This window comes from Petromyzon marinus, chromosome 3 (genome assembly GCF_048934315.1).
Source record: "Petromyzon marinus isolate PM22_M1 ecotype Great Lakes invasive population chromosome 3, UKy_Petmar_22M1.pri1.0, whole genome shotgun sequence".
Lineage (NCBI taxonomy): Eukaryota > Metazoa > Chordata > Hyperoartia > Petromyzontiformes > Petromyzontidae > Petromyzon > Petromyzon marinus.
In genome coordinates, this window is record NC_133669.1 from 15,085,434 (window position 1) to 15,137,950 (window position 52,517).

Genomic DNA, 52,517 nt, shown 5'->3' on the forward strand with positions numbered 1-52,517 from the left:
ACCCCTCTATCCCCACCCCTCTATCTCCACCCCTCTATCTTCACCCCTCTCTCCTCTATCTCCACCCCTCTGTCTCCACCCCTCTATCTCCTCTTCTATCTCCACCCCTCTGTCTCCACCCCTCTGTCTCCACCCCTCTATCTCCACCCCTCTATCTTCACCCCTCTCTCCTCTATCTCCACCCCTCTATCTCCACCCCTCTATCTCCACCCCTCTATCTCCACCCCTCTATCTCCTCTTCTATCTCCACCCCTCTGTCTCCACCCCTCTGTCTCCACCCCTCTATCTCCACCCCTCTATCTCTCCCTCTATCTCCACCCCTCTATCTACCCCTCTATCTCTCCCTCTATCTCCACCTCCTCTATCTCTCCCTCTATCTCTCCCTCTATCTCCACCCCTCTATCTACCCCTCTATCTCTCCCTCTATCTCCACCTCCTCTATCTCTCCCTCTATCTCTCCCTCTATCTCCACCCCTCTATCTCCTCTTCTATCTCCACCCCTCTGTCTCCACCCCTCTGTCTCCACCCCTCTATCTCCACCCCTCTATCTCCACCCCTCTATCTTCACCCCTCTCTCCTCTATCTCCACCCCTCTATCTCCACCCCTCTATCTCCACCCCTCTATCTCCACCCCTCTATCTCCACCCCTCTATCTCCACCCCTCTATCTCCTCTTCTATCTCCACCCCTCTGTCTCCACCCCTCTGTCTCCACCCCTCTATCTCCACCCCTCTATCTCTCCCTCTATCTCCACCCCTCTATCTACCCCTCTATCTCTCCCTCTATCTCCTCCTCTATCTCCACCCCTCTATCTCTCCCTCTATCTCCTCCTCTATCTCCACCCCCGTCCGTCTCCACCCCCGGCGCGTTCTCCGTTGAAGTCGTCGCTCAGCCAACAGCGGCGGCGAAGCCCTCGCAGCCCACTCGCAGCCCACCCCCTGCCGCCACCGGCAACACCGCCAACACTACAGCCGGCGGCACCGTCAACACCGCCAACACTACAGCCGTCAACACTACAGCCGGCGGCACCGCCAACACTACAGCCGTCAACACTACAGCCGTCAACACTACAGCAGGCGGCACCGTCAACACTATAGCCGGCGGCACCGCCAACACTACAGCCGTCAACACTACAGCCGTCAACACTACAGCAGGCGGCACCGTCAACACTATAGCCGGCGGCACCGTCAACACTACAGCCGTCAACACTACAGCCGTCAATACCGCCAACACTACAGCCGTCAACACTACAGCCGTCAATACCGCCAACACTACAGCCGTCAACACTACAGCCGTCAACACTACAGCCGCCGTTCCACTGCCGTTGCTGCTGCTGCTGCCCCCCCGGCCAGCAACGCGTGCGCCCATTGGACCTCGAAAGGCGCCCCAGCGAAGCCGAAGCATTGGTCCCGACACGGCCGTCAATGTCGCGCTCCGATTGGATGAAATAAAGAGAATAAGTTGAGACAATGCATTTAACTTTTTGTTGTTGTTGTTACAATTGAAGTTGTTGTGGGGGGGGGAGGGGTTTATTTAGTTTGACGTGTAACGGTAACTTAACGTTGGGCGTTATCGCTGCACGTGCACGACCGAGGATTGACATGCTAGATTTGTAATCGCATGACAAGTGTATGTTGTAGTAATAGGTTTTACCCTTTTAACTGGCACAATGTTACTGCTGTCACATGGCTCACACGTGGCAATGCCGTGTGTATTTCAGAAGGGACGTTTACCACTGACAGATTTAATCTAAAATTATGGAAGAAATACAAAAACGCAAGCACGTGAATGTATCAGAGCTCGTTTGCGTATATACCCGAAGTGTTCCTCATGCCAAACGCGTGCGTGTAACTTCAGTGTGCTTATATCCGAATTGTAGCTTATATTCGAAGCGTGATTATTTCGAAGCGTGATATCTGAGAGTGTGCATCGTCCGGATATTAAAGTACGATGAGTAATGACAGCAGCGAAATATTTTAGTAAAACTGACGATAACGATTATCGAGGACCTCATCATCAGAGGAATAGAAAACTACACAGGATCTGAATCTTTATTTTTCTTGGATAAATCCGATGAGCTCTGAAGCTCTTTTCCCACAGACGTCCAGTAGGGTCGGGTCAGAAAGTTACAACGAACAATTCAAAAACACAATAGGAGTGCAAAGTATAGGAAAGGAAAGCGTAATCGCTAATAAAAAAAATTACGTTAAATAGATAAAGTATATCAGTTAAAATTGGATAAGTACAACAATTCCCAAGCTTGGGCAAATTCAACAAAACAACAGCAAAAACAGTCCCAGACCACACCAAAACAGCACACGGTCCCTCAATAAAATTGCACGTTCAAAACAGAATTGCACACTTGCTACCGTACTCTCTCCTGAAGCCCTCTCGTCTTGGTCAGCAGACCTCCACATTGGTTGGCATCTATCTCGTGAACACATTGCCGCTATTCAACAATAATGGACTAGAACTGCACAGCGTCTCCCTGGATCCATCTCGCAGGCAGAGTTGGAAATGTACACTTGTGACTAAAGGGGATATTCTTTCAAAAGCGGGTTTATGACCTTGCCTGGCCAGTTTGTTTAGTGCAGAGGGAAGAAGATACAATTAGCCTAAGGCACTACACAAAGCAGACTGTGTACACTTTACCACAGAATTTATATGTATATGTCATATACTTTGATTGTTTTTTAAGGTTGCTTGTTGCACAGACTTAACGTAATTATTTTGTGTAGTTACTCCCCCCCCCACAGATACGGGTTGAGCTTCATGCCACTCATTGGCACTTGAGTCGAAACACAATGGGACGCTGCTTCTTCCGTCCTCCTGCATTCAGATTAGACGCGTTGTATCATTATTCACATTGTCACATTTTATTCCATTATCTGCCTAAAATGTGTTGTGCGAGGTCATTAATCAATTTCAAACATCAACGTGGTCACCCACTCAACAATCCATTATTAGACACGGGAAATGACACGATTTTTGTTCCTGGGTAGTAAAGTGTTATTTTCTAATTGCTTATGCCTCTAAAGTATAGAAAATGTCTATTATTCCCCACAAACTTTGCTTTTGTGACCAAGTCTTTACGTGAAGGAAAGACGCAAATACATACCACGTTTTCTCATTGAAAATAGGTAAATTTCAAAATATCACTGTCCTGGTCACAAAAGCAAAAGTTTGTGTGGAATAATAGGCATTTTCTGTACTTTTGAGGTCATACGCAATTAGAAAATAACACTACCCAGGAACAAACAAAAAATTGTATTTAAAACAGCGGACAGGTGACTCCGTACTTGTTCTGCAAGCAGGCATGGGGGGCGATTCTTGGTTTGTAAAGTAAAAAATAAATTGAGTGATTTGCCGATAATTCTTCTAATTTACCAAATTTGGACAAGTTTGAAGATTCAAGGCCCATTGTGAAGCAGAAGGCGCATCGTATTTTGTGGTTAATACAGGACACACTGCAGTATTAACCAGGGAGGCCTGCTGTAAGTGAACTGCGAACATCTGTGACAAGAAGCGAACGCGCTATCGCTGGATGATATTCTGCCTATGATTATATTTGCCATATTTTTTTAACTAAGGAGACTGGGAGTCCTATCTCTGATCATAATTTCCTACACTTATACGTAAAAAACCGTACCTGGCTCTCCGTACCAATTACAGACATACGTATTAGTGTGCACAGATATACGTGAAATTCATCACATGTAAGCTCACACCGGCTACACTCACAAGTGATTTCTGTCAGAAACGTGGAGTCTTAACTGGGATTATCAAACAAAAAAAAGCTGTTCCCTGTGTTGCGAGTTCTGACGAGATTCAATGCTGCTCTTTGGGTGCTGAACATGCAAAGTAATGCACATTTCACACGCGTTTTAATCAGGGTTGTAAACGTCACCAACTCTGAGGAATTCGATTTTTTTATCGCGATTAATTTAATTGGGGGTCGTCATTCTAGAAATATTTTTTTGTTTACATTGTGATGAGTGCAGCTGGCCTCTAAGAGAAGCAGCTTCTAGTGGCTGCCGGGTCTCACGAGAATTGGAACAAACACTACAGGAAAACCTTGCCCAGCGCGGCTTATCGAACGCGTGTTTGTGCTATACATTGTTTACCTAACGAGGTATTGTTTTCCGGAATACGGGGGTGATGTTTTTGGCTATACGGTGGTTTTGACGCTGCTAAAAAATTATCATCTCCTGAGAGTGGCTACATCATACTCTTTGGTTCTTTCGGTAAAGTCACGTAGTTAGAAATACGATTTAAAAAAAACAAATCACTGATTTGTTTTATTTAAGTTTGAAGATTAGAAATCAAATGAAACAAATCACTGATTTCAAATCACTGATTTGTTTTATTGTATTTCTAACTACGTGACTTTACCGAAATAACCAAAGAGTATGGATTCCTGCAGTCACGAAAGCTTCAAATCAAGATTAGTTGCTACATCAGTTGCGGCGCTGCAAGGATGAGTGGTGGCCGCGGGCTTGCTGAGGATATGGAGTCTGCCTCAGTAGCTCGCGATCACAAATTCCATCAAAAAAGTGACTCTCAGCACCACAACTATCACATACCTGTCAGCCCATACGGGTTGCCCCTTATTCTTGTACAGGGAAATTGAGTTTTCAGGTCCATACGGCGTACAGCCGTTTTAATACGGGCAAAAACAATATTTTGTCTATCTGTTTGTGATTCTCCCTTGTGATGGATGGGATTTTGTAGGATGAACGTTGGGGTTTATAAGGGCACGGGGTGGCCAATATGGTCTGAATTGGTCTGTAATAAGGTAAGCATTGATAAGGGGTTGACAGGTATGCTGTCACCATCTTTAAGGGAAAGAAGAGTGATCCGACCCCCAGAAATAGGTCTGCAGGTTTACAGAGCATTTCTATGAGGTCTTGGAGGAGGGGAATTCCCTCAGCCGAGACAACCCTGCTGGAGCAGCCGTGCCTCAAATATTGGCAGAAGTAGCCGCCCCTTGTGAGTGGTTGTCTGAGGTGCCATCTGCTGACGGTGACGACCGTGTGCAGACTGCCCTATATGACATCATCACAACTGGTTGGACCACAGGATGGGTTCTGCAGGATTTGATAGATGCCCTGGTGGTCCCACTCTTTAAGAAGGGGGACCGCACAGATTGTAACAACTACAAGGGCTTCTCACTCATCAACGTGCTGGGAAAGGTCCTGGCAATTATTATATATTCAACTTCGCCTTACCAGGCACACTGAGGAGAGGCTTGTGGAGCACCAAAGTTGTTTAAGACCAGGGTGGTTCTTTACGGATGCCATATTCGCTGTCTGCTCCAGCAGAGGTGAAGAGAATTCCAACAAGACCTACATCTCTGTTTTATTGACCTGGTCAAGGCCTGTGATACCATCAACAGGCTCTGAGCTGTTCTTCCTGCTCACAATTATTTTGGGTTTTCATGATGGTGTGCAGGTCTGGGATGTCCTCTGGGCTCCCACATTATTGAACATCATCTTTGACCACGAAGTTCAAGTAGCATTTCTGTGGCTATACCAGAGGAATTTCCATCTGTTGCAGATACAATGGGAGTCTGATCGATGCCTGGGTGCGGTCGAGGGATGGCTTCCTGTTGGTCAACCATGTTATGTATACTGATGGTCTGGTAGTTGCTGCTCACTCAGAGGAGGAATTGGATACGCTGCTGCTGAATCAGGAGTGTGCCCCACCAAAACTAAGCACCTGCCTGGGTATTTTGTGCCATCAAATGCTCCACTCCCTCAACCTCCCGTTGGTGATGAAGCAGTTGTGGAGAGAGCGGAAAGTGTTCCATACCTGGGCAGTATGCTTATGACAAGCTCCGGTTTGACAACAGAATCAGTTTGGCGGAATTAAATTTTAATCGGCTGCATAATGCTGTGTAAAAGCTACCTAGTCTGTTGCGCCACACAAAGCTTCAGGTCTTCTTGGCCACAGTTATGTCCTCCCTTCTCTATGCTTGTGAAACGTGGACCCCTCGAATGGAACACATGCGTCGGTTAGAAACATTCAGCCTGCCTACAATCCAGCCTGGTTTAACCAGGCTGGATTGTGTGAGCATCTCACAAATCCTTGAAAGATCTGGACACATTTTCGTCAGTGAGCTCCTCCAGCAGGCAACCCTGCATTGACTGGGTCATGTAGCCCGTATGTCCAGCCACCTCATGCCGAATCAGCTTCTGTTTCGCCGGACAGACGGACATGATACAGGCTGGAGAAGAGATGGACTCATGAAGTATATAATTATATGGAGCTGAGTGGACTTACCGGGGGCTGGTACCAGCGGTATCAAGATCGGCCTCTATGGAGGAGGCTCATAAAGGATGCTACTGGACAGTTGGAGGCAGTCGCACTCCAACAACAACAGAGGGCAGAGCGATGCTCACAACAAGCGGAGTGCCGGGCAGCTAAAATACAGCAAGTTGGTACAGTAGGGGGTACAGCTGGTGCACCTACCAGTCATCTCAGTCACCATGGCACCTGCTGGGTCTGTCCCGTGACCTCCTGTCAGCGAACCTTTGATACTTCACGTGGCCTCAAAGTGCACCTGGCCTGGCACAGGCGCCCTGGTGATGTCACCACCACTTAGTGGCGAATGGCAAGTATTGTTTTTGTTTAGCAGGTGTTTAGGTGTGAAAACGGCCTCCTTTCCTCTGGTTTATGTCTTGTTTGCCCTCTCGTATCGTGCCTGGTTTGCTGAGTTAGAGTCCCACTCACGATCAATACAGTGGCGTTCATCCAAACTGGTCTTGGTTCCCAAATACCTAGTGTGGCAAGTAATTATCGCTACTGGTGAGACAAAGGCGGTCGGGCATGGCCCTAGTCATACACCCTTGAGTACATATCATATTTGGTCGTGGAGAATTGTAATAATTCAGATATACATTAAAATAGATATTGTTGTTCTGAATGAACCTTATGTTCAACATGAACTGTCATAATATCATCAAATGTCACATGCTTAACCCAGATGTTATGGCATATATTTTAATAACAGTAATTGTTGTTAAAACCATGCAAAATAGTCATCTTAAAAAAAGTTTGACCCTGGGCTGCATGGTCATGTAGTGTTACGTCCTATCATCAAATGTACAATGTAGTACCATGATCATGGGACCTCCTTTGCCAGTACCAAAATCTGAGAATAGGTTTTCCCCTTTTTTTCTGGCAACAAAACAGGTGTTAAGATGTTAAAACACTTAACTTAACCTTTTACAAGGAATCATGTCTGCATTAACCACGGTGTTAGACAAGTACGCCTTTTTAATTCCTCTGGTCTAACACCGCTTGAGACTGGGCTCGAAAGAAAGCCGTCTCTGGTGTGGATCAATCAGTTTCAAAGACAATGCATATATTATTAGAGTATGTTTTTTGTTTGCATTCTGACCACAAGTATTGTGGTTAATGCAGACATGATTCCTTGTAAAAGGTTTCAGTTTGGATTTTTAACATCTTAACACCTGTTTTGTTACCAGAAAAAAGGGGAAAACCTATTCTCATAGTACCATGATGTTAATGAATATTCATATGCGGCCATCAGTGTTTCAACTATCCAATTAAAACAGCTCTGATGCTGAGTGTGGCAGGTTTCCTGCCATGGGCAGTGCCGGGATTAAGCTAGTGCGGGGCCTGTAGCATATGTTATAAGGGGCCCTAAATTAAAAAAAAAAAACCCAAATATTAAAACACTAATTTTTACTTTCATAGTAAATTAATTGTATTTTTCCATTTGTTCTGCAGCCAGATAATACGACAAATCGCTAACCTTAAACACCCAGTCGTTCATAAAAGTTGAAGGCGGTATAGTACTATAGTAATCGAGCAAGTGCCGAATCACTGAACTGGAATTGATAGCTTGAAAGCATTTAGCACGGGGCCCTTGAAAGTGTAGCTACTTTTGCTACTAGGGTAATCCGGCACTGGCCATGGGTACTTTTATAACAGCAGGGTGTATATTCATGGCCTTTCTGGTCGTCTCTGCGTTCGCTAAAGAAAAGAGTTTCACGTGGTTGTGCCACGTATAATCATCCCAAGCCATCAAGCCTGTTTTGTTTTCCAACTTCTTATTCTGCTGCTGCTTTGCCTTTGCCCAATCTGTTTTTTCAACTCTCGAAACATAATGAACACACAAAATATGTTTACAAGGAACTGCGGCATTCAAAATAGATAATATCCCATGGAAAAAAAATGGAAAAGGCAAATATGCAACAAAGTAATATTGTTAGGGACAAGCGTCGAACTGGTAATTCAGAGTTAGGGGCGAGCGTCGGGCTGGGAATTCAGTGTCAGGGGCGAGCGCTGGGCGTGAGTGCCGCGGGAGAGTAAGACTGAGGTTTTGGTTTGAGGTGACATTTTTAAATAAAGAGTAAACACAAGAAATGGAGAGCGACTTTTATACAATAACAAGGGCATACATCTTGTAGAATTACTTAAAACAGTTTAAGAGGGAAACAAACCCCATTTTCCCCATAAAGTATATTATTTGTTGAACGCGGTTTTCCCCAACATTGCATTTTCCAGGAATGTAACTAATTGGGCATTTGTGGCAGTCTGTATGGTGGCACACAGCAGGGATGGGGCAATTGCATCAGCTCGTGTACAGGAACTCGATGGATTTTTGCATTGCAAGACCATTTGGGGATGACTTCATCGAACAGTGGATAAAGTTGAATGTAAACAATGACATTATCAAGTTTGCCAGAAAGTTCCCATTAACTGCAAAGCATCTTCCCCCTAATTATTCCAACGTTAATAGGTTTACAGTTTTAATTACAGGCAAAAATAAAGAAATAAACAGATCCCTCGACACACTATTTCCCAGTAGAATTAAAAATATAAACATGAACGCTTTCTCGTCATAAAATCGTAACTTTATTTTCAATGCATTTTTATTATCACTGGCTTCTTTAAAAGCTCAAATGCGGAACCCATTACAGTGCATTAAAAAGTGAAAGCACTGAAACCCAAATTATTGGAGTGGGGGGAAAAAAAATTCACACCAATAATATAATTGACACCAAAAATCAAGAAGCCCCATGTATAATGCACAGTACAGTAAATGCATTTATGCCATGTTATGTACATGCTGTTTATGTATACAAGGGCAGACCATATAAACGATATAAACATAAGTATATTTCTATGAATTAACCTAAAGTGTAAATTGGAAAATATTACGTTTTTCTAACATTTTAATATGCGTGAACCGGAAGTCATGATTTCATTGCTTATCGCCAAGTCTCAAGCCTCCCATTTCAGGAAGAACCTGAGATCCAATCAGAGACCACTCTAAAGTGGAACAATCACCTGCTATCAGCCGTCTCTACATCAGGATTCATGTGTTTATCAAGATTCAATTACATCACTTCTTACATTTTACACAAATCATTCAATATTATTAACAAGGCGGCCGCATACGATGTCACCGGATATTCCTTCTATCCGAGCAGGGTTCTGAATATCATCTTTTGTTGTTGTAATCTCTGACACTTCAAAATAAACCTAGGAATTGTAAATGTTTTCGTATGGCTATTTAAATCTTGGGTGTGGTAAATTAAGCCAAATACTACCTATGGCTTATTATGGCTTTTTTAAATCTTGAGCGTATATTAAACCGTAAGAACCTTGACTCACCATTATATTGGCTCCACGTCTCAAGCACCTATAGAGCACAGTGATCTTTGGATATCAGGTGATTTATTAATATTCACGACATGCACCATTGTGAATACAATGAGAGCATTAACCATTGTCACAATGCAACTTCATGAATATTAATGAGCTCTCTTGGCTGAGGCTGCAATTTCTTCTTGGTCCCTGGAACTTGAAATCCAAGAGATGCTGCAGATCGCCAAAGGTGGAAAGCATCTGTCATCGGCAGTCACTCATAGTTGAGGATACTCGATAGAATAAAAAAAACACATTTAAAATACTCAGAAAACTTTGAAAAATGTAGTTCCCAGATGAAATGCATGTGACCAGAATTGCCATGGCACAACTCCAGGAGAAAATATATGTACACCCCATAACTAATAACGTACGTTTATCCTACGAGGAAGTGCTGCCATTAGCATCTCACGAGTTTGTTAAAAAAAAAACACAACTTGGAGGCATGTTTCGCCACTTCAATTACACGCCCCCACATCCAGCATGGCATCTATCCTATGTGAACAAGGGCCGCTTAACAGTGATCATGATCGGTTTACATGTATGTAATCGTTAGTGATGGCGACAGGCAAATAAAACAAACGTCTCTTCAGTTATCATTTTGTCATCACAGCTATATTTCAAGCAATCACGTGTGCGATTGTTCGTCAGACGAGAACAGCACCCTGTTTGTTAATAACAATTGCACTGGGACACATTAGCCAACTAACGCAACAACGATTACTCCTCATTTTATATTTACATTGTACTTTAAAATATTTTCTCTCTTGAGTCGAATACAGCAATGGCTTTATTTAACTAAGTAAAATTATAAAAAGGACATTCCAAAATGCATTTGTGGTCATCGTTAATGACAGTAGCACTGGGACACATTAGGGACTAAAACAGTGACGATTACTACTTTTATATGTACATTGCACTTTAAATATTTTATCTCAGAATCGAATAGAGCAATGGCTTTATTCAACTAATCAAGTCAAATTAGAAAAAGCAAGGGAATTCCAAAAAGGCATTTGTGGTGTTGACAGTTCAGTTCAAGGTGTTAGTTGGCAGTGAATGTGATCATGATTGTTGATGTTGAAGGTGTTGGCATATATGCTGTTGGTGGTGCAGTTGCGTTGTTTACTTGTTTAGTACAACCTCTGGACAGAGTAAAGCCGTAGATGCTCCCTGAAAAAAAATAATCTCCACAAGGAACACTCTTCCTATGGTAAGCTGTGCTCAGCATACAGCGTTCTGCATAAATTAAATCCTAAGTTGTCAACTAATTGAATACATGTATTTAATTTGCTTTGAAGATACCCAAAAGTGACTGAGCCAAGATCACAGGCTGCAGATCACGTGAAAGGCTCGCGAGTGAACACGTGATCTACTAGTGATAACCTTGCACACTCATTTATCCATTTTCTAATTTTCTGTACATGTTTTTTTTACAATTAAGCATTGTTTTACAGTATATTTTGTATATATGTTTTTGGAAAATTAATGTAAGAACATTAATATTTTTGTTCAAATAAATATTACTATCCAGTGCATTTATTAGTAAACAGAATGGAAAGTGCCTTTCGAAAGTTCCACATCAATGGAATGAAGCGTACCAAAGTGTCCGAGGAAGAGAGATTTCAATCAGTGCATACTGCCAGCTGTGACACACGCATCAGAAGCAAGGAAACTGACAAAGAAACTGAAACAAAATTTGAACATTGAACAGAGGCATGGAGAGATGCATGATTGGAATTACACCGAGACAGAAAACAGAACACATGGATCAGGGAACGAACACAAATCATACTTAGAGGACACGGGGCGAGACGGAATGATGGCTGATGGACGAGACTGCTGAAGGGATGGCAGTCACGTCTAAGAGGATGACCACCGCATGGTAATAGCACAGTGGAACGGGAAGAATGGCGATGGCATGGGGAGGCCTTCATCTAGCTGTGGATAGATAATGGCTGATGACGACTGCATAGTACTTACTGGAAGAAGATTGCCGATTTCGTGAAGCCCATAATAAACACTACTGAGCCATCTGTCTCTCTGTATGGTGGCAAGCAACACAGATTCAACTGCAGTTATATTTGCAGTATATCTATATATTAAAATTTAGTAACAGTTGTTTGCGATCATATACTAGTTAAACGTAAGGTACATTTAAGTGTTACACATTAATTACAGGATGCGTGACATCAACCACCATCACCAGAAAGGATCTCCCCCTAATTGAGCTTTCAGAGTTTTTACTGTGTGGCAATGATGTTATGATGAGGCGGTGGTGGCCATGTTGTGTACCGTGAGGGTTCTGAGGCCAGTAAAGGTGGTGGAGATAGTGGTGTTGTGGTTGTGCAATGTTGTTAGTGCTTGTTCTGTCAGTCATTGATGCTGGTATATTGCAGGGTGATGCGTCATGGTCCCTGAAGATTGCACTCTTAGAGCCAATGAAGTGAGGGGTCAGAGGGCACACAGGTAGTCGTGGAGAGGAATGGCGGTGGCGCCCGACAAGGCGATGCCCAGCGTGTCCGCCACGCTCGCCACGCCCAGCGAGAACTCACGGCGACGCTTATCCCTCTGGCATGAGACACGGAAACACGCACAGACACAAGATACATGAGCAGCAAGTGATGAGAATATGAACTCGTGAATTGACAAATAACAACAGTTTAACCGGGGTCCCCACTACGGGTGCCATTGGCCTCTGACAGGCTCAAGCATGGTGGCGTATGGTCAAATACAAACGTCTCATTGAACAAAGTAGCAGACTAGGAAACAAGCATGTGGCCAAAATGAATGTAAGAATGCACCAGTAAACGACTAAATGAATAGATGACTTTACAAACAAGTGAATGCCTCAGTAAATTACACGTTATTGAGTGAATGAATAAACAGGGTAAACACGAGCAAGACTGTTCACGAGTGAACACGTGAAAAGCAGCGGCGTTTCAAAACCTCTGCACTGATGTTGAGGAACGTGTTGACATAGGCCGCCCCTCCGAGCAGCCCCTCCCACAGGATAATGGGCAGTGCCAGCCAAAACGTGGGCAGCACCGTGAAGAAGACGAGGAAGAAAAACACGATGAGGTTGATGACCTGCAGGGGTGGGGGACGGTGCATGCACGACCGTGTGTCGTCGAAGGCGAAGTCACCATCAACGCATTCACGCGTTTGTGTTTGTGCATGGCTTTAGTCGTGGCGCGAGCCCATATCGAGCTGGCACTCGCATATGGGTTTGTCACCATGCAGTAGTTGATGATTTGATTCCATTTACGGCCTAGCCCTAATGATTCCAGCCCTAATGTTAGCAGATGTAGCCGGAGGCTAAGTACTCCTAAGCCCAACCTTCACTGCTATAACCTTAGACAAACATGCGTAGCCCTGAAACAAATAAGCTTTGCCAACCCTCTCACAGGCCCAGCACCAACCCCGCCCCTAACAAGTTTAGCAAATCCCTGACCAGCAGAGCACTCGCAGTAATAATAAAATATTTAACCCTAATGTATTTAACCCAGGAACACACATAACAGGTAACAAGTTTGGAAATTGTACTTCTGCACTAAATTAAAGGTCATTTCTTCCTGAAATTTCAGATTTTATATAAAGTAATATTAATGATGAATGGTGTAAGTTGTTGTAAATAGACTTCAACAATGCAGTCCCTTAGCTCTTTTGTTACAGGTGAATGACACAAATGAGAAAAGTGACGATGAGTTAGGCAAGTTACCTGCAGCAGAGCGAGAATCCAGGTGCGCGAGATTCGGACCCACTGAGCTGACGAGCGAGACATGAATACCCCGAACTGATAGGTGGCCTGGTACCTAACACACACACACACAAATAAAGACCAACATCCCACACTGACGCTTATAGATGTTTAGGGTAAGTGCTGTCAGTGAGCACCTATTAAGGCTGACGAGGTGCATGATGAGGGGGTGTGGCCAGCCCCACGCTCGATTGCCCTCGTCTCCCCAGTGTTCATGCTTACACATTGCATCAGGTATTCATTAAAGGCCGGGTTGTCCTAGGAGCTGTACAGAACAAGTTATGACACTGCTCGCCAATGGTATTTTCCATGGCTGGGAATTGAACTGAAGTCACGGGGTTCGTATCACAGTACACATAACCACCGTGACGCCGCTCCACGTATATATACAATAACAACTACTGTTCACCACTTAGTGGAGTGGCGGTGACGTTACCACGGCACTTGTGCCGTGCTAAGTACACTTTGACGCCACATGAAGTGTCGAAGACTCGCTGGCAGGAGGTCACGGAACAGACCCAGGTGCCATAGGTTGACTTGAGATGACTGGCTGATGCAGCATGTTCCCCTCCGTGCCACCTCTCTAAAATTTAGCCACCCAGCACTTCGGTCATTGCTGCGAGCATCGCTTTTCCACCCACCGTTGTTACTGGAGGGTGGACTGGCTTCACAAACCTCCTACAAAGAAGCTGATCTTGACACCGCTGGTACGAGTCATCGCCAAGTCCAATCACCTCCACATCTTTCTGTATCACATCAGTCCATCTCTTCTCTAATCCGTGCTTCGCCCATTTAGCCCCCTCTATCCGACCAAACAGAAGCTGCTTGAGCATACAGTGGCTAGGTTTTCAGGCTACATGACCCAGCCAATGCATCCTCGCTTGCCTGAGGAGCTCACTGATGGGACTTTGTCCAGATCTTTCAAAGATCTGTGAGCTCCTCACACAATCCAGTGTGGTTAAACCAGAATGGATCATACGCAGGCTAGCCTGCATGTATACACATACTACATTGAGACATGTAAAACAAACTTTTTTTTGCAAAAGTCAAAATGTATCCTTGCTTAAACAAACATAGGTTGGTGCTAATCATCACCAGGCGTGAAAATTCCACAATCCCATGGCAGAGGTGGGTCTGCTTGTTGATTTTCTACAAAGTAATTATCATTATATATGACCTCCCATCCAAGAATTGAAGTCATGGCCTCATGAATATGACTCGGGCATTGTGACCACAGCATGACAGCCATATTCACATGCACATTCAAACATCGACTAAGCGAGGAGCAATTATTCAATGGGCCGTCACGAATTAGTGTTGCTATTCTATTAAAACATCTATTATTGTTGACTTAAAGCTTTCGTGGCTGCAGGAATTCATATTCTTTGAAAGACCCAAAGAATATATATATTATTGTGTTAATGTGGTGTAAGTAGCATCTTTAACTGCTGAAATTTCACATACATATTGAAAAGAATCAGTCTTTACATGCGTAATGTTATGCATGTAGCGTGAGCTTAAGCATACACTGTAACTAATAAATGTGGATTGACAAAGAGCTTTAAATTATTATCATTATTTGACATGCACATACATAAACACATCCACACATGCCCAAAACATGAAAACACATTCATATTTACACAGTTAGGGGTGGAGTGTGAATGAGGTCTCACCAGCGGTACTGATCCCCATGACTTAGGTAATAGTTTGGAAAATAGAGCAACTCAAACTGTAATGAAAGAAAACACAACCACACACACATCAGCCAAGTGAGCCCCAGGCAGCTCATAATAAATCTAGCCATTGATCGTTGGAATTAAGCCTGACGGAATAAAATAATGAGTGAGGTGGCTACATAGCCCAGGCATCCAAGCATTCAGGATCATATTCTTTGGGTCTTTCGGTAAAGTCACGTAGATAGGTTCAAAAAAATTAACAAAAATACGACGTTTCTGCTTTTCCTGATGACGACCGCTTGTGTTGCGATAGAAACCTCATAGTTTATTGTTAATTTATTTTAACATATCTACGTGACTTTACTGAAAGACCTAAAGAATATGAATTCCTGCAGTCACGAAAGCTTTAAGTCAAGATTCATTCAGCACCACTAAGATCCTGGATTCCTATGTGGGTTTCAGCCACTCGTGATAAAAACGCATTCTCAAGTGTGGTACATTGATGGTTTCAGCCCCAACACACAAATTACAGCGCACTAAAACATCATTTAATCTCTGTGAAACCTCCTTATTGGAGTGTTCTCTATGAATGGGTGAGGCAATACACAATTGTAAGTAAAATGTCTCAGTAAGATCGTAGTCAACAGCGAATCATGTCGTAGTCAATAACAGCAGTTTGTACATATTGATGGTGTTTTGCAAAGGAGGCTATTTTAGCATTTAAAGGATTATTATTAAATTAAAATGGGACAAAAAAATAGCTGACATTTCAATGGAGACAAGGGCTCTAGACAATAAAACGTAAGGGTTCTGTATATTATCGATGATCATGTCCTGCTCTGATGGTTAACTACATGTGTAGTTACAGTATTCTTGTTGACAAATGAAGAAGACGTACAGTTCCTCAACTTCAGAGGAACGCGTTTGTGTTATGAGGACAAACGGGTACCTAACCGGCAGACTCACCAAGCCCTGGTTGATGAAGTACTCGGCAAAGTACACAACAGCAAGGGGGATGGTGAACCTCAGCAAACTCTGGAGACATCAACATCACCACCACCAAAAGTAGCATTACATTCATTACAATTACCATAATAGCATGTTTGTCACTAATATCATCATGCAGCTAGATGGCGCTGTGCTTATTGTGTTTAATTAGCCTTTAAACATGCAACAATAGGTCAACATTCATTATAATACAATTTACGATATATACAAATGGTACACTGTATTTAACATGCTTATAAACATCAACACGATATGATTAACAGTATCAATGTCATTACAATTAAAATCATAACTAGTTCAAAATTACTGTCACCATTGTCGATTGTATATTGAACACCAACAATTTCACAATCACATCACCAATATAATTATTATCATGATTTATATCACCGTAAACATCACCTAATTTAAATCGACTTCTTCACCACAAACAATGAAAACTAAATTCACAATAATATCATGATTGACATCTGCTACAACAGCATAATCAACATCATCTCTATAAGCACCACGTTGTCACTTTCATATTCTCTCACCTTCACAATAAGCCACTTATCCTTAAAGGAAAGAATGTCATTTTCCAAACCTGTGAAAAAAAATATGACGAGTGACTCCCCACTTATGGTTTCAAGTTATGGCGATTCGACTCAAGAGGGGGTCTGTTATACTAAATCATAAAAATATCTGGAAGTGCCCCAATGCAATGTTACACCAACAACTGATAAGCAATCATGAACTGGGCAAGAGGGGACAGCCTCGCTGGGGTAGGCACCAACCGGGCCATGTACCCCGCTACTAGAGGGCCGTGTCACCCACTTTTCGAAGGCAGCTGCACACTTAACCTCTGAACCAGTCATGACATCACGGCTTATTGAAAATCAGGTGGACGGTTATTGGTGTCTCTCAATTAGTTTATTTCACCAAAGGCCCATTGAGCTAAGAAGCACTTTTTCAATGGTGACATGGTCAAAAGAGTAAGCAGGTTACATGGGAAGGAAGGGTTTACAGGCAATGCATAATACAAAAGCAGGGACATGTTATAAACATAACAAATGAATAATAACAACCAGAACTATGTGCAATGTTAACGTCAGGTTGGTGTATTTACGAGAAAAAAACATGATCCCGAAGTGAATAAAAATAATAAATAAACTTTACCTTGGAATAGTAAAACCTAACCCTGCATTGAAGCTATTTTTTTATTATTGCTTCCCTCTAGCTGTGGAGAGAAAAGATGGGGTAGGGGGTATGGAGTGGGCCACCCCGGCCTCAGTGTCGCGTGGTTCTCGCAGCATTGTGACAAGGAACAAGCTAAATTATTTATTTAAAGCTTTCGTGACTGCAGTAATTCATATTCTTAGCTCTTTCGGTAAAGTCACGTTGAAGGGAAACAATACAATAATAAAATATATAATATAACATATTTTATTATTTTAGCTCTTTCGGTAATTTCGCGTTGAAGGGAAACAATACAATAATAAAATATATATTTTATATTATATCTTTTATTATTGTATTGTTTCCCTTCAACGCGACTTTACCGAAAGAGCTAAGAATAAGGGACAAGCTGTGCCGGTTCCGTACCAAGAACAGCTCAGCACGGCTCGGATCAGATTTCTAATGGCCATGGAAACATAGCAAGTAGACTTGGTGTTCATTTATTGAAGTGGCTGAGTTATTTAGAGGGCTCATAATGTTGGAGAACTAAATTGCCACCATTGAGATCCTAGATTCATATCCAGGTTTCATCCACATGTAAATTAACTGGGTTCTCCAATGTAATGAGTTTATCACAACGACTGTGCAACAAAGCAATTCAGTTAAGTTAATTCAGTCTGGCACAGCTTTGAGGGCTGACATTTGTAAATATATTGAAGTACCGACACAAGGTGAATCACTATTTACACGGCCTGATTAAGTGTCCTCGAGTGTTGAAGAAAAAGGCCAATGAAAAAGAAACCTGTGATTGAATTGCTCTGCTTTCAACTCGTGTTTACCCGTCGCAGTTTTACCATAGTGCTCGTTGTTGGGGTCAGGGGTCAGATCATCGGAATCTGCACCCAAGAGTGGCCGTTGCGACTCCTCTGCCGCGGGGGGCCGCAATGAGCAAGAGTTGCCACATTCTCTTTGGCTCCATCCGGGTGGGAAAACCAGCAGCAACCAGTAGCTGCACACACACACACACACATGGACAAAGATCCACTGTATAGTCTTAACAGACTGTTGGGGAAAGTGCTGTTGGTGAGCACCTATGAAGGCCGGCACGGCACACGAGGGGGTTGGGTGGCCAGCACAACGCCCTTGTCTCCCGCGTCGCGATGTTTACACACCGCACCGGGTACTCATTTGAGGCCGAGTTGACACACACACAGACACTTACACAAAAACAAAGAATCCCCAGTATAGCCTTCACAGACTGTTGGGACAAGTTCTGCTCGTAAGCACACACATGCAAGCAAACAAATGCAAAATCATGTATGTATGTTGAAGTTCATTTGTACCGCACATAGCCAACCGTGCTAATAGGAGGTGCGGGGGAAGGACAACAAACTAAACACAAAAAGCATGTAGAAGGGAAACAATAAAATAATAAAAATATAAAACAATAAATATTTTTATTATTTTATTGTTTCCCTTCTTACGTGACTTTACCGAAAGAACCAAGAATATGAATCCCTAAATTTTGAAGTGCATAACTCCAGTGGCTTCCGAATATTGGAAGTGTTCCAGATGGCTGTTGAAGCACATCTGAAAGCGTGCGATGCAGCGACTGCCTTGTTAAAAGCCTCTGCGAGGATGACTGAAGCTTGCGAGATAGTTTATATTCCCTGATGAGATCAGCAAGGTATTATGGTTCAATTCTGGCAAGCACTTTGTGTGTAACGAGTACGACCATATAATGTATTCAGCAACTGGAAGCCAATGCAGCTCAGCGAGCACTGGACGGGCATGGTCGGATCTTGCAGTACCCATCACGACACGTGACAAAGAGTTTTGTAAATGCTGCAGGTTGGTAATGTTTTTGGCAGACGTCCCGTAGAGTAGCGAGTTGTAATAATCGAGCCTTGTCGATGCTATGCTGCACGCCACCATGATGGCTCTGTCACGACTCAATAGTGGTGGAATGTGTCGTAGAGCCCTGATATGAAAACTGCAGGACCTGTCTATATTTTGCACGTGGTGATCAAACGACATATTCTGGTTGAGTATGGTGCCGAGGCTCTTTAAACGAGAAGAAATATTAATCCTGGAGTAAGTGACCACCGCACCCGATCCTCCCACAATTTTTTTCGCCCGAACCTGAGTGCCAACCAGCAGAACCTCTGATTTTTATGGATTAAAATCATGCACATCCTGCACATGCGAGCACGCACACAGACACACGCACATGCGCAACTTCACAGAGGCACATGCACACACAGACACATACACGTGCTTGTGCACATATGCAGACATGCTCACACGTGCGATTTAGTGATTTCCATGAAACACAATAATTTAATACAAGAATCGATACTCTTTAGAAGAACATTGTGGTGAATGTAGAAGATCGAAAATATTGTATTTGCACACGCACAATTGTATACATGTATCATGCTTATAATCAATAATCAATGAATTGGTGCATGATTACAGACCCACTGCAAATGATGATAACGTTACAGGTGATGTCATTGGTGACTGCTGATAATGCTATTGACGATGGCAATGAGGCCGATGCTGTAGGTGCCACACTCTCACCTGGCTGCCATGAGAGGGGGCACGAACAGCATGATGAACAGCGTGGCGCTAGGGCTGAGTCCGGCCTGGGTGAAGCCCAAGTACGAAAGGGACCCAGCCAAGCCGGCCGCTCCCGTGCCCGAGGACCAGAACCGCAGGACAGAGCTGGGAACACACAGAGATGCATAAAGAAACACGTGCACAGGCACGGAAACGTGTGGTGGAGACAACGGAATACCCTGGAAGACGCACCACTCGCATCCCAAATTACCAGTCATGGGATAAAGCGTGGGGCAAGCAGGAGAGACAGGGACAAGATGACACGGACAATCACAAGTGAATCAGCGGGAGACACGGCGATAGAGGATACACTGGCATATGTGCAGACAAAGCAGAATAGGGGGACACACATGAAGATGTGGATATGCAAGGCCAAAGTGAGACAGGGAGACATGAGGACAAGCAGGGATACCAGGGGAATAAAGATGGATACAGGGACACTCGGGGAGGAACGGAGATGCAGGAACATGACCGGATGTGGGGACATGTAGACACAGACAAACAGAGACACATGGGTCGACACAGGGAGGACCCAAGTAGGTATAAGCATACATGGGGGTATGAGGGACGCAGAGACACTAAGCCACAAGGAGACAAATAGACTTTTATAGATGTGTAGTGAGTCCAACTGAGTCGCAGACGTTGTCTTGGGAGCAACACTATTTATTACGTCAACTCAACACAACATAACGTAACCTACACTTGGGTGTTGAACGCCCATCTAGCCACGCTACGGCAGAACTATACATGGTCCCGCTATCCCGGTCCGGACAACGAGCTGGGTCCCGGACCGCGTGGCTAGAGGCTTCTTCAATCCGACGTGGATCTTTTTCACCAACAACCCGAAGAACCCCGAGCCCCTCACGGGGCCCCCGTTATTATCGGCCTGGGCTGGGGCTGGCTCCGCCCCTCGCCCCGCCCACCTTCTAGATCTCTCGAGCTCTTTCCCGAAGGCTCCCGAGAGCTCCTTTATACCACGTGACCGCCCAGCGGCCCCCGTCCACCGGTGCCCCCCCCTCCCCAAAATCATCCTGTCACGTGTCGGCAGGTCAACCAGCGTATCATGCCCCAACGTAACCCTGGCTGGCTGACACTCTCTCTCGCTCCGTCACCGGGAGCCCACACCGCACACTGTACGTGGTGCTTCTGCACTAACCAGCGCTCACCCAAGCCCCGCTAGGGCTGGCAACCACGCCCAGTAACCGGGCTGCACATAATGACAACATATTATCCGCCGTGGCCTCGCAAGCCCAGCACCACACAGTGACATTCAGCCAGTACAGATGCACAGAAATACATGGAGAGACAAGCGGACAAATTGAGACACACGGGGACGCAAATACAAGGGGACATGTACAGAAACACATCGGCACACATGGAGTCACAAGAGCCGTGTTTACACTTTTGCCTCGCAGCTGGAAGGGCCAGGGAGGCTCACGAGGATGACCAGATTATACTTGTAGCTGTTCGGACGTCTCTCTCGGAGAGTAGATATTCCTTTATAAACTAGTATAGCCAGTGACGTCATGGTACCATGTGCCGAACACCTTTAGAGGAAGAACAAAATGACAGCTGGAGAGAACGCCAGGGATGCTGTTGGTGTTATTGTTTGTGCAGGAGTCATCACACACATAATAAACACAACAAGCGATTGTACAGCACAAAACAAATGGCAGGTAAAACATCACTTCATAAAATAAGACCAACAGATATGACACAATAAGAAAAATCCCAGAAATTATTAAACAAATAATACAATAATCTAATTAGATTATCTGATTAGATGATTACACCGATACTGTACATCACTTCCTGTGGAGTCTCGTTTGAACGATTGCATACCTGTCAACCCCTTATCAGTGCCTACCTCATTACAGACCAATTCAGACCTTATTGGTCACCCCATGCCCTTATAAATATCAACGTTCATCCAACAAAGTCCCATTACAAGGGAGAAACAGGTCCGTATGCCGTATGGAACTGAAAACCCAATTTCCGTGTACAAGAATACGGGTAAACCGTATGGGTTAACAGGTATGCGATTGTCGGAGTAGATGGGAAGTCTGCTGCCAAGGTCAGTCTACTTTAGCGCCCTGGTTTTGTCGGTCTGCATGCTCGGGGATAGTGTTAACATTGCTCAGGGGGGGATCACAGAGAGGCACATGGAGGCACAGAGTAAGTCGTGGCTATATGGAGACAGAGCAATAGGTGGAGACAAATGGAAACGTGGAGAGGCAGAGGGATAGGTGGAGACAAAACGGGACACATGGGGACACATTGGGACACATGGGGACACATTGGGACACATGGGGACACGCGGAAACACAAGAGAACATGTTGGGATAGAGAGACACATGGGGATACAATGCATTCCCTGCCAACGCTGCACCAGGGATCGATGTTCAAGCAATGGGGAAGGAGTTTGTGAGAGGGTTCACCTCTTGAAGTGAGCAGTGAGACTCAAGAATGTGAGTTCGCCCAACCCCGAAGAGATGCTCGCAAACGTCACACCTGCACATGCCCATCACAAGGGAACAGACACACACGCAGTAATCATACCCGCCAGCACAGTCTGCTTTGCTAAATCAGCAAGTTAATGCACTTTAAACAAAAGTGCCCGCATCCCCCACAGATTAAGGGGCTGGGCTGGATTTCGAAAAAAACGTATCACTAACCCCTAGTATGGCAAACTGCCAAAAGTGAGTTTGGGCGCTCCTAGTAGGGAGTTCTTGAAAGCCGGTGTTTATTTTTTGATTCAAAGCTTTCGTGACTGCAAGGATTCATCTTCTTTGGTTCTTTCGGTAAAGTCACGTAGAATGAGAATAAAATAATAAAATAACACAATAAAATTCTCGACAGAGCTTCATTGAAGCTCTGTCAGGTTTGTTCCTTTCACCTGAAGAAGGCCACTTGTGTTGTGGCCGAAACGTCGTGAGAATTGTATTGTTATTTTACTTTATTATTTTATTCTCATTCTACGTGACTTTACCGAAAGAACCGGTGTTTATTATGAGTCGAATGAGGTGCTACACACGATGGAAGCATCTAAATTGGTGATATATCTAGTCAAGGTCACTTTTTTCACTTCAGTTTGATATATGCAAGGTTACAACTTGAAGGGAATATTTTTTTTTTTACAAAAAAATAAGAGCATCATCTGTGAACTCAGCGGGCACCAAAACCCCCAGGTGAAAATTTTCCAGCAATATCCGAGATGGTCGGGCAACGGCTCTGATTGAATTGGCATGGAATGGAGCCGGTAATTGACAGCATGGCACTTAAGATGTAAATTTTCGTAGTTTTTTTTAGCTGTTTAATTGTTTTTGTGAAACAGACAGCATGTGCGTGATAAGCGTCATAAATTGCAAAGTTGCTGTTATTCCAAGATTGATGAAAGGCTTATATTGAGTAAACTCCAGATCAAGAACTTCTAAGAAATATTGATTCTTACTTTAAATACAATAGCAGTTATGGGACAGTGATATTCTTCTATTGCAATATAAGGGCTGGATCTCTTGAGACCCCAAAACATTTTATTTTATTGATATTTACCAGAGCAAATGCATTGATTTATATTTTTGTTATAAATTTAGGGCCCTGTTTAAAAAGCTTGAGATCCCAAGATCAACCCCCACTCTGGGAAATTTCTCGATCGGTGAAAACCCGACAAGCCAGTTATGGAGATTGTTTCGCCATTCTTCTCACGCTGGTCATGGTAGGTCTGTGAACGCAGTCAGGGACCTGATTATCACTCACCACTGATGTTTGAAACGGCAGTGCTAACCACTGTTCCACCACTCCCTAGATCGTTTACAATGAATACTATCGACCATAAGTATAATTCATGTAAATGCATTAACATAAATTATTACGCTCAAGATGCACAGATAAATTTGTTTGCGCATGATTATCACATATTTGTACACGTTACTGCAATTGCTGCACAATTGCGAACATTTTAATTCCTGAATTTGAATTTGTGATTCTGAAACACAAAAATAATTAACTGCAGGGTTAAATATTATATACCTACCAAATATGTATTAGAAATTGTTTTAAAGTTGTAAGAGTTCTCTGAAGGCTAAAAGACTATCAACATGCCTTTGTTTAGATTTTTGAGACTTATGTAATCATCCCACTCTGGTCCCATGTGTCCACCTTTTGTCACCAGTCACCCAAGTCTCCTGTCCCTCTGTCCACTGACATGACTCTCACCAATGATGCTCATGATGACGCCACTGGATAGCGCGACGATTAGAAAGCTGGCAGCAGCTGTAAGCACGCAAATAACTACGCGGAACCTGTAACACATGCATGCACATATACAACAATACGTGAAACAAAGGCAGCCACAAAGATCCCACCCCCCCCCCCCCAGATTGTTGAGGCAAGTGCTGTTAAGCAAGCACTTTGTAAAGGCTGGCATGATACACGAGGGGGTGGTTTGGCCAGCACCATGCTCAGGGTATTTGATGGGTTTTTATTTATGCAAATTACATGCAATTACCACGTTAACGTTGCATTTTGATGAAACACACAATAAAAATGCATAAAGGAGATACCAACAAGGATTATTTCTTAAATTTAATCGGTGTGCTTGTCCATTTGACACCACAAGAAATAGTCAAGGCCCAACCACACAGGATCACACGGTGTAAAGATCCATCAATTAAACTAAGTTTCCTCACGATACGTACTTCAAGTCGTGCATTTATCATTTCATTCTTTATTAGGCTTCACCAAAAATAGCCTCAGTGGGTGTCAGAGGGGTCCTGACAAGTCTCTGCAGTTTGAGACGATGACTGCTACGTGTAATCTCAAATGAGTAATTTGTAAGGAATTTCTTCAAATTTTGACTATGATGCTGGCACACAATAGCCCACTTGTGAAGGACATCACATGATCTTTAACTCTAGATTTGAAGCTTTCGTGACTGCAAGGATTCATACTCTTTGGTTTTATTCGGTAAAGTCACCTATGTGACTTTAAAGTCACCTATGTGACTTTACCGAATAAAACCAAAGAGTATGATCTTCAACGTCCACTGTGAAGCAGATGTTGTATTTTCATGAATAATAGTAACCAGGGTAGCCGCTGGATTCGAACCGTGAACTCCTGCAACAAGTGGAAAAAGTGCAAAAACTAGGCCATGTCACCACCCAAGAATCAATTGATGATGAATCAATCGATTATTTATGCAAAGGACATTCTGTTACATTTGGTTCATGGACAAAATGAGAGAGAACAAATTAAAAACAATAAAATGAAAATATTGATTCTTGATTCGTAAGTCCAAATTGTGACAATTCATTTAATCGAGGAGAGGGCAATCATTAGATACCTAATCAAGGAACACACGCAGGCGTTATGGATTAAATTAACTGGGTGATTGACAGATGGAGCACCTGCACTCCCCACTGTGCCAATGCAGCACACGCACGTGTACGATGCCTGAACACAATCACCTGTAGGCAATACGGTGAATGAATAAGGGAGCCGTGCTCTTGATGAGCAGTGTTGGTAAAATGTCCGCCAGGAGTATCACCTATAAAATACAGACATAAAACAGTATTAAAGAAAAATTGCATTAACCAGCTCTTTTGCATGCAGATAGGTATGCAGGCTGCGCGTTCCATCACTGGATTGATGTGGTATTAAAACATGTGGGAGTGAGATACCAACCACCACACTATAATGGACCACCTAAATGTAACTTAAAAATGTGTATTCTCATTAACAATTTTTCACACTCATATGGGACAGCCCAGATCACACAGTCTAGGTGTAGGGTCTACAGGAGCTGTTTGCTTTTTTGGGTACATTTACCAATACGTACACTATCATCTATACTCCACATTAACATCATTGGTCACTGCCATCAACATTCCACAATCAGCATTCACACGCTCAACAAAGATGTGACGATGCCAACACCAAGCTAGATTAATACGGAAACCATGAAATTCAGGGGGCAGGACCAAAGTGTTATGGGTTAACAGAGAGAGATGACTGGCAAACGATACCAACTACGCTCACCACTATGCCTAATTGATGTATTGTATGCATCTGATGCTCTGCTCATTGTTGTATCACCCCTCCCACCTTCCATTGTTGCTGAAGGGCAACTGCCTGAAAATTCTCAGCAGTGCCTTTAATGACACCCCGCCTACCCAGGGCACCACTTTAGGAGCCAGTGTAAAGTCCACTTAGCTCCAAGTCTTCTTTGATCATTTCAGCTCATCTTCTAAGCACAACCCATGCCCATTTACCCACCTCTGAAAATGTCTCTAACCTTGGTAGTACCTTTGCTACAGAGCTTTCTTTTCAGGCTATCCGCATATCAGAAATGTCAACCCTTTTTGCTGCTGAAAACCAAATTCATGATTTAGCTTCCCTAAACCCCTTTCTACAAAATATCAGATGGTCCTGAATGCTACCACCAGGCTTCTGACTCAAACCCAGATCAAAGAGCACGTATCACATTTTTTAAAATTCCTTTACCAAATCCCAATTCAAACTCCAAAACGGTTACAAAACCACCTTCACTGCTATTAAGATCCTTAATGGTCTTGCTCCAGTCTATGTCTTTCCTCTCATTCTACTCTGATATTTGTAGACTTTGCTCCAGCAGCTTCGGCCTCTTAGTAAAGACCAAAATCAACCTCACAATTGTGGGGGGTCTCTTTTCCTCCCCTGCCAGCCCTGGTGTTTGGAATTCTCTCCCCGGGCTGTCGGTGCTGCTGGTTGCCTCTGTAAGTCCCGGCTTAAGGATTAAGCGTTTCTCCCCCGGCGTAAGACTTAAGCTTTCCTCCCCTGGCTGCAAGAATTAGATATGTTATTGCCTCAATCATCACACATCACAAAACAATTCACCATCTGCGTGGGGTTACAGTGCACAAAATGGCTTCTGCATGGTTTGCCTAACTCAGGGCTTTGTTTATTTTGTTATTTTTACTTTCAGGACAATCATATGTTGATATGATTGTCCTGAAAAGTGCATTGAGATGTTTAGCTATTTAAATGCGATATACATCATCAATATGACGAACATACAACCCAGCCTAAACAGATAGTGACACTTATACATAGAAACACACGCGCTCTCTCACCGCAGTTGAATTTGGGTTGCAGTCAAAGCGGTTGGATGAAATCAGCTCCCAACTCTCAGTATGTGTCTGCAGGAGAAGAATTGAGACTTATGAGCTCATTAAAATGAAAAAAACTGAATACATCTGTAGTGACTGCCTTGGAGACGTAACTTCTTAGAGGAAATTATTTAATGAAACACCGAGCACACTTTGTACACTTTATACAATACACACCCTACACTATTACACACTCTGTCTCTCGCTTATACGCAATTCTACACTGGTTGCGAGCCTACAACACGACGCTAGCAGTCTGACACTGGCGGCGCTGAACTAAGACAGCCAACTGTGTCTAGCAGCGCGATTATCAAGTGGAGACGACAGCGGCTATGGCGACGATCTTCAGCAGCGACGACGACGACGGGGATCCCACTCCAAACGACAGCCTCGAGGTCCCCTCCCGGGGCCCTTCTTATCCTGTTAGCGTGGCCTCGCTCCGCCCCGGCCACGCCCCCCTTCCGGAACCTACTAGCGGGCTCTCGACGTGTCCCTTCCGTAACCTTTCCCCGAGATCCCTCTCGGGTCTATCACGTGGCCTGCTGTCAGTGAGGGCTGCTTCAAGCTGCAGATCCCCTTCCCTGCCAGCAGCCAGCGCTATGCTGCTTAGTGACCAATTCTACGTCACTACACATCCGTCAATGTTTTTTTAATTTGTGCTTATGTACCCCTGACAGCGCAGTATGACCAAATAATTTATTTCATTAAAATGAGGGGAACTATGGGAATAGTCCCACGAAACGTGTTGCTTGGAACTGGTTGTTGTGCTACAGGGGTCCATCGCACACTGTCTCTGCAGCAATACGGTAGTGTCCGGCGGCGATATTGCGTGTGGCAAAGTGAAGGCTTAAGGTGCAATGTATGGTACTTGTTAATGTAAATGAAATAAGACATATAATAGTGTGCAACTTCATGAATGGGTATAGGTGTAGTTTACGGTACTTGTTGTACACATTATAGCTTGTATGGCATTACGGCACATGGTAAAATGCATATGGTAGTGTGCTGTTACCGCAGGTGATGTGTCGTGCATGAAGCTGCTGCTGCTGCTGTTGGTGTGCGTGTTGTTCCCTGCTTCCTGCTGTTTTAGGATGTCATGGGCAGCGCTCAACATCACCACGTATGCAAAGTTGTTGGTGAGACCCAAGATCCTGTAGAATAGGCATTTTATTTACTTACTTTTCATCAATATAACACCCATTCATTCAACAATTCAGTCATTCACGTACACATTAATTAACAAGGTGAATGAAGCAACTCTTCTAAAGGTTCCATATGGGTACAAATGGGAATGGAATGCGAATGCTCTAGAGTTGTTCAATTTACTCACCAAAATCCAGCAAAATTCCTCCAGTCTCGCTTTCCTACACACAAACACGACATTCACAATTTGCCAGGTGGTTCATAATGGCTCTGTGATGCCATTAAGCAAGTTTGAGGGTCTGTGCTACACCCCATATCTGCACATTTCCTTTAGGATGATGGTCAACACCATACTGATACAGCATCTCTAATGTTACAAAATCCATTTCTTCTGCCTTGCCCATCCTACTGATACTCCCTGCCCCCACCCCCAAGCTAGGGGACCAGGCCTACCCCAAACCCTCCTTAACCACTCCCACCTGTCCTCCTGTTACCATAACCACACCAACACTTTTAGCAACCCCACTCTTTATTTTAACCCCTACAACCTTACATATATATTCTTGGTTCTTTCGGTAAAGTCACGTTGAAGGGAAACAATAAAATAATAAAATATATATATAAAACAATAAAATTCTCACGACGTTTCGACTGCAACACAAGCAGTCATCATCAGGTGTGAAAACCAACGGCAAGAACATTTAAAAGAAGTGGCGGTTCATGAATATTTATTTATTTATTTTCGTGGTGCTAACATTAAAAATAAATAAATACAAACCGCCACTTCTTTCAAATGTTCTTGCCGTTGGTTTTTACACCTGATGATGACTGCTTGTGTTGCAGTCGAAACGTCGTGAGAATTTTATTGTTTTATATATTTTTTATTATTTTATTGTTTCGCTTCAACGTGACTTTACCGAAAGAACCAAGAATATGAATCACTGCAGTCACGAAAGCTTTAAATCAAAATTTAACCTTACGTATAATTATTGTAAAGCGCCTTGCACTAAGGCGACATATACATCTATATAAGATATCTCTAATATGTTCATAATGGCCACTAAGCCAGTTCATCTTGCAGCCAGCGTTTAAGCCCTGGGAATGAATGCATTTCTGTTTCAAGGGAATCAAAGCACTAAGCCAAGACCACGGTGTTCACCAACTTGAATCCACATTTGAGTCACTTGTGGAATAAACGAGGTCCTTAATGGGCTCAGCCAGGAACCTAATTCGCAGAAAATCCTACCTCATGTAAAGCTGGTGTTGCGTTTTATTCAAGTTGAGCCCAGCTCTCGGGGCTCATCAGGCAGATGCAACGATTCAACCATTCACTCACCAATAATACGGCTGTAGGAAATGCAGCCTAGTGGCTGTATCGGATAAAGACTTAATGGCGGGTCTCTGTGTGGCAGATGGAACGGTGTGAAATATTGGCTCATCTTTCCAGCAGATGTCAGGTGTGTGGCCAGAAGATAGCAATACAGCAATGGATTATTCAGCCTATCTGTGCAGATCTTTTAGCATTGTTTTTTTTTCTCTAGGTACTCTTAATTCCTACCAGAAACAAATGAATTGGTCACAGCTCATTGCAGGACCCTCGTTAAAACTTGTCTTGTGGGAGGCTTTTTTTCTGGGTGAAGGGCATTGTAGTTTTACTATAACAGAATGTTAGTTCTCTGTTCAAACTTGTAAAGTAATAATGAGATTGCGAGTTGGTCAAAATAACCCGAGCATGAAAAGACTGTATGAATCTTATAACTCACTTTCGGCCGCAATTTCAGCATCGGACACACCAGGAAGGGTTTCAGTTCCTAAATCATTAAACAACAATTAAACAACGCATGGGTGAGATTGTGAAAAAGTAAAAATAAATCGAAAATGTTCAATACAAATTGTATAAATATGACTCACTGTCAGTACCATTTGCTGCATCAGACGCAGCAGGAAGGGTTTCAGTTCCTAAGACATTCAACAAAAAATAAATACTTAGACAATACCTTAAAAACTAGACAAAGTGCCCCAAAGATAAAATGGATGCTGGGCAGTATTTATCTTGATTTGACGCTTTCGTGACTGCAGAAATCCATACTCTTTGGTTCTTTCGGTAAAGTCACGCAGGTAGAAAAAGTTAATAAAATAAAACAAAAACAAAGAAATCACGACGTTTTGATCGCAGCACAAGCGTTCGTCCTCAGGCGGAAAAAATAATACAGCAGTGGATCTGCTGAACTAGCGAGAGAGCTGTTACAGCAAGAAGTTATTTATGTGGTGATGGGCAGGCAAGCGGGGGTCTGAGCTGGAAAGGAATTCCATCCCCGGACGCAAGCACGTCACTTGTGTTGGAACAGCTCTCTCGCTGGTTCAGCAGTTCCACTTCTGGATTATTTTTTTCCGCCCGAGGACGACCGCTTGTGTTGTGTTGCGATCGAAACGTCGTGATTTCTTTTTTTTCTACCTACGTGACTTTACTGAAAGAACCAAAGAGTATGGGGTTTATCTTCCTTCACAGCCGATCCAGTGGTGGGAATTCCACATTCTTATGGCAAATTAAATCCATAATAAAACTCCTACAGTATATACAAAAGTATATATGGTACGTACCGTCCAACACTCCGTGATAACACTAATTTGAACTTGTAAAGTGCAAAGTATATGGTCACTCTGGAGGAAAGAGAATGACTCAGAAATGCGAGAGGAACCACTCCCAAGTGTGATGGTAGCAGCTAGGCGGTGGGGTTGGCGCCAACAATTACCCAAGATCTGCAGTCCTCTACATATTCAAGTATTGTTGGCCAATTAATGTGGGTCGAAACGCGAGAACCAGGAGCAAAGGACTCGTCCTCGCCGAAGGATCGTGGAATGTCTACCACTGGTTCTGCAGGGAAGTTATCAGATGAGCATCAACATCTCATTTGAGCAGCAGGGAAGCTCTGTGATTTGTTTTTTAATGAGGAAGTATAATAACAAAGAACAAAGATCTCTCGTGAAGGGCTTAACAGACTTGTCAGGGCAAGTGATACTAGCGAGCACCTATAAGGTCACGGCACACGAGGGGGGTTGGCACAGTCGTTGACGAGCGTGCATTTATTAATACAGACACGGGAGTCGAAGACTGCCTCCATCCAGCAGCGGAGTTGTGCACTTTGACTACGCACGTCGGCGGCGGCCGCGGACACAGAACGCGTCGGGTTAGAGGGCGGGCAAGGAGCGAGGGCACCGCACGCGAGCTGATGCACAAACGGGACGCCGAGACGCTCACGGAGACGCGAAGTGACATTTCACGCCACGGCCATGAACAGCAGCAGCAGGAGCAGCAGCAGGAGGAGCAGGAGCAGGAGCAGCAGCAGGAGCAGCAGCAGCAGGAGCAGCAGGAGCAGGAGCAGCAGCAGCAGGAGCAGCAGCAGCAGGAGCAGCAGCAGCAGCAGGAGCAGCAGCAGAAGCAGCAGGAGCAGCAGCAGAAGCAGGAGCAGCAGGAGCAGCAGCAGGAGCAGCAGGAGCAGCAGTAGCAACAGCAGCAGCAGCAACAGCAGCAGCAACAGGAGCAGCAGCACGAGCAGCAGCAGGAGCAGCAGCAACAGGAGCAGCAGCAGCAACAGGAGCAGCAGCAGGAGCAGCAGGAGCAGCAGCAGGAGCAGCAGCAGGAGCAGCAGGAGCAGCAGCAGGAGCAGCAGGAGCAGCAGCAGGAGCAGCAACAGGAGAAGCAGCAGGAGCAGCAGCAGGAGAAGCAGCAGGAGCAGCAGCAGGAGCAGCAGCAGCAGGAGCAGCAGCAGCAGGAGCAGCAACAGGAGCAGCAGCAACAGGAGCAGCAGCAGCAGGAGCAGCAGCAGCAGGAGCAGCAGCAGCAGCAGGAGCAGCAGGAGCAGCAGCAGGAGCAGCAGCAGCAGTAGCCGCCGTTACCTTCGGCGTCGAGGCCGTGGGGTTCCAGCGTCTCCATTGCCGTCGCCTCTCGTTCTGTGGCTGTGCGGGAGACGCAACCAAACAACCAAACAACCAAACAACCAACCAAACAACCAACCAACCGGTCGTGGCTTCCTCCACCGCGGAGCGCCACAACGGGAGACTGCGTTGAGATCTCCTCCCCCCTGCCGCCACCACCACCACCACCAAGCCCACCACCAAGCCCACCACCACCACCAAGCCCACCACCACCACCAAGCCCACCACCACCACCACCAAGCCCACCACCACCACCACCAAGCCCACCACCACCACCAAGCCCACCACCACCAAGCCCACCACCACCACCAAGCCCACCACCACCACCAAGCCCACCACCACCACCACCAAGCCCACCACCACCACCACCAAGCCCACCACCACCACCAAGCCCACCACCACCAAGCCCACCACCACCACCAAGCCCACCACCACCACCAAGCCCACCACCACCACCACCAAGCCCACCACCACCACCAAGCCCACCACCACCACTACCACCACCACCAAGCCGACCGAGAGCAGCCACAGGACCCACAACGACGGCGTGCGGCTCAACTCAACCTAAAACACCGCGCATCGATTCCATGGCCCTGCGATCCAAGGCGAACAAATCGCCGCATCGCGTTCCTGGATCGAGCGATGTTGTCGCATACGCGACACTGAAGCTCTGCTGCTGATCCGCATTAATTAATTAATTAATTGGACGGTGATATCTTGATATATAGAGGACGGCAGAGCTTGCCTGTGGTTCCTCGCATTTCTCGACACATCTCGGATTCTTCCGGATGTCTAAATCAAGATTATGATAAATATGCTGTGCCTGATGCTATACGCTTCAACTCACATTAAATCAACATGGATGTTGAATCCTCTATAGGCCCCGCCCCCTCTTCATTTAGGCCCCGCCCCCTTCCTCTTTAGGCCCCGCACCTTCCTGCTTCACAAAAAACCCCTCCACACATTATTCGTCAATAACATTGTGGGTCTGAGAGGGATGAAAAAAACATGCCACGCTTCCAGCAATGATCCACGTGTGTGCTGGGCCATTGCTCGAAACGTCGCCTATTACAGTACAGTATGTACTTTTCCTTTGAAGGCCAGTGTTGTTGACGAATGTGTTGAGCGTTTTGTATTGTACCGTATATGGATATTTACTATTTCCTCTGTTAATGCGTTTTTTTTTCTTCCACGAATTTCTATTTGCTAAACTGCAGTACAATAACACGGTTATTGCTTTTGGCCTTCTGCTGTACAATAAACATGATATTGCTTTTGTCATTTAAGTGAGCCAGGTCTTCCCTTGCAAATGAGACTTCGTCGTGGCCTCTGCAAGAGGCCCCCACCTGGCTGAACAAACCCAACTTTAAACTTTAAACTTCAACGCACAATCGATTAAATGCGTTAGGGGCCGTCCATAAATGACGTCACGCACCTGGGGGGGGGGGGGTCAGACATATGTGACGATGTGCAACTTTAAATAGACAACACGTTCTACTTCATTCAATAGACTTTGTTAATTAATGTTTTCTCCTACAACATCAGAGTGCAGCGCCACATTAAATACGCACTACAATGACAATAGTTTAAAGCGATTTGAAGCATGTTTTATATTGTTTTTTTTGGGGGGGGCAGAGCTTTGTGACGTCATATTTGAGGGGGGTCTGACTGTCGGCGGATTATCGAGAAATCGAATGGTCCATCGAACCTAAACATAAAAACGGAATCGATTCCCATCGTGGCGTGTCAGCTGATCGCGCGCGCGAGAACGCACGCGGAAGTTCCGCGCTCAGCGCTGTCGGCCTGTCTCTCCACGGTAAAGAATCCACGTCTTTCATTTCCTACACAACTCCACAGCCTCTTGACGAGTGAATGGTTGCAGCAGCATTTATTCAACATAAACTGGAACGGTTACTACTACAACAACAAAGATCCCCGCCCCCGTATAGCCTTAACAGACTGTTGGGGCAAGTGCTGTTAGCGAGTAGCACCTGTGAAGGCGGCCAGAACGGCACGCGAGGGGGTGGGTGGCCAGCACCACGCCCGACCGCCTTTGTCTCCCCCAGTGGCGATGTTTTTACACGCCGCGCCAGGTACTCATTTTAGGCTGAGTCGACCTCGGTGAATCCCAGGACCGGTTCAGATAATTAATCATCACTGGTGTTGGGTCGTGAGTGGGAATCGAACTCGGCTGGCCGGGTTCGTAGCGTTAACCGCTACACTACCGCTCCCTACACACAGGATCTGATCAGCAGTCGGGTCTGCTTGTGTTAATGCTGCCGAATCGCCAGACATAGTCAAGGAATCTCTTGAGATATGGGTCCTAATTCGGCCCGAAATTAACTAGAACAGCACAACAAATTATTCCGGAATAGATCTACCAACCTTGTGATTATATTCTGGAATGGAATGAAATAGTGAGGCGTCTTCTTGATATTCATATGGCGGACAATGGGTTTATTCGTCTTATATAGGTGTGAATGACACCCATAATTGGGTGATCGGTATCACAGCATAATCAGAAGCGTCGTTGTTGAGAATATAAGTAACAAAATAAATAATCAGACAATAAGCCTCGTTCAATGTCCCGCCACATTCAAAATGATTAGTTTGTTATGTATTCGTTTTCCGTCTTAACTAGGGTCCTTCTGGATGTTGATGATTGGACAAAGACAGCCTGACACTGAATTTCAAAACCGGTCCAAACATTGCTTATTAAAATGCACCTACAGATTGTGTGCATGCTCAAAATACGTGCATATATTCTATACGAAGGTGCACATGTGAAGGAGTCTGCGTTGTTTTTATTGGAGGCGACGTCTCCAGATAACCCAGGCGCACGGCAGACATTGCCCGACCCTTAACGTTTCTCATGTTTACATTTACAGTATAAACAGGAGGGGGTAGGGTGGGTCGCGGTGCCGCAGTGTTTAACGCACTATCAATCATAAAATAATAAAGTAATTCTGGTTCATCGGTCCCGCTCCATTTTCAATCGCCGTCAGACTATGAATTTATCGTCTGCCGTGTTACAACTGTGTCATTCCCAACGTATATCCCCAAGTTTCTCAGAGAACGTGACCTTTGTTTTGCACACGTCACTGGGCTTAAACGGTTTAAGTTCAATTATTTATAAACAAGGTTATGGCATCACATGTAACGTCTCATTACACACGGCATATTAAAAAAAAAACATTTTCTAAAGTTTAAGGTCGAGTGCCCCTGGGACCAGGTCTGCCTTGCCTGGTTTCCCTGCGTGCGTTTTTTTTCAAAAACTCAAGCTCTCCCCCAAAAATAAATCATTAAAGCAGTGGGCCACACATTCAAAAACTCTTCAAAAATACTTTACATTCAATAGGGTTTCTTAAATAAAAAATACATAATAAATAAGTACTGCAAAGCTGGAACACATTTCTCATAGTAACATCAACAAAATGTACAGTCAAGTTTCAATTTTAAAAAGCAAGTGAGAATAGGATAACTGTAATTGTCAATTGTGCAGCAGAGGAATGAATGCAGCTTCAAGTCGTCACAAAACGTGTCATTTAGTCACATAATTCACTTGATCTTGGTTTGAAGTTTATTGGCTATAAGGAATATACTAGTCATGGTGTGTGCATTATGAAAGTGTTTCAACAGAAAAATGTGTTGCCTTAAGAGTTTCAAATGTTACAGCCATACATGTCACGTGAAAAAAATCTAGCAACACGATTATAAATCAGGTTCGAAAGCCAGTCTTATCAGGGAGAATAAGAGTTATTTTTCAGGGAAAACAAAACATTTTTATTTTGTTTAGAGGATTCTATGAGATTGGTTGCTGTGGCTGGTGGTTTCTGATATTTTCACTTAAATATGAGTCTCTTTAAGTCAACTATAATTAATCACAAATCCCAACATAAATATAAGAATGATGGCAGAACTCTTGCCCCAGATTATCCAACAGACATGCTCGCCTAAGTTAAAGAGAATCATGAGCCATTGTGACCATTCTCCCACTCCTCACCACGCCAATCTCTCTTCTTCTGGTGCCTTAACCTGTGCAAGAGACGAGAGAGACACACATCGCAGCCTTAATATAATGGTGTATATGTTGATGTCAATGACATAGATGCTGTCAGTAATTATGTTGATGAAATATATGGTATTGATTGCATCAACGATATTGGTGGCCTTAATGGTGGAAGCAATGTTTGTGATGGTGTTGATGCTTTCATCAGTGATGGTGTTACCGTTGTAATTGATGGTGTTGATATTGTCGGAGATGTTGTCAATAATGGTGATGACGTTGCTCATGATTGAACTGCTGTTTTTGTCAGTGATGGTGATGTTGTTGATGATGGTGTTGATGTTTTGATGATGGTGTTGATGTTTTTGATGATGATGATGTTGCTGGTGTTGATGTTTGGGTGATGGTGTTGATTTTGTTTATTGTGTTGATGAAGCTGGCGATGGTCTTGATGTTGATGGTGTAGATGTTGTTGGTGATGGTGTTGATGTTGTTGGTGATGGTGTTGTTTGTGATGGTGTGGATGGTGTTGATGTTGGTATTGTGAGTGATGGTGTTGATGGTTTGGATATTGTTGGTGGTGTGGATGCCATTGTTGGCGATGGTGTTGATGTTGTGGGAGATGGTGTTATTGGTGTTGATGCTGTTGGTGATGTTACCGCTGGGGGCCACGCCTGCCCGTGTTCCAGGCATTGCTGAATTGCGGGAGCCACGCGGGATCACTGGCGGCGGCCAAGCGGTCAAACGTGGCCCCGACACGGCCGGGAGGGAGAGGCGTCTGGCGTGACTGAGCACCTGGGCAGACACACACACCAACATATGCTATCAGATATACACACACACATAACCACACATACCACAACCTATATGTAGATACAATCATTTATATATACAGCCATATATCTTTGCACATAAGCAAAGCTGGAAATATAGTTTTAAATACAATAGAGGTTTCTCTATTCAGCTATACAAATAAGATGGGCAAGATCAAGTTTGTTTTAGTTAACCAGGTGAGAACTGAGGAGACCAGGAAAGTCTCATTGGCAAAAGTGACTTGGGTCACCAATAATAAAAGCAAAAAACTTTAAATAGGGAACATATAACGAGCATGGTGGAATGATACAGACATGAAAATAACGAAGTGCAATAGGCTAGCAAAAGAGGGGTATAACAATCTTGATTTTAAGCTTTCGTGACTGCAGGAATCCATACTCTTTGGTTCTTTCGGTAAAGTCACGTAGGTAGACATAATAATAGATTACGACGTTTTGATCGCCACACAAGCAATCGTCTTCTCTCTCTCCCACCTACCTACGTGACTTTACCGAAAGAACCAAAGCGTATGGGTATAATAATTGAATTACATGGGAAAAACCGAGGGGCCCTCCAAGAAAAAGATGGAGTGCAATGTGCAGTAAGTGGAAGATAGTGGCGAGAACTCGAGAGTGGCAAGTCAATGTGGAAAAGCTATGCACACTGACCAATTCAGTGACATGCTCAAGCGGAGGAAGAAGATTACTTACATTTTGTTTAAAATTTTAAGCTTTTCCATTTGTTTCATTCGTCATGTGAAATTTCTTAAGGTTTCATTCTCAGATTTGGATTATATTGCACTAACTGGCACCTAATATTGTTTATTGGTTAAATCAGCTCAACTACCACTCACGGTGATGGAGGAAGGCCTCATATGAAGGCCCGATCATAGGTGCCTTCACGTCCCTCTGTTCTTTGGTGTCATCATCACCGCCACGATCACCACCATTTGTGCCACCACCATCGTCATCCATCAGCCAAGGAGGCGTTGCACCTATTGAGGAAAAAAACAATGTCGTCATTAAAATATTATTTACTTACCTAAACAGCCTTAACAGATCACCAAGCCTCTTTAGCAGGACATGCCTACTAGGAAAGTTTGCTCAAACACTTGTTGAGTAATGTTTTGCTTTACATTGGAGGACAGGACTCATGTGACCAGCAGATACTAACACACTTAGGAAGTAACACTCAAAAATCCACAAATATTGGTGAGAAATCTTCTTGGTCAACTACCAGCACCCTAGTTGCCTCGATGTTTTCTCTGGAAGCTTATAATGGCAAAAGGGGCAATGAACCAGCACAACTAAGTCTTGAGTTCAATTCCTGGAGCTGGGAGCCACTTTCTTAGACGTGTAACAATGTGTCAATGCATCGAGTAATAATTATGCATATAGTAATAATTCATGCACTAATAAGAGTGTAGCAACAACATTTTTATTCATGTTAAATGCAACGTTGCATTTAGAGCGAATCCAGTAACAAAATGATACAAATGAGACAAAGCGATTGGAAACAATACAAACATGGTAAAAACAAGGGAAAACAATTATTGAACCAAATCAAGACAACGAATTGTGATACTTTATCAAAGTACTAATGGCAACGAGTGAATACATGTGTATTTTGATAGTGGAATCGCAAAATGACCGCATTATGATCCTGGTTTCAAACCCTGGAGCTGAATATAGCTGTCCAGACGCTAACAGTGACAGTGGGACATGGTAGCGTAAACATTGTAAACAAAACTAGGATATAATACAATCACAAAGCAAGAGATATGTCACCTGTATGGATGTTTCCCCTGGGCTTCTCAAGCACCTGTCAATAGCAGCAACAACAACACATGTGAATCTTCCATCTGGTGTGCTGTGCATACATCCTGTAGCCTAGTTTACTGTTAATGTACACTTTAGTACATAGGTAAATATGGATATTGTTGAAAGCCATGGAAGCACCCAGTCATTACTTACAGATACAACAAACACGCAGGGCAGGAAAACATACAGTGGTCCGTACCCAGACAATTGGGGAAAATAATGTCTAACCGCCAAGGATAAGACCCTGCTGCATAGGCAAGATCTCTTCACCTCAAAAACAGAGATAAAGAAAACAAAAATGAAAAAAATGAAAACGTACAACGGCAGGAGAGAAAAAAAGCCAGCGGAGAGAAAATAGGGAGGCAGAACCCCGCCCTCTCTTATAGGTTCGAGTTAAGGCGGGGCGGCCCATAAGATTCTCTCAAGACGGCCTGATTGATACCCAGAGCCAGGCCATACAAAAATACAGACTCTAGTCGGGTCTGCTGTGTGAACAGCCTGTAATCAGGCCTGCTCTGTAGAGCCCGTTGTTTGGTTGGTTGAGGTGCCAGAAAGTCTGTGTCGAACACAATTCCCCATTACCTTGTGGACATGAGTGGACATGGGTCCTGAAGAATCTGATGCATGCAATTCAGACTGTGCACTGCACAGATATACAGGCCATGGGGAAGACAAAAGATACATACAAATATGGGTCATAGTGGCACACAAAGGCAAGGGCCATATCAGTAACAATTATTGAAAGCAGAGGCAACGAAGTCACTTATCAAGGCTGGTCAGTGAGTTAACCAGATGATCAGCCAGCGAGTCACCCAGGCAGGCAATCAAGCGGACAGCCAATATTCATTAACACAAATTACTAAGGTAAGTGCTTTTTATCCATATCTCATACTGCGTTTAAAATTAAAGTCCTAGGCCAACATACATAAGTATAACATTTCAAGCTCATTTGAGACAGTCCAGAAAAGATAACCATGGTAGGTTTTTACGAGAACTGTGTTTTGTGTGCCATCACATTTTCAAAGGCATACTGACAACGTTCAGAACCAACCCATGGCTGTAGCCAGAGTAATGAGCCTTTTGCCTAATTTCTAAGCCTGGGGGAAACCATACTGGCCAGGTGCCAACTACGAGCTGGACCAGGAAGCCAGCCTGTACACAGCAGCTTAACCTGACAACCAATCCCATGGAGTTCTAAAACTGGCTGATGAGATCCCTTATTTTGCCAAATTACACATTTTTACTCAGGCAGACCCAGGAACCGGTCGTGACATCACGTGGATGGGAGATGCCCTTTGCCATGACGTTATGATGTTCCTTGCTTAGTTAAACTTCCTGGTTGGGTTTTGTTAAGAACATATGGCTGAATATTACAAATCATAATATATTTGAAATTAAACTAGTTTATTGTGACCAATGTTGTAGCGTGGTTGTGTAAATGGTTATCACACTTCTCAACAAACCCAACAACCTGAGTTCAACTTCCGGCTACCATTTACTATCACTGTTTAGTGAACTCATCCTGGGAACCCTTTAACTAACCCAAACTGACCACCATGGTGAAGTATGGTCAATCAACCCCAATGACAGATGGCAAGGGGAGGACTTCATATACGAGTGAACTAACGTGGCTGTAAAAAAAAGTGTTTTTTATTTGCTTAATGTTTAGTATAACGATTTATTTTATTGCTAAATGTCAATCGTGAAAATGTAGCTTCATTAGGTTCTCATTTGACTTTAAAAAGTCTGTTTTGACGAAACATACCAATGTTGGACCCTCCTGAAAAAAAAAAATCTTTAGACTCGGTGAGACTTTCCTGGGTAAATAAACGATGTATCAAGAGGGAGACTGAGGATACCTGGGATCCATTGAACTCAGTGGAGTCACTCCTGGCCAGTCCTGTAACAAACACAAATTTGCCACACCACTAACACATATATGTGTAATACATGCAGTCAATACACAAGCAAACTCTTAAACCTCCAGTCAGAAACCCAAACACTTCCCGAATAGCCCAGCAGGTGGACATCTCACACACATTACCAGTATCTTGGTTAGAGCTGATTCAACAATTTTCAGCCACCAAACAGCCCTTGCTCAAGAGTGGTTCAGCTGAAGGTGTGAAGTACAACCACCACCACAAAGGAGACTTGGTAAATGAGCTTGCATCCAGCTCAGTGAAGTCAATTTTGTTAAGGAAGGCACTGGCGTTGCTTTCAGGGCGTTTAATGAAAGTTTACATGTGTAAAGGAGCTCCGTTGAGACGTTCATAAATATTCGATCTTTATTCTCGTACGAGTACTACTCCAGTGGAGCCACCGACTCGTCTTCGGCTCCTCTAGCGCCCCGACCTCAGCGACGCTCCATTTTTATATCTCTCTCTCACCCGACCCCTAATTAGCTACCATCGGTCGTCCGTTGCTACAGTGCCTTTCTCTCCGGATGTTAGATATCCAGCCACCTGTGTTTACAACGTGTATTTTATCAATTCCCTATACGGTCCCTTACAGTATTTCATCAATTCCCTGTGTAGTCCCCTATACATGTAAACCCAACAGTTACCTCGCTCAGCGATGACATTAGCTCCTGTCTCTTCTTTTCTTGCTGCCTGATTAATTCCGCCTCCTGAAAAATAAAATATCCATCCTCTTCAGCCCTATACACTTTGTAGGACAAGGGCTGTTAAGAGAGTCCCTATTACGGCCACAAGGGGGTGGTAATGGAGGCAGGACCATATACACTCAGTGCTGATGTTTATGACCCGACTATTGCACCAGATATTTATTTTAGAATGAGTTTACCTAGGGCAGGTACTGATCAGATTCAGATATAACACACACATTTGCAGCACCAACGTTTTGGAACAACCTTGTTCTGACATTAACATCATAAATCTTCCTTCAAAAATATTTTGAAGCAGAAGATTAGTGCCAGATACAGCCACATTTGCCAAACTGATTTGTAACTTTGAACCTTACCCATGTATTGATAGTTAAATTTTAACGTGCAATTTAATCGCGTGTTGACTTGGTATGGTCTCGGACTATTTTTGTTGTTTTGCTGCCATGCCCAAGCTTGCATTTGGTGTTGACAAATCGGGAGGAATTTATATTCTTGTGGAATTTTTACTTTTAATAATACATATCTATTTTACACTCATTCGCCTTTGTATTGTTTGTTGATGTAACTCGCTGACTCGCCCCAACTGGACGTCTTTGAAAAAAGAGCTGCATAGCTCATCAGATTCTTCCAGGATAAATAAAGTTTCTGATTCTGATCAACAGATATAATCAAATATATATATATACCATTCATACAGCGACAAACACAACAAGTACATTTCCACAAACTTTATTTAACTAATTAAGTTAATGATAGAATTAATATTCTTGGTTCTTTCGGTAAAGTCGCGTAGCAGTGACACAATAAAATAATTAAAATATAAAACAATAAAATTCTCACGACATTTAGACTGCAACACAAGCAATCATCATCAGGTGTGAAAACCACAGCAAGAAAATTTGAAAAAAGTGGTGGTTTTTTTACGGTTTTTATTATTTTATATTTTTCTTATTTTATTGTTTCCCTTCTACGTGACTTTACCGAAAGAACCAAGAATATGAATCCCTGCAGTCACAAAAGCTTTAAATCAAGATAGAATTAATGTTCGGCCCAATTCTACAACACCTGGTATTTCCAGGCCACCCAAGTACTAAACACTCAATGCTGCTTAGCTTCCAAGTTCTGGAAATATTGGGCACATTTTGGGTGATTTGGTCATGGGACAAATCACCCTGTTTGTGTTGATTTTATGTATTTATATTACTTTACCTCTTTGAGAAGTCTCTCCTCTTCCTCTTCGAAGGCAGACAGAGCTAAACCCGCAGCCGTTAGGAACCTGAATTCAGACATCCAGCTTAACATCCCTCCCCACAGATGACACACTCAGAAATGTTTACAACGACGCTTAACAATGCAAAAACTAGCACCACTTATAGGCCACTTGCACTACCGCTAGGCCACCAGCACTACCTCTAGAACCACCGAGCACTACTGCTGGATCACCAGCACTACCGCTAGATTACCCAGCACTACCTGCTGGACCACCAGCACTACCACTAAACCACCCAGCACTACCACTAGACTACCCAGCACTACCGCTAGACTACCCAGCACTACCTGCTGGACCACCAGCACTATCACTAAACCACCCAGCACTACCACTAGACTACCCAGCACTACCTTCTGGATCACCAGCACTACCACTAAACCACCCAGCACTACCACTAAACCACCCAGCACTACCGCTAGACTACCCAGCACTACCTTCTGGATCACCAGCACTACCACTAAACCACCCAGCACTACCACTAAACCACCCAGCACTACCACTAGACTACCCAGCACTACCGCTAGACTACCCAGCACTACCACTAGACTACCCAGCACTACCTTCTGGATCACCAACACTACCGCTAGACTACCCAGCACTACCACTGGACCACCAGCACTACCACTAGACTACCCAGCACTACTGCTAGACTACCCAGCACTACCACTAAACCACCCAGCACTACCGCTAGACTACCCAGCACTACCTTCTGGATCACCAGCACTACCACTAAACCACCCAGCACTACCACTAGACTACCCAGCACTACCGCTAGACTACCCAGCACTACCTTCTGGATCACCAGCACTACCGCTAGACTACCCAGCACTACCACTAGACTACCCAGCACTACCACTAGACTACCCAGCACTATCACTAAACCACCCAGCACTACCACTAAACCACCCAGCACTACCACTAAACCACCCAGCACTACCACTAGACTACCCAGCACTACCTTCTGGATCACCAGCACTACCGCTAGACTATCCTGCACTACCACTGGACCACCAGCACTACCGCTGGACTACCCAGCACTACCGCTGGACTACCTAGCACTACCAGTGGACCACCAGCACTACCACTAGACTACCCAGCACTACCACTAGACTACCCAGCACTACCACTAGACTACCCAGCACTACCGCTGGACTACCCAGCAATACCACTAGACTACCCAGCACTACCACTAGACTACCCAGCACTACCTTCTGGATCACCAGCACTACCGCTAGACTACCCAGCACTACCACTGGACCACCAGCACTACCACTAGACTACCCAGCACTACCGCTAGACTACCCAGCACTACCGCTAGACTACCCAGCACTACCGCTAGACTACCCAGCACTACCACTAGACTACCCAGCACTACCACTAGACTACATAGCACTATCACTAAACCACCCAGTACTACCACTAAACCACCCAGCACTACCACTAAACCACCCAGCACTACCACTAGACTACCCAGCACTACCTTCTGGATCACCAGCACTACCGCTAGACTATCCTGCACTACCACTGGACCACCAGCACTACCGCTGGACTACCCAGCACTACCGCTGGACTACCTAGCACTACCAGTGGACCACCAGCACTACCACTAGACTACCCAGCACTACCACTAGACTACCCAGCACTACCACTAGACTACCCAGCACTACCGCTGGACTACCCAGCACTACCACTAGACTACCCAGCACTACCACTAGACTACCCAGCACTACCTTCTGGATCACCAGCACTACCGCTAGACTACCCAGCACTACCACTGGACCACCAGCACTACCACTAGACTACCCAGCACTACCGCTAGACTACCCAGCACTACCGCTAGACTACCCAGCACTATCACTAAACCACCCAGCACTACCGCTAGACCACCAGGACTACTGGTAGACCACCCAGCACTACCTTTTGACCACCCTGTTTTATATCCAGACCACCAAGCATAATTTTTATATCACTTAATGCTACCTCTAGACTACCCAATATCACTAGATCATCCAGTGATTCGTCTTAACCAGTCAGGTGAAGGAATCGTACTTATTACACTGCATGGGGGTGATGAGGTAGTTTTTCTTTAGTCCTTGATCCAGGTGATTTTCCTTCCAGTAACGGTGGATGCTCCGCTCATGATCTGGGCTGTGACAGGAAAGGCGTGACCAAAGCACAAACATTCACCTGTTAATAAACAGCGTCTCTTCCAGAATAGCAACAGCAAGCCAGACATAGTGACATTATAGCTTGCGTCATGTCACTACATCTGGCAAAAATAATTACACTTCCATTTGCATTATTATAATATACAAAGGGTCACACTAATACGTTTAGGATTCGTAAGGTTCCATGTTTAAGCCAGAAACTCATACACCAGTATCAACGGCATCAAAACTGTGGAAAACAACTTTACATTAGAACATACACACACCTAAAAATATTCATTCATCAAAAGCTATTTACCACAAAATGGTAGTGACAAGACCAATGTGCCAAATCCCACATGACAGGTGCCAGTTTGCCATGCCACCCCCCTCCCATTTCTCCTTGCCTCTTGTGCCTTCGTGTGCCTTGTCAAACTCGATCAGGTGTTGCAGGGTGCTATGTACTATTGTGTATCCCGTGTCCCCTGTGTTCCTACAGTATGCTCCCAATCTTGTCTCTGTGTTTCCCCAAGCATGTAATTATTGTCTCCCTGTCTTCATGTTCCACCTGTTCAAGTGATAAACAGTATGTGCGTGTCCCTTTGTCCTTGTCTCCCCTGTGCATTCACACGTCTGTGTGCTCGTGTATTTTTGACTTGTCCTATGTCCACTTGACCAGGTGCTGCACAGTGCGCTTAAGTGTGCCCCACATGCCCCTGTGTGTTCCTGTGTCCCCATGTCCCCCTTTGTCTCCGAGTCCCCATGTCCCACCTGGCAAGGTGCTGCACGGTGCCCGCCAGTGCCACCACGAGCCTCCCGTCCCGTGCGTGCATGCGGGCACTGATACGGCACGTGGGGCACCAGAACGCACGGTCGCCCTCGTCTCCCTGACCCTTGTCTCCCTCAGCCGCCGCTCCCGGCTGCACAGTAAACACGCGAGGCGTCGGCAGCTCACGGACAGCAAGTTCCACCTGCACACGAGCAGCACGGAGGGAGGATATGGCGTGCATATTTAAACGTGCATTCATTTGCTAATGGATTATGAAGAGAGAAGAGCGAGTCAGCGTGAGCCAATGTGAATCGGTCACTTCAGTTCAAGTCACTCGACATGTTGAGCAATCGTGGGTGTCAAGTCCGAGACTGTTTGACCGAGTTCCTCCTGCCTTTGCACGCAGGCGTTTCATCTCTGCGTGCACATGGCGCGCGTGTGCGCGTGTGAAGGAGTGCGCGCGGCCCTCCAGGGCGCTCCGCCGGCACGTGGCGCAGTGAGGCGTCTCCCGCGCCTCCGCCTCCTCCTCGCTCATGCTCACAGTCGGGCAGGGTTCAGACCCCGCTTACGGAGACTCTAACACAGCGACAATGAACGGACGGACACACCACGAGCAGTTAACACAAGACACATACACGGAGTAGTTAACAAACACACGATACGCACACACTGAGAAGGAAACAAAGACATAGGACACCCCCCCCCCCCCCCCCCCGAGAAGTTAACACAAACAGGTCACACACAGACCGATTATAATCTAACACAGCAGTCTCTAAACAGGTCACACACACACCGATTGTAATCTAACACAGCAGTCTCTAAACAGGTTACACACACACGCCAATTATAATCTAACACAGCAGTCTCTAAACAGGTCACACACATACACACCGATTATAATCTAACACAGCAGTCTCTAAACAGGTCATACACACCGATTATAATCTAACACAGCAGTCTCTAAACAGGTCACACACACACCGATTATAATCTAACACAGCAGTCTCTAAACAGGTCACACACACCGATTATAATCTAACACAGCAGTCTCTAAACAGGTCACACACACACCGATTATAATCTAACACAGCAGTCTCTAAACAGGTCACACACACACCGATTATAATCTAACACAGCAGTCTCTAAACAGGTCACACACACACGCCGATTATAATCTAACACAGCAGTCTCTAAACAGGTCACACACACCGATTATAATCTAACACAGCAGTCTCTAAACAGGTCACACACACACCGATTGTAATCTAACACAGCAGTCTCTAAACAGGTCACACACACACCGATTATAATCTAACACAGCAGTCTCTAAACAGGTCACACACACACCGATTATAATCTAACACAGCAGTCTCTAAACAGGTCACACACACACCGATTATAATCTAACACAGCAGTCTCTAAACAGGTCACACACACACCGATTATAATCTAACACAGCAGTCTCTAAACAGGTCACACACACACCGATTATAATCTAACACAGCAGCCTCTAAACAGGTCACACACACCGATTATAATCTAACACAGCAGTCTCTAAACAGGTCACACACACATGCCGATTATAATCTAACACAGCAGTCTCTAAACAGGTCACATACACACCGATTATAATCTAACACAGCAGTCTCTAAACAGGTCACACACCGATTATAATCTAACACAGCAGTCTCTAAACAGGTCACACACACACACCGATTATAATCTAACACAGCAGTCTCTAAACTTTAAGTTAACACACACAAACAGGTCACACACACCGATTATAATCTAACACAGCAGTCTCTAAACTTTAAGTTAACACACACAAACAGGTCACACACACCGATTATAATCTAACACAGCAGTCTCTAAACTTTAAGTTAACACACACAAACAGGTCACACACACACACCGATTATAATCTAACACAGCAGTCTCTAAACTTTAAGTTAACACACACAAACAGGTCACACACACACACCGATTATAACCTAACACAGCAGTCTCTAAACTTTAACGCGCACTGTGATCAATCCTCGCAAAGGTGTATTTCCAGCGGTTTAAACAAATACTTTTGTCATGCGTTTAATCATACCCTTCTGCGATACTAATTATACTTTACCAGTTAATTAAACCGACTCATTTCAAATTGAACATTACCACAGACACTGTAATCATTAATAGTACTTTCACACAAACGCGTTCACGCAAAATTGTACCTGACCACAAACGTTAGCATAGGTTCGCATACATCACCTTATTACAGACCAATTCAGACCTTATTGGTCACCCCGTGCCCCCTTACAAATCTCAACGTTCATCCTACAAAGTCCCATCACAGGGGGAGAAACACAAACTAACAAACACAAATAGATACAAAAAATAAACACAAACAAATAAACACAAACAGACCTTTTGAAACGTTTTTGCCCGTATTGGCCATGAAAACCCAAATTTCCCTGTACAATAATTCGGGGTAAACAGGTATGGGTTGGGGGCGAGGCACAGACACTTAAAAGCAGACTAATATTCACCGTTACAGACATCAGTAAATACATTTTAACACAGGGACATGTTAAAACGCCTCGCTGTTATTACCCAGGCTAGAACAACAATCTCGAATTAACGCGAAGGCTTTCGCGACCAAAATAATCCATAGCAGGTGTTTTTGGGTTAGATCGCGCACATTTGCGTCGTTAAACCCACATTTATATTTACGCGGTGTAAGCCAAAACAACTATATTATGAACAAACTGGAATGTTTATCACACAAATTCAATTGCAGTATTTAACTTTTAAGTTGCAGCGCAGGCGAGGCCTAACTAGTTCACTAGGCCCGAGGCGCTAGTCGAGCGAAGCTGGGTCACCCTAAATTCAGTTTTACGCGATAATTTAAGGAATAATTATTTACACATTGTACACATTAGTACATTACCACTTGGCGTTGAACCTCGGCTTATCGTTCAATCCCCTTTTTTAAAATGAGCGATGTCTGCATGTGTAGTGCGGTAAGTTGTTTAGTAAACACGTTCGGCTCACGGAAGCAAACCGCGATCCCACCGCGCGCAGATTCGCGCCTCTCCCACTCCCCCCCAACCGCCCACTTCCCACTCCCCCCCAACCGCCCACTTCCCACTCCCCCCCAACCCTCCCACTCCCCCCCAACCCTCCCACTCCCCCCCAACCCTCCCACTCCCCCCCAACCCTCCCACTCCCCCCCAACCCTCCCACTCCCCCCCAACCCTCCCACTCCCCCCCAACCCTCCCACTCCCCCCCAAACCCTCCCAACCCCCCCACCCCCCCACTCCCCCCCCAACCCTCCCACTCCCCCCCCAACCGTCCCACTCCCCCCCCCAACCCTCCCACTCCCCCCCAAACCCTCCCAACCCCCCCACTCCCCCCCCAACCCTCCCACTCCCCCCCAACCCTCCCAACCCCCCCACTCCCCCCCCCAACCCTCCCACTCCCCCCCAACCCTCCCACTCCCCCCAAACCCTCCCAAACCCCCCACTCCCCCCCCCCAACCCTCCCACTCCCCCCCCCCAACCCTCCCCCCCCAACCCTCCCACTCCCCCCCCAACCCTCCCCCCCCCAACCCTCCCACTCCCCCCCCAACCGCCCACATCCCCCCCCAACCCTCCCACTCCCCCCCCAACCGCCCACTTCCCCCCCCCAACCCTCCCACTTCCCCCCCAACCCTCCCCCCCAACCCTCCCACTCCCCCCCAAACCCTCCCAACCCCCCCACCCCCCCCAACCCCCCCAACCCCCCCACTCCCCCCCAAACCCTCCCACTCCCCCCCCAACCCCCCCACTCCCCCCCCAACCCTCCCACTCCCCCCCAACCCTCCCAACCCCCCCACTCCCCCCCCAACCCTCCCACTCCCCCCCAACCCTCCCAACCCCCCCACCCCCCCCAACCCCCCCAACCCCCCAACCCCCCAACCCCCCCACTCCCCCCCCCAACCCTCCCACTCCCCCCCAACCGTCCCACTCCCCCCCCAACCCTCCCCCCCAACCCTCCCACTCCCCCCCCCCAACCCCCCCACTCCCCCCCAAACCCTCCCACTCCCCCCCAACCCCCCCACTCCCCCCCCAACCCTCCCACTCCCCCCCAACCCTCCCAACCCCCCCACTCCCCCCCCAACCCTCCCACTCCCCCCCAACCCTCCCAACCCTCCCACTCCCCCCCAACCGCCCACTTCCCCCCCCAACCCTCCCACTCCCCCCCAACCCTCCCACTCCCCCCCAAACCCTCCCAACCCCCCCACTCCCCCCCAAACCCCCACTCCCCCCCCCCAACCGCCCACTTCCCCCCCCAACCCTCCCACTCCTCCCCAACCCTCCCAACCCCCCCACTCCCCCCCCCAACCCTCCCACTCCCCCCGAACCCTCCCACTCCCCCCCAAACCCTCCAAACCCCCCCACTCCCCCCCCCAACCCTCCCACTCCCCCCCCAACCCTCCCACTCCCCCCCCCAACCCTCCCACTCCCCCCCCAACCGCCCACTTCCCCCCCCCCAACCCTCCCACTCCCCCCCCAACCGCCCACTTCCCCCCCCCAACCCTCCCACTCCCCCCCAACCCTCCCACTCCCCCCCAAACCCTCCCAACCCCCCCACTTCCCCCCAACCCCCCACTCCCCCCCCAACCGCCCACTTCCCCCCCCAACCCTCCCACTCCCCCCCAACCCTCCCACTCCCCCCCAAACCCTCCCAACCCCCCCACCCCCCCCAACCCCCCCACCCCCCCCAACCCCCCCAACCCTCCCACTCCCCCCCCCAACCCTCCCACTCCCCCCCCCAACCCCCCCACTCCCCCCCCCAACCCTCCCACTCCCCCCCAACCGTCCCACTCCCCCCCCAACCCTCCCCCCCCCAACCCTCCCACTCCCCCCCCCCCCAACCCCCCCACTCCCCCCCAACCCTCCCACTCCCCCCCCAACCCCCCCACTCCCCCCCCAACCCTCCCACTCCCCCCCAACCCTCCCAACCCCCCCACTCCCCCCCCAACCCTCCCACTCCCCCCCAACCCTCCCAACCCTCCCACTCCCCCCCCAACCGCCCACTTCCCCCCCCAACCCCCCAACCCCCCCCCAACCCTCCCACTCCCCCCCAACCCTCCCACTCCCCCCAACCCTCCCACTCCCCCCCAAACCCTCCCAACCCCCCCCCACCCTCCCACTCCCCCCCCAACCCTCCCACTCCCCCCAACCGTCCCACTCCCCTAACCCTCCCCCAACCCTCCACTCCCCCCCAAACCCTCCCCACCCACCCCCAACCCCCCCACTCCCCCCCCAACCCTCCCACTCCCCCCCAACCCTCCCAACCCCCCCACTCCCCCCCCAACCCTCCCACTCCCCCCCAACCCTCCCACTCCCCCCCAAACCCTCCCAAACCCCCACTCCCCCCCCAACCCTCCCACTCCCCCCCCCCCCAACCCTCCCCCCCCAACCCTCCCACTCCCCCCCCAACCCTCCCCCCCCCCAACCCTCCCACTCCCCCCCCCAACCGCCCACATCCCCCCCCAACCCTCCCACTCCCCCCCCAACCGCCCACTTCCCCCCCCCAACCCTCCCACTTCCCCCCCAACCCTCCCCCCCAACCCTCCCACTCCCCCCCAAACCCTCCCAACCCCCCCACCCCCCCCAACCCCCCCAACCCCCCCAACCCCACAACCCCCCCACTCCCCCCCCCAACCCTCCCACTCCCCCCCAACCGTCCCACTCCCCCCCCAACCCTCCCCCCCCAACCCTCCCACTCCCCCCCCCCAACCCCCCCACTCCCACCCAAACCCTCCCACTCCCCCCCCAACCCCCCCACTCCCCCCCCAACCCTCCCACTCCCCCCCAACCCTCCCAACCCCCCCACTCCCCCCCCAACCCTCCCACTCCCCCCCAACCCTCCCAACCCTCCCACTCCCCCCCCAACCGCCCACTTCCCCCCCCAACCCTCCCACTCCCCCCCAACCCTCCCACTCCCCCCCAAACCCTCCCAACCCCCCCACTCCCCCCCAAACCCCCACTCCCCCCCCCAACCGCCCACTTCCCCCCCCAACCCTCCCACTCCTCCCCAACCCTCCCAACCCCCCCACTCCCCCCCCCCAACCCTCCCACTCCCCCCCAACCCTCCCACTCCCCCCCAAACCCTCCAAACCCCCCCACTCCCCCCCCCAACCCTCCCACTCCCCCCCCCAACCCTCCCCCCCCCAACCCTCCCCACTCCCCCCCCCAACCCTCCCACTCCCCCCCCAACCGCCCACTTCCCCCCCCCAACCCTCCCACTCCCCCCCCAACCGCCCACTTCCCCCCCCCAACCCTCCCACTCCCCCCCAACCCTCCCACTCCCCCCCAAACCCTCCCAACCCCCCCACTTCCCCCCCAACCCCCCCACTCCCCCCCCAACCGCCAACTTCCCCCCCCAACCCTCCCACTCCCCCCCAACCCTCCCACTCCCCCCAAACCCTCCCAACCCCCCCCCCCCCCAACCCCCCCACCCCCCCCAACCCCCCCAACCCTCCCACTCCCCCCCCCAACCCTCCCACTCCCCCCCCCAACCCCCCCACTCCCCCCCCCAACCCTCCCACTCCCCCCCCAACCGTCCCACTCCCCCCCCAACCCTCCCCCCCAACCCCAACCCTCCCACTCCCCCCCCCAACCCCCCCACTCCCCCCCAAACCCTCCCACTCCCCCCCCCCCCCCACCCCCACCCCCCACTCCCCCCCAACCCTCCCACTCCCCCCCAACCCTCCCAACCCCCCCACTCCCCCCCCAACCCTCCCACTCCCCCCCAACCCTCCCAACCCTCCCCCCCCCCCCAACCGCCCACTTCCCCCCCCAACCCTCCCACTCCCCCCCAACCCTCCCACTCCCCCCCAAACCCTCCCAACCCCCCCACTCCCCCCCAAACCCCCACTCCCCCCCCCCAACCGCCCACTTCCCCC

General features: G+C 46.6%; 2 protein-coding genes across 7 annotated transcripts; both read right to left on the reverse strand.

Moving 5' to 3' along the window:
- Positions 1-8,862: 8,862 nt before the first annotated feature.
- On the reverse strand, positions 8,863-32,311 carry CLN3 (CLN3 lysosomal/endosomal transmembrane protein, battenin). Of its 4 annotated transcripts, none has more exons than XM_032975660.2 (17): positions 32,090-32,310; positions 30,113-30,151; positions 29,956-30,003; positions 28,380-28,413; positions 28,062-28,200; positions 27,014-27,079; positions 25,370-25,449; positions 24,120-24,205; positions 22,343-22,415; positions 19,866-20,009; positions 18,137-18,291; positions 16,661-16,710; positions 16,083-16,151; positions 15,114-15,169; positions 13,399-13,492; positions 12,627-12,767; positions 8,863-12,248 (listed from the first exon to the last, which is right to left on the reverse strand). In XM_032975660.2, exons 1-17 carry the CDS (start codon positions 32,124-32,126, stop codon positions 12,132-12,134), a joined length of 1,428 nt encoding a protein of 475 aa, XP_032831551.1. In that variant the 5' UTR covers positions 32,127-32,310; the 3' UTR covers positions 8,863-12,131. The 4 variants fall into 4 exon arrangements, with proteins under 4 accessions (XP_032831551.1, XP_032831543.1, XP_032831565.1 ...); XM_032975652.2 differs by having other exon boundaries at positions 30,104-30,151; XM_032975674.2 differs by lacking the exon at positions 15,114-15,169 and having other exon boundaries at positions 30,104-30,151; positions 32,090-32,311.
- A 2,259-nt stretch (positions 32,312-34,570) lies between these two features.
- Positions 34,571-48,693, reverse strand: CENATAC (centrosomal AT-AC splicing factor). 3 transcript variants are annotated; one of them, XM_076074691.1, is made up of 13 exons: positions 48,512-48,663; positions 47,989-48,035; positions 45,971-46,152; positions 45,579-45,778; positions 44,710-44,808; positions 42,600-42,666; positions 41,331-41,393; positions 40,627-40,667; positions 39,350-39,410; positions 38,735-38,768; positions 37,801-37,941; positions 36,794-36,929; positions 34,571-36,163 (listed from the first exon to the last, which is right to left on the reverse strand). In XM_076074691.1, exons 3-13 carry the CDS (start codon positions 46,109-46,111, stop codon positions 36,097-36,099), a joined length of 1,050 nt encoding a protein of 349 aa, XP_075930806.1. In that variant the 5' UTR covers positions 46,112-46,152; positions 47,989-48,035; positions 48,512-48,663; the 3' UTR covers positions 34,571-36,096. The 3 variants fall into 3 exon arrangements, with proteins under 3 accessions (XP_075930806.1, XP_032831567.1, XP_032831566.1); XM_032975676.2 differs by lacking the exon at positions 47,989-48,035 and having other exon boundaries at positions 48,616-48,693; XM_032975675.2 differs by lacking the exon at positions 47,989-48,035 and having other exon boundaries at positions 48,512-48,665.
- Positions 48,694-52,517: the final 3,824 nt, after the last annotated feature.

What these genes read in the sequence shown, in the direction of transcription:
- CLN3 (XM_032975652.2), bottom strand. Translation starts at nt 32,126, where the DNA reads ATGGAGACGCTGGAACCCCACGGCCTCGACGCCGAAG. An exon ending in GCAACCCAAATTCAACTGCG is followed by an intron (nt 25,450 to 27,013) that starts GTGAGAGAGCGC and finishes TGTATTTTATAG; the next exon opens with GTGATACTCCTGGCGGACAT. An exon ending in CGTCATCATGAGCATCATTG is followed by an intron (nt 22,416 to 24,119) that starts GTGAGAGTCATG and finishes GGGCATGTGCAG; the next exon opens with GTGTGACGTTTGCGAGCATC.
- CENATAC (XM_032975676.2), bottom strand. Translation starts at nt 46,111, where the DNA reads ATGAGCGAGGAGGAGGCGGAGGCGCGGGAGACGCCTCACTGCGCCACG. An exon ending in CAGGGGAAACATCCATACAG is followed by an intron (nt 37,942 to 38,734) that starts GTGACATATCTC and finishes TTTCCTCAATAG; the next exon opens with GTGCAACGCCTCCTTGGCTG. An exon ending in GGCAGGCGTGGCCCCCAGCG is followed by an intron (nt 36,164 to 36,793) that starts GTAACATCACCA and finishes TCTCTTGCACAG; the next exon opens with GTTAAGGCACCAGAAGAAGA.